Genomic DNA, 72,089 nt, shown 5'->3' with positions numbered 1-72,089 from the left:
TATCTGCCTATTATATATGATGAGATGTGCATGTTCGGTAAAGGGATGGTATGCCCGAAGGAAGAGTGAAATAAAAATACGAACAACTATGTTATAATTTGATTGTTATCTGTTGACATTGCTTAAAACTTACTAAGCATTGTAATGCTTACTCTGCTTACTTTGTTTCCTCTGCTTTATAGATCTCATTTGGAAGCTACAGGGCTCGGGGATCGTCAAAGAACTAGTCACACTATCACTATCCACTGCTTGTTACTGTTATGTTTTGAATTATTTTATGGCATGTAAAGAATAGAGTGGTGGCCGAAGAATATTTTGGTTAATGTATATAAGCCATGCGAAAATGGCATCTTTTGAATGTGTACTTATAGAAGTTAAATCGTATCCCTGACTATCTTTAGTATTTACCTAAAGGAACGTTCTTTATAAAAAAACAATATTCAAAATTTTTACTGTTCGGATATGAGTTTCAAGTCCGGTAATGCCCCTTTACCTATTCCGACGACGGATACGGGATAGGGGTGTTACATTTTATTGGTATCAGAGCTACGGTTTAGTCGATTCTAGGACTAACATAGCACGCGTGAGTCTATTTATACATGCCATAAAGTGATAAAGTTATAGTGTGATGATTTTTGACTATTAAAATGTGTTTGTTGTATTGTAATGAATTTTGATCCCGATTGAGTCAGCAAGCTTCGACTATGAGAATTTGCGATATAACTTCACTTGGATATGCTTAAATTATTACGTTGATCAGGTACGTATCATGTACTCGTATTTGAATTTTTATATGGATTGAATTATAAGGGTATAAGTGATGCAATTTTGAAAGAGTGTTACGACTATAAATGTGATCTTTGTATGTGGCTATGGAACTGAAAGTTGAATGGTTGATAAGCATGTTGTGTTTGTATTCAAGTAATGTAAATGATATACTAATGTGTATTGTTATATATGTATATGTACATGAGAATTGAGAGTTATATAGCGGGCTAAGTCCCAAGAGCATTCGTCTTTGGTGTTATGTCCTGCTAAGTCCCAAGAGCATTCGTCTTTGGTGTTATGTCCGGCTAAGTCCCAAGAGCATTCAGATCGGAGTTATATCCGGCTAAGTCCCGAAGAGCATTCGTGCTAGTGTTATATCCGGGCTAAGTCCCGAAGAGCATTCGTGCTAGTGATATATTCGGGCTAAGTCCCGAAGAGCATTCGTGCTAGTGATATATCCGGGCTAAACCTCGAAGGCATTCGTGCTGGAATTATGAGGCACTATGTGTGCAAGTTCTTCAACCGAGCACTATGTGTGCCAGATCAATAGTTGAGGCACTGTGTGTGCAAGTTCTTCAATCGAGCACTATGTGTGCAAGATTGGTAATTGAGGCACTATGTGTGCGAGTTCTTTAATCGAGCGCTATGTGTGCGAGTTCTTCAATCGAGCACTATGTGTGCGAGATTGGTAATTGAGGCACTATGTGTGCGAGTTCTTTAATCGAGCACTATGTGTGCGAGTTCTTTAATCGAGCGCTATGTGTGCGAAATCAGCCAGTGGCCACTGCGTAAGTGAAGTGTGTTTCATGTATGACCTCGTGTGAGACGATGGCATTGATTTGTAATAGTAAGTAAGACCTAAAGAGAAAATTCGTTAAACGGACTAAACACTGGTGAACTAATTAGAGTCAGAGATTATACAACATTGTGCCAAATTGGTAATGAAATAAGTTCGAGACATTAAATTGACAAGGTATCTGATATATATATACATTATAAATATGAGATTCTCGGTATATGCAATTATATGTGCTATTGTGAATAAACACTATTTTGTTAATCATGTTAAAGAAATTATTTTGACTAAGTTTCGACATTTGAAAGTTGGTAAGAATTTCTGATGAATGGTGATAATTTTGGATATATGAGTTATGTGCTAGAATAAATCTCATGCCGAAATATTATATTAGGCTTTATGCTTATTCGATTGTATACGGTAACGTTAACTATGAAAGAATGTGCTAAATGAAATAAATGTTCGTGCACGTGGAAGTTGATTTTCCTTTGAAAATAAGTTAACTTAAATATTGATGCAAGATGTTAACATAATCTCGTATCACTTATATATGTTCTTGAATTGAGAATTTAAAACTTTCACCATCTTGTATCGTTGGTTACTTGAAATAGCCGAAGATAAAGGATAGTATTAAATTCTTATTGATAGTGCTTTATTGATGAATGGGTGTGTGAAAGATTATCTAATTTACATGTAGAAAAAAAAAATTCATAAGATGTTAAATGAGTGTTTTCATGAACCAAATGAATATATATATATATATATATTTGAGTTATTCAGGCCTTGTGCCTAGTAGGTTTGGGACCGGTGAAGTGTATACTAGGCTAATAGCCTAATTAGTTGATGGCTGTCGAGTTTATTCGGACTTTGGGATTAAGTAGGCTAGAACCTGTGTGTGGGGTTCGAGCCTATACCTAGTAGGTTCAGACCGATGAGTAAATTGTGTTATACCTATGTGTGTTATTACCGAAATGAAAAGTAAGTGAGTAAATGTCAATTTTGTGGATCTCTGTGATTTATTTTGATCAAACTGTGACAGCCTTAAAACGACCTTAGTCGGAATGTGGTTTCGGGACCACAAAATCGAGGCATAAAAATAATTTAATGTTCATTTTGATGCCTATGATATGTGCTAATTCGTGTGTGACATTTTTGATGATTTGATTTAGGATTATAAATGTGAATTCCACTAAAAAGGACCTAGTAGTAAACTTTGAAAGTAGGATAGGAAATGTGTGATGACTAATTAAAGCATGCATGCAAAACAATGGTCTTGCATGTCAAATACCCTCTTTTATAAGTGGTGGCGGCCATGACAAGGAGGATGGGCAAAACATGTCATAGACATGTTTTGTTGGTGCATTAGGGAGAAACATTAAACTAAGGTGTATGAGTAATAAAAAATGAAAAAAAATGTGTGTGAAGGCTTCTCCCCTCCCCATTGCCGTGAGTTGAAGGAAAAGAAAGAAAAAAATTTTGTTCATCCTTTCTTTGAGCCAAAACTAGGAAGAAAATACAAAGAAGAAAAAGAAATGTGTGTGTTCATCCTTGAACATCTTTTGGCCGAAAATTGAAGGAAAAAGGGAAGAAGGGAGTGAAGCATTCGGCTATCCTAGGTCACTATTAAGGTAAGTTTGATGTTTTGCCATGAGATTCATGTATATTTTAGTTGCTAGCTTGATGTTCTTATTAGCCCATGGTTCAAATCTTTGCTATGTCATGGGAATGATATTCGGCCAAGGTGAATGTTGTGTTAATGCCATTGCATGCTAAATATGAAGCTTGATAATGATACATGTGATGGGGAGTGAGGACTTTTGGATTTTCTTTTAGCATTTTTGAGTGAGACACTAAGTTCTTTGTTTAACCATGACCAAATTGAAACAAGATGGTGTTGTGGTGTATTCGCCATGGTATATCCATAAGTATGATTCATGCATGTTGCATGGTAGGTAAGATTTGAGCTTTGGATATGTGTTTATATTTGGATATAAGCAACTTGAGATTCGGCCCTTACACCTACATGTATATATGTTGCACATGATGCATTGGTATGACATATATACTATCTCAAGGTATATAATTGCATATGATGATGCTTCGGCTATGAAATAAATGATAGAAGAATATTGAGCTACAATATGCAATGCATTAGCTAGTAAAATGTATGCTGTTTTTGTGTGGTATTAAGTGTATAGTTGGCCTCAACATGGGCATGCATATTCGGCCACATGAGGGGGGGTTGGTGTGCATGCATTCGGTTAGAGGCAAGCATATTGATGCCTATTCTTGGCTTGGAAAATTCGGCTAAGGAGAGTACTAACTAATGCGTTGAATTCGATTCGTGATTTCATACACATGTGACTCTAATGTCTAATATATATAAGGGCTAAGTACCTTGAGCTTCACTTTGATGATTGAATGAATTGTATTGAATTGCTTGTTATGATTAAAAATTGTGCATGACCATTGTGTATTTGAGCTAAAGGATGGCCATATGACCATTTAAACTCCTTGTCATATTCGGCCATAAGCTATTATAATAAGATTTTAATAAGTTAAATTTGTGTGAATTAAGCTCAAGAGTAAAGGGGAGCTAAATTCGATAAAGGGAAGGAAAAAATGGTCGAATAGCTATCGGAATCATTCGACAACATCCGAGGTAAGTTCTTGAGTAATAGAGCTTAAATTATGATTGATTAGATCATGTCTCAAGTAAATCAAATCATGCTCTTTGTGTGTGTGGCTATTGAGCGAAATTGTAAATATGATAAGTGTCTTGTGTTTGAGCTTTGGTAATGAGAATGTAATAAGAAGGTATATTGATTTGTTGATCTATGTGCTTGGTTATTCGAATGGTATCCGGCTAAGTCCCGAAGGCTTTTGTGCTAAGTGACTAAAACCGGGTTAAGTCCCAAGGCATTTTGTGCGAGTTACCAAAACCGGGTTAAGTCCCGAAGGCATTCGTATGAGTTACTAAATCCGGGTAAATTCTCAAGGCAAATGTGCGAATCACTATAACCGGGCAATGTCCCGAAGACAATCGAGCTAGTCACTATATCCGGTTAAATTCCGAAGGTACGTGATTCGGGAATGAACAATGTTGCTGTAAAAATTTCAGTTAACACGCAATGTTGCTGTAAAAATTTCAGTTAACACGCTTGCAAAAATTCCAGCAATGAGGTATGTTCGTATGTGCTTGAATTAGTTGAGTCCTTACAAGTAAGTACTCGCTCGGTTGATAACGAGCTACCGCCTTTGGCCAAGTTGATCTTTGTGTATGAACATAAGGGTTGGTAATGTGAAGTAAGCATGATATTGAGAATGTGTGCATATGAAATTATCCGTTTAGCTATATGAATGCTATGCTTTTGTTGTGTGGAATCTGCTGCTCAAAACTTACTAAGCATAAATTGCTTACTTCGTTTCTTTGCTCTCTGCTTTATAGATTTCGCTCATTAGCGATCGGATTCGGGATCATCAAGTCGAAGTCAACCACACTATCAAGTCCTTTTGGTACCTTTTGTTGAACTTTGGATATGGCATGTATAGGACTACCCTTGTCGTTTGAATACTTTTGTGATGTATATGTGTACGGCCATGCGAAAATGGCTCGTAAAAGTGAAGTGTGGCATTAGACCATTTGTGTTCATGTAATTATATATGGCCTCATGTTGTGATTATGGACTGGAATGGGAATGATGGGCACTTAATCAGCCATTGGAATGGCTAAATATGATCATATGTGGACCTATGTATGACAAAACTATAGTTGGCCCATGGAAACTACAAAATGGGTAAAGGTTACCTTGAAAACAGATGCTGACAGTAGCAGTGGGGTGGATTTGAAAAATCACTAAAATTTGTATGAATGGAGTTAAATAGTGAATAAATTATGTAATCGAACCTTGACGAGTCTATTTTCATATGAAAGTAACGAAACGATCATATGAACAACATACTAAGAGATATTAAAGTTTTTGTGAGACAGGGCCAGAACGGTTTCTGGATCCCCTGTCTCGATTTTGAAAATTTACCATAAATTATCCAGAAAGAATTGGAAGTCATACCTTATATTTGTAGATTTCCCTTTGAGTCTAGTTTCATTAGAAATAAACGGCATGAGCATTGAAGCTCTGTACGGGAAGATATCCAGGTCGTAATGCGCAAAGGTCAGTGTAGTCGAATCCTGAAACAGTGGTGACTTTAACTAATAAACTGTACCAATTGGCCCAACCAAAAATTCTAAAAATAAATCCATGGATGGATATATGAGTCTAAATTCAGGGAAAATTTACGGAATCAGTTTCTGAGTTTTGAAACTCGAGATATGCTTTTTAAGGCGACAGTGACACAGTTCTCCAGCTTGTCTGGAAATGTCAAATTGGTCGGTGCAATAAGTGGATTTGGCTCGTTAACCCCTCGTGTCCGACACCGGCGACGGTCTCGGGTACGGGGGGTTACAATTTTATTGGTATCAGAGCCATGGTTTAGTCGATTCTAGGACTACCGTAATACGTTGGGTCTAGCTATACATGCCATTTTGTGATTATCTGATAGTGTGGTGATTTCTGACGTTTGAAATTGTGTTTATTTATAGTAATGGATCCCGATCCCAACCGAGCAATAACTGATGATGTGGAGAGTGTGGCGCCTGCTCTCGCATAAGGGACAGTGCCGGCGGACTCTCAACCTGTTGCTAGCAATCCGAATGATGAGGCTAGGCAAGCTTTCTACAGCGTGATGAATGATTGGTTCAACCAATACATTCGAACTAACACGGCTGTTCCACAACCTCCATTCCCGTCTAATACAACCCCCGCACCTACAATGCCTCCTAGAATCGACCAAATAAGGTCCAATAAGCCCCAGCTTGATGAATCCGAAAACATGGGGCTACTGAATTTAAAGCTACGGATAGCGACGATGCCGAGCAAGCTGAATTTTGGTTGGACAACACTATCCGGTACTCGATGAGCTATCTTGTACACCGATGAATGCCTAAAGTGTACTATCTCCTTGCTACGCGATTCGCCTACTATTGGTGGTGTACTCGACTTGCTGGCCCGAGAGCAAGTAACTTGGGAGTTCTTCCAAACCGAGTTTGGAAAAGTATATCACGAAATTTATGGATCAAAAGCGGAAGGAATTTCTTGAACTTAAACAAGGTTCCATGTCGGTTCGACTATGAACGAAAATTTGTGAGGCTTAGCCAGACGCTGCGAGAATGCATTTCTTCGAAGTCGTGATGTGTAAACGCTCAAGATGGACTGAATGATGATATAAAGTCAGTATGTTGTCATTTTGGAAATCAGAGTTTGTGGCTCTTGTCGAGCGAGCGTGCAAAGCCGAGGAGCTCAGTATGGAGAAAAGAAAAGCTGAAGTGGGAGCAAGGGAGTTTTGTAAGAGGTCTTCGGGGAAACCCTTCCCACAATCATCAAAGAAATTTAGAGATGGCTTAGGCCGGTTTAGAGAACGGAGTCACTTCGATCGCCAATGGTGGAAATGATCATCGTGAGAGAACGGAGTGCCAGTATTGTGGCAAATGGCATTCTGTGAGTTGTAGATTCCGTAACCGCTCCTGTTACAAGTGCGGATCAGTTGACCACTTTATTAAAGATTGCCCAAGGTTGTCTGAACCGAATGTAGATCAGAGTGGGAAACCGGGCGCTACCACTACTCAAGGTAGGCCATCTAGAAATACGAGCAATGCTAGTGGCAGTCAGAGAGGGTCGAGAGATGCTATAACAAGATCCGAGGCTCGTGCTCCTGCTAAGACTTATGCCATACGCGCACGCGAGGATGCTTCCTCGCCAGATGTTATTACCGGTACTTTTACTCTCCTTGATACTAATGTGAATGCTTTGATTGACCCTGGTTCTACTCATTCATATATATGTGAAACCTTAGCATCCAGTAAGACTTTACCTATTGAGTCTACTGAGTTTGTAATTCGGGTGTCAAATCCCTTGGGTCATTACGTGCTCGTCAACAAAGTGTGTAAGAAAAGTCCCCTAGTATTTCGAGGTTCCTGTTTTCCGGCGGACTTGATGCTTTTTCCGTTCGACGAATTCGATGTTATTCTTGGTTTGGATTGGTTGACCATGCACGATGCGGTTGTAAATTGCAAAAGCAAGACTATTGATCTGAGGTGCGCGAATAACGAGATAATTCGGGTTGAGTCTGCGAACTCAAAGGGATTGCCAGCTATAATATCAGCAATGTTGGCCCAGAAATACGTAAGAAAGGGGTGCGAAGCATACCTTGCGTATGTACTTGATGACAAGGAGTTAGAAAAGAAACCCGAATCTGTGCCGATGGTTTGTGAATACCTGGATGTTTTCCCTGAAGAATTGCCGGGTTTACCACCTGTTCGGAAATAGAGTTTGGCATCGAATTGGTACCGGTACCACTCCAATTTCGATAGCTCCGTATCGTATGGCACCAACGAATTAAAGGAGTTGAAAGCTCGTTGCAAGAGCTGGTGGATAGAGGTTTTGCTCGCCTGAAGTTTTTCACCTTGGGGTGCACCGGTGTTGTTTGTGAAAAGAAGGACGGAACTATGAGGTCGTGCATCGACTATCGTCGACTTAATAAAGTGACAATAAAGAACAAATATCCGCTATCACAGACGATGATTTGTTCGATCAACTGAAGGAGCCTCGGTGTTCTCAAAAATAGATTTGAGATCGGGCTATTATCGCCAGAATCCGAGATTCGGACATACCCAAAACGCCTTGAGCGAGATATGGTCACTACGAGTTCTTAGTGATGCCGTTTGGGTTCACTAATGCCCCTGCGGTATTTATGGATTTGATGAATCAGATCTTCAGACCATACTTGGATCGGTTCGTAGTTGTGTTCATTGACGACATCTTGGTCTATTCAAGAGATGAGACCGAACATGTGGAGCACCTGAGATTAGTGTTGCAAATATTACGAGATAAGCAGTTATATGCTAAGTTTAGCAAGTGTGAGTTCTGGTTAAGAGAGGTTAGCTTCTTGGGTCATGTGGTATCTGCATCGGGTATTCGAGTCGACCCGAGTAAAATTTCAGCCATACTTAACTGGAAGCCTCCAAGAAATATTACTGAGGTTCGGAGCTTTTTGGGACTTGCCGGTTACTACCGATGGTTTGTAAAAGGATTCTCGATGATAGCCACACCCATGACGAAGCTGCTTCAGAAAGAGGTCAAGTTTGAATGGACGGAAAGTGTCAAAAAGTTTCGATCAATTGAAAACTCATTTGACTAAGCTCCAAGATTAGTGCAGCCGAATCGGCAAAGAGTTTGTCACCTATAGTGACGCCTCCCTACTTGGGTTAGGTTGCGTATTGATGCAAGAAGGTCGAGTTGTGGCCTATCGTCAAAACAATTAAAGCCACATGAGAAAAATTATCCGACCCATGATCTCGAATTGGTCGCCATCGTATTCGCTTTAAATATATGGCGACATTACTTATTTGGTGAGAAGTGCCATGTGTATTCAGATCACAAAAGTCTCAAATATTTGATGACTCAAAGAGACTTAAATCTGCGACAAAGACGTTGGCTCGAGTTGTTAAAAGATTATGAGCTTGTCATTGATTATCACTCGGGAAAGGCCAATGTGGTTGCGGACGCCTTAAGTCGAAAATCACTTGCTTGTTTTATTTAGCTATGAATGTACACTTGTCTATTCTACCCGACAATGTGTTAATAGCCAATTAAAGGCCAAACCATTATTGACTCATCAAATTCGTGAAGCTCAGAAAGTTGATGATGAATTAGTTGCAAAATGCGCTGAATGTGTTCCGAATAAGGAATCAGAGTTTCAAATTGATGATGACGATTGTTTGAGGTTCGAAGTCGCTTGTGTGTCGAGAAATTGAGCTTATTTCGATGATTCGAACGAAGCTCATAGTAGCCGAATGGCAATTCACCCAGAAGTACGAAAATGTACAACGACTTGAAACGCCGCTTTGGTGGCATGGTATGAAACGAGACATCTCCAACTTTGTCTCGAGATGTTTAATATGTCAACAAGTGAAAGCGAACATCAAGTGCCTTCAGGGTTACTTCAGCCGATCACGATACCCGAGTGGAAATGGGATCGAGTCACAATGGACTTTGTATCCAGACTGCCATTGTCAGCGAGTAAGAAGGATGCGATTTGGGTCATTGTAGATAGATTGACTAAGTCGGCTCACTTCATCCCCATACGCGCGGATTTTTCAATGGACAAACTAGCCAAATTGTACGTTTCTCAGATTGTGAGGTTACACGGGGTGCCTATAGCTAGACTCACACGCGCTATGGTAGTCCTAGAACCGACTAAACCATAGCTCTGATACAAATTAAATGTAACACCCCAAACCCGTGACCGTCACCGGATTTGACCACGAGGTGTTATCGGGCTTACTTTACTTATTCCTCCCTTTGAAATTTTTTTTTTTGTTTTCCTTTTTCTGTTCCAGGCAGGCTAGTTAACTGCGTCACTGCCACCTTAAAAATCATATCTCAAGTTCCAGAACTTGAAAACCAAATCCGTAAATTTTCCCCTAATTTAGACTCATATATCTATCCATGGATTTATTTCTAGAATTTTTGGTCGGGCCAATTGATACAGTTTATTAGTTAAATTCTCCCCTGTTTCAGGGTTCGACTACACTGACCTTTGTGCATGACGACTTGGATATCTTCCTGTACAGGGCTTCAACACTTATGCCGTTTATTTCTTGAGAAACTAGACTCACAAGGGAATCTGTACATATAGAGCATGACTTCTAATTCTCTCTGGTTAATTTATAGTGAATTTTCAAAGTCGGAGCAGGGGATCCAGAAACTGTTCTGGCCCTGTCTCACGAAATCTTGAATATCTCTCAAAATACAGCTCATATGGTCGTTTCGTTTCGTCCATATGAAAATAGACCCATCAAGCTTCGAGTACATAATTTTATTAGCAATTAATTCCACTTCTACTATTTTTTGGTGATTTTTCGATCTCATATCACTGCTGCTGCCCGCAACAGTTACTGCAGTAGACTATGCCAATTTCATGAATCTTTCCTTGGCCTTACTAATCATTCATCATACATGGCACAACTATGGCCACCTTATCAAAATTAAGGTTTCTAAGACCCGTGGCTATAGTTTCTAGCATCCCATTCAAACGACCACATAGGCCATTTTCACATGGCTTAAAGTTTACAACCCAAAATTCAACAAAACAAAATAGCCCATACATGCCAAATGTTCTCCTAGGTTGACTAAGAAGACAATACCAAAATTGCTCACGGTGTGATGACTTCGCTGACGGCTCCGAGCACACAAAATAGACGAGTCCAAGAGACCTAAAATGGGTGACAAGAAAACACCGAGTGAGTTTATAACTCAGAAGTCATAAGCATTCGACAACCATCCATTAATAAAATTATCACAACATGAAACAATAAACGAGGTTAGGTACTCCATCCATGTCGAAACTATACCATAATTCCTCGGACCTTTCGGTTCAATCTCATACCAAGTCATACATCCACATTTCATATTCTATTTAATAAGATATTTGAGGCATTTTTACACACCAACTCATTTTCACCACAATCATACAATTGCAATCATCACATAGATTTAAAGCTTACCAAGCTCAACCCCGAACATGAACATAGTGCCTATTCGCCATGAGCTCAAGGTACTTACCCAACCCGCTGTCCGTGATCAACTCGATAATATCGCACACTCAGTGCCAATAGTGATGCAAAAGCATATAGTGAGTCCGCACACTTAGTGCTATATAATCAGCTCACACACATAGAGCTATATAATCAAATTCGCACACTTAGTGCTGTACAAATTTTAAACCCGCACACTTAGTGCCAATCTTGTCACCGTGTCCATTTATACCCGCACACTTAGTGCCAATCTTGTCACCGTGTCCATTTATACCCGCACACTTAGTGCCGAGACCAATACTTTATGCAATTTACCACCTTTATACATTCAACGATGGCATCATTCCATACACATACATTTCCATTTACACATCAATTCATTAAACACAATTGCATATATATTATGATCATTTAAATCAATACCAAATATATGCTTAATGACTTACCTTGTGTTGGGTAAAATAGTTCCAAGTCGGCTACTCGATGACCTTCGCCTTTCCCTTGCTTGATTCTCCTCCTTTAACTCCTTGAGCTTGATTAATAAATCAACTAGTTTAATCATCTTGCTAAACATTTACAATTCAATTACACATGCATATGTATGTTTGTATATTCGGCAACTATTCTTACTAATCACCCATTTGGTCGATTATACACATAACCGAATATGCACCAAAAACCTGATTCAACATCACCTACATACTCACTTTAATGGCCGAATATATACAACATCTTAGGTACTCATTCATGGGCCGATTATGCATGTTGATGTTGAGGCCAACTACATGGTTAATGCCACTCATGAATGGCACACATTTTACTAGCTAATGCTTTACATATTGTAGCTCAATACACATCTATCATTTACTTCTTAACCGAAACAACATCAAAAGAAAATACATACTTTGAGATAATATATATATCATACCAATACATCATGTGCAAACATATATACACATATAGGTGCATGGTCAATCTCAAGGGTTCATACCCATCCAAACACAAATTTTTTACCAATCAAGTAACAAGCATAAATCATGCTCATGAATGCACCATGGCGAATACATCACAACCATACCCTTTCAACTTCGGTCATGGTTAAACAAAGAATTCAATGTCTTACTCAAGAATGCTAAAAGAAATTTCAAGAGTAGTCAATCCATCATTGCATGCATCATCAACAAGCTTCACATTTAGCATGCAATGGCTTTAACACAATAACAACCTTGGCCAAATACCATTTCCATGGCATAACAAGGACTTGAACCATGGGCTAAGATGAACATCAAGTTAGCAACTAAAACATGCATGAATCTCATGACACAACCTCAAACATACCTTAATCTTGATACAAGTATGACCAAATCTCCTTCTAGTTCTCTTCTAAACCATGCATGAAGCAAAAATCCTTCCTTCTTCCTTAGTATTTTCGGCCAAAAGGGAATGAACAAGGATGAACCAATTTTTTTTTCTTTGTTTTCTTTCTCTCATACACGGCAAAGGGGGGCATCCATGCTCATTTTTTTTGTTCATTTCTTTAATGCTAGTTTTTATTTTATGACTTCCTACATACTCCACTAGCAAAACATGTTGGAAACATGTTTCCTTGCCCATAATCTTGTCATGGCCGGCCACTTATCCTTGTCAAATGGATTATTTGACATGCAACTCCATTTATTTTACTTCATTCTCTTATTAACCTCTTAAAATTAGCCACATCTATTTAAATCCTTTCACATGAGTCCTTTTTCTTTCAATTCACATTCAAATTAACTAAATCAAAGAATTGAAAATTCACACATGCATTTTCACATATATTTGACATGGAATAAGGTATTTAAATGTTTTTGTGCCCCGGTTTCGTGGTCCCGAAACCACTTCCCGGCTAGGGTTAAATTAGGGATGTCACAATAACCGGTTAAATTCCGAAGGTACGTGATTCGGGAATGAACAATGTTGCTGTAAAAATTTCAGTTAACACGCTTGCAAAAATTCCAGCAATGAGGTATGTTCGTATGCGCTTGAATTAGTTGAGTCCTTACAAGTAAGTACTCGCTCAGTTGATAAACGAGCTACCGGCCTTTGGCCAAGTTGATCTTTTGTGTATGAACATAAGGGTTGGTAATGTGAAGTAAGCATGATATTGAGAATGTGTGCATATGAAATTATCCGTTTAGCTATATGAATGCTATGCTTTTGTTGTGCTGGAATCCCTTGCTCAAAACTTACTAAGCATAAATTGCTTACTCCGTTTCTTTGCTCTCTGTTTTATAGATTTTGGCTCGTTAGCGATCGGATTCGGGATCATCGAAGTCGAAGTCAACCACACTATCGAAGTCCTTTTTGGTACCTTTTTGTTGAACTTTGGATATGGCATGTATAGGACTACCCTTGTCGTTTCGAATACTTTTGTGATGTATATGTGTACGGCCATGCGAAAATGGCTCGTAAAAGTGAAGTGTGGCATTAGACCATTTGTGTTCATGTAATTATATATGGCCTCATGTTGTGATTATGGACTGGAATGGGAATGATGGGCACTTAATCAGCCATTGGAATGGCTAAATATGATCATATGTGGACCTATGTATGACAAAACTATAGTTGGCCCATGGAAACTACAAAATGGGTAAAGGTTACCTTGAAAATAGATGCTGACAGCAGCAGTGGCGTGGATTTGAAAAATCACTAAAATTTGTAGGAATGGAGTTAAATAGTGAATAAATTATTTAATCGAACCTTGACAAGTCTATTTTCATATGAAAGTAACGAAAAGATCATATGAACAGTATACTAAGAGATATTAAAGTTTTTGTGAGACAGGGCCAGAACGGTTTCTGGATCCCCTGTCTCGACTTTGAAAATTTACCATAAATTATCCAGAAAGAATTGGAAGTCATACCTTATATTTGTAGATTCCCCTTTGAGTCTAGTTTCATTAGAAACAAACATCATTAGCATTGAAGCTCTGTACGGGAAGATATCCAGGTCGTAATGAGCAAAGGTCAGTGTAGTCGAATCCCGAAACAGGGGTGACTTTAACTAATAAACTGTACCAATTGGCCCAACCAAAAATTCTAGAAATAAATCCATGGATGGATATATGAGTCTAAATTCAGGGAAAATTTACGGAACCAGTTTCTGAGTTTTGAAACTCGAGATATGCTTTTTAAGGCGACAGTGATGCAGTTCTCCAGCTTGTTTGGAAATGTCAAATTGGTCGGTGCAATAAGTGGATTTGGCTCGTTAACCCCTCGTGTCTGACACCAGCGACGGTCTCGGGTACGGGGTGTTACACAAACTAAGAAAGTTTTGTTAGTTAAAGCACTGAAGCGTAAGTTCGGAGTAGAGGAAACTAGGTGGGATCTAGAGAACTCAACGAGAGAAAGTTACCCTATCTTATTTGCCGGTAAGATTTTCGGGGACGAAAATCCCTAAAGGAAGGGAGAGTTGTGACAGTCCTAAGTAGACCCTAGTCGAAAAGTGGTTTCAGGACCATGAAACCGAGTTTTATAAATAATTGAAAGTTATATTCTATGTTCATGATGTGAGTAAATGCATGTGTAAAAAAAAAAAAATTCAAGCATTAATTTTGCCATTTGTATGTGAAATTTTGGAACGGAACTTATGTGAAACATTGGTAAAATAGGTTAGGTAAATATATAAAGTGATCTAATAGAACATGTATTCAAAAATGGGGGCTTGCATGTCAAATTCCCCACTTTAGAGGAAGTGGCCGGCCATGATGGTATGGGATACAAAATATATGCATTTTGTATTAATATTATAATGACTACATGGTTTTATAATAGGAAATAAGTATTAAAAAAAAAAGATGTTAGATAATAGTTAGTGGGAGGAGAAACCAAAGTTGGTTCATCCTTGTCCTCCATTGTCGTAGCCTAAAGGGAGGGAGAAGAAAGTTTGGTTGCTTTGATTTTTGGCTTAGACGATGGCTAGAATGAGGTATGTATTGAATGATTCTTGAAAATCTATGCATGTTTGAGATGATTAGTTCAAACTCTACTTATCCCATAGATTAAACTTAGAATTTTGAGGTTTGAGATTCGGTCAATAAGCTTGAAACTCATAGTAGTTTGTTTTGGTAAGCTTGGTATGCGGATGATAGATGTGTTTTGGTTTTGGTTTGATAACAATGTTAATGATGGTGATTTTCGGTCATGAATTAACTTAAATTGTAAATATGATTTATGGTATAATTTGTGTGATGGAATGGTCTTGAGATTTGGCTTGATTAAATGGGTAAAATGCTAAGTGTATTAAAGATGATGTAATGGTTATTTCGGTTTTTGTGAAGTAAATATAGATGATGGTTATAAGCTGTTTTATGATTTGATAATGGTGATTAAATCTTGTAGTTAAGTGTTTAGATATATATATATATTAATAATGAATTTAGTTGTACTTGCTATGTGAGAAATGTGCAATGCTATAGGTATTTGATTATTAGATATGGTTATTTTAAGTTGATTTGTAATGGTATGATTGCATTGATGAATTGGTTTGGAAATGGTGGGAAGAATTGGCTATTATGCTTGATACTAATGCGAATATGAGAATGTTGTACTTGAAAAATGTAGGTGAACATGACAAGTGTATTCGGCTTAGGGCATAAAGGATATGAAAATTTGGTATTTATTTTTGATTGTGTGTGTATGACCATGGATAATTGGCTGCACAAATATTATGAATACATAATGTATGTTAAATTTATTAAGCTACAAAACATTATACATGATCGCCAAGGTAAATTATTTGAGTAAAGTATATCTTGATGGTACATTTCGCTAGTATAAAATGTATATGGATGTCGTGTGACTATGTTTAATTTAGGAAGTAAATTGTTTGATTTAGCTCAAGAGCCTAGAGGATCAAAGTTGGATAAGGGAAAGGAAAAGTGATCGAATAGCCGTCAGAATCGTTCGGCAACTTCCGAGGTAAGTTTTAAGTGATTAAACGTTGAGTAAATTCAATCATAATAGGACATAATGAGTTGATTTAATAAGATATGATGTGGCCATGATATGTCTTAAACTCAAATGGTAAGTTCGTAAGTGTTTGGACTTGGAAATTTAAGAGCAAATTGTAATAATTTGTTTAGGACAGCAGCAGTAATGTGATTTTAGAAAATCACTATAAATTGTTGGTGTGGAATTATAGGCTGAATAAAATATTTATTCAAAGCTTAATTAGTCTAGTTTCTTATAAAAGAGGCCGTGTAAGCAAAGAAATTTCCTATAAAGAGATATTTAAAGTTGTGTGAGATAGTGTCGAATGACTCGAAATCCCTGTTCTATTTTTAGAAAATCATTATAATTTGTACAAAAATGGTTATAAGATAAAATTTATATGCTTAGACTCCTTAATGAGTCTAGTTTCAAATGAAATCAAATATAACATATTTTGAATTCTGTACAATGAGAAATTTGATTCGTAGTGAAGAGTGGTCAGATTAGTCAAACAGTGAAACAGGGGAAACTTTAAGAAAAATCTGGTATTGATTGGCCAAATCTAAAATTCTGAAAATTTTATGGATGGAAGATATATGAGTCTATATTCAGGGAAAATTAACGGCAATTGATTTTGAGTTTTTTAACTCCAGTTATAAATAATTTAGTGACTATTGCTCAGGAAAACAGCTTGTAGTGAATATGTGAAGTTGTTGTAAACATTGATGAAACTATTTGAGTTGCTTATAAGCTATTTCTGAAATTGATGTACAAGATAAATATATATGTGTGTGGTAAAGCCGAATGACTAGTGTGAAATATGTATGAGATATGTATATGTGGTAAAGCCGAATAGCTAATGTGAAATATATATGAGATATGTATATGTGGTAAAGCCGAATGGCTAGTGTGAAATATGTATGAGATATGTATATGTGGTAAAGCCGAATGGCTAATGTGAAATATGTATGAGATATGTATATGTGGTAAAGCCGAATGGCTAGTGTGAAATATGTATGAGATATGTATATGTGGTAAAGCCGAATGGCTAATGTGAAATATATATGAGATATGTATATGTGGTAAAGCCGAATGGCTAGTGTGAAATATGTATGAGATATGTATATGTGGTAAAGCCGAATGGCTAATATGAAATATATATGAGATATGTATATGTGGTAAAGCCGAATGGCTAGTGTGAAATATGTATGAGATATGTATATGTGGTAAAGCCGAATGGCTAGTGTGAAATATGTAGGAGATGTGTGTACATTGTGGCCGAATGACCAAATGTGAAAGGTGTGTATTATTGGATATTTGATGAGGCAAATGAATTACAAATATGACAGTCGATGTGAATATTGTAACATGTGATTAAATGTACATGAAACTTGGAAATATATTCCGGGTAAGACCCGATGACTACGTGTGGAGATTATGTCCGGGTAAGACCCGATGACTACGTGTGGAGATTTTGTCCGGGTAAGACCCGATAACTACGTGTGGGGACTATTCGAGTGAAAGGTTTCGCTGAAGATTCGAGTAAAACATAAGATTATACGACTTCACAGTAACAATTGGTAATAAATACGTTCAATGCGTTAAGTTGGTCAGGTATGTATTTTGAGATTATATTTAAGCTTGATTTGGACTAAATCACAAGGTCGTTATGCGATGCATATGTGAGTAAAGCAATAAGACTGTTTTATGATTATTGTTCGTTTGGTCAATGTGGAAATTTAGGTGAAAATATGTAATGTACCTATGTTTATAAGAGATCACTATCAAGTGAGAATTTATCTGCCTATTATATATGATGAGATGTGCATGTTCGGTAAAGGGATGGTATGCCCGAAGGAAGAGTGAAATAAAAATACGAACAACTATGTTATAATTTGATTGTTATCTGTTGACATTGCTTAAAACTTACTAAGCATTGTAATGCTTACTCCGTTTACTTTGTTTCCTCTGTTTTATAGATCTCATTTGGAAGCTACAGGCTCGGGGATCGTCAGCAACTAGTCACACTATCACTATCCACTGCTTGTTACTGTTATGTTTTGAATTATTTTATGGCATGTAAAGAATAGACCAAAGGGTCAAGAATATTTTGGTTAATGTATATAAGCCATGCGAAAATGGCATCTTTTGAATGTGTACTTATAGAAGTTAAATCGTATCCCTGACTGTCTTTAGTATTTACCTAAAGGAACGTTCTTTATAAAAAAAAATATTCAAAATTTTTACTGTTCGGATATGAGTTTCAAGTCCGATAATGCCCCTTTACCTATTCCGGTGACGGATACGGGATAAGGGTGTTACAAATACTATGTACCGTAAGAGGGATTTCTTCATTCGGTTTGGTAGTGAAAATGTGAGGATCTGCGGCATCTAATAGAACTTTATCTCCAACCTTAAGTTGATTTGGAAAGGTATTGAGCTCATCCTGCCGTAGTTTTGGTTTATTGTGTGTTCTCAGTTTATACGTCTGCCATTCATCTAGCTCCTCGATTTGTAGCCTTCGTTCTTCATGAATAGGTCCTTACTATTTCTTGAGAATGGATCATGTACTTCCTTCAGACTCATTTCTTGCAAAGTAGGTTGCATCATATTGTCAATTTTAGTAGAATGGTTTAGACGATCACCTTCAATTTCCAATGTGTTGCTAGAATTGCGAGCTTGAAGGGTGATTGTTTCGTCTCCCACGCGAAGTGTGAGCTCACTTGTGCCAACATCAATAATCGTTCTAAGAGTTGCTAAAAAGGGCCTTCCTAAAATCAAAGGAGTGTTGCTATCCTCCTCTATGTCTAGAACAATGAAGTCAATGGGAAATATAAATTTATCGTTTTTAACTAGCACATCTTCAATAATACCCCTAGGAAATCTTATAGTTTCATCTGCTAATTGAATGCTCATCCTAGTCTATTTGGTTTCCCAAGACCTAGTTGTTTAAACATTTTGTGAGGCATGACGTTTATACTAGCCCCTCTAAATCAGCTAATGCATTATTAACATCTAAACTACCAATTAAGCAAGGAATTGTAAAACTCTCTGGATCTTTCAATTTTTTGGGTAGCTTATTCTGTAGAATAGCTGAACAAACTGCATTTAGCTTTACATGTGAAGCCTCGTCCAACTTCCGCTTATTTGCTAAAAGCTCCTTTAAAAATTTCATTTTGTTTGGCATCTGCGATAGAGCTTCTATAAACGGTAAGTTAATATGTAATTTTTTAAGAGTTTAAGGAATTTACCAAATTGTTCATCTGAGCGGTCTTTCCTTGTCGCATTAGGGTATGGCACATGAGGTTTGTATTCTGTACTTACCGATTTCTGCTTATTGTGGTCTACCTCACCTTTGTCTTTACTTATCTCAGTTTCTTGCCTTGGTTTTGGTTCAAATGTGACTAACCCTTCTTCATCTTGACTAGTAATCGTGTTGAGTTGCTCCCTTGGGTTAGATTCTGTTTTGCTTGGCAAGCTACATTGTGGTCGTTCAGAAATCAACTTGGCAAGCTATCCAATCTGAGTTTCGAGCCCTTGGATCAATGCTTGTTGATTCTTAAGTGCTGTCTCGGTATTTTGAAAACGGGTTTTTGACACCAAGATGAATTTGGTTAGCATCTCCTCAAGGTTTAGCTTCTTTTCTTGCTGGTAAGGAGGTAGTTGAAAGCTCGGAGGATGTTGTGGCCTTTGATTTCCTTGACCGCCCCATGAGAAATTGGGATGGTTCCTCCAACCTGCATTATAAGTGTTACTATATGGGTTATGCTGGGATCTAGAGTTATTGTTACCCATTTATTGGACTTGTTCCTCCTCGATGCTAGGGTTGAACGGTTGATATTCTGTGCATGCTCCTCCTCCATTCGAATCGCACCTCATCACTGTAAAACCACACAAATCGGAAATCTTTGTATTTAAGTGTTCTACTTGGTTAGATAGCATAGTAACCACGTAGAGGTTGAAAACACCGGCTGCTTTTGTTGGCTTTGTTCTCATAACTTGCCACTGATAGTTATTCAGTGAAATCTCCTCAATAAATTCGTAAGCTGCCTCAGGTGTTTTATTATTGATAGTTCCTCCAGCGGCTGCATCAATCATTTGCCGAATGAAGGATTCAGGCCATTATGGAACGTTTGAACCTGTAGCCAAAGTGGTAACCCATGGTGAGGGCATCTTTTCAAAAGGTCCTTGTATCTCTCCCACGCATCGTAGAGTGTCTCTAAATCCATCTGCACAAAAGATGAGATATCATTACGTAATTTGGCTATTTTAGCCGGTGGAAAATATTTCAATAAAAAATTTTCGGTCATTTGTTCCCAAGTAGTGATTGACCCTCGTGGTAATGAGTTCAACCACTGTTTAGCTTTGTTCCTTAATGAAAAGGGAAACAACCGAAGATGGATGGCGTCATTAGAAACGCCATTAATTTTAAAGGTATCGCAAAATTATAGAAAATTTGCCAAGTGAGCATTGGGATCCTCATCCTGCAAACCATCAAACTGAACAAACTATTGTATCATTTTAATTGTGTTAGGTTTCAGTTCAAAATTATTTGCAGCAATAGCAGATCTAGCCATACTTGACTCAGTTCCTGTTAAATTAGGTTTAGCATAATCATACATAGTGCGCGGAGCAGGATTCTGATTAACAACAATCGCAGGAGGTAGCAGATTTTCTTGGTTTTCAGCCATCTCCTCGGTTGTGGTTTGAATATCGTCCTTTTGCTCGTTCTCTGTGTATCTTAAGCTTCACCTTATTTCTCTTTGGTTTCTACGAACTGTGCGATCGATTTCTTCATCAAAAAGTAGTGATCCTGATGGTTTCTTCTAGTCATAAACTATAAAAAACTGCCAAGAGAAAGAAAAGTAAATTTAAAAGTAATAATAAAATAAAATAAAATAAACTTGCAAGAAAATAAATGGCTAAAGTAATAAAAATTGAGTGTTCCTAATATCTTAGTTCCCCGGAAACGGCGCCAAAAAGTTGATCGTGATTTTGTCTGTGATAAGTTTTATAAATTTATAATGAGTTTTTCTTGAAACTAACTATTATCACGATGAATGCAAGTGTACCTATCAAACAGTAGTATAGTTTTAGCAAAACCGAATTGTCAAACCCAAAGGAACTAAAAGTACTAGTAATAACTTTCTTTTTATTATCTAGCCTAAGAATAATGGGGTTTCTTTTAACTAACTAATTAACTAAACTAAGAATTCACAGAAAATAGAATTGGGGAATTACTTTTAGAAAAACGATTGAATTAAGACAATACCTAAGGAAAAATCCACCTTGACTTCACTTGTTATTTGATTCTGAATCAGACGATTTATTCATTTGACTTGATCCGTAGAAATCCCTAAGTTATATTATTATCTCTCTCGAGACTAACAACGCTAACCCTAGGTTGAATAATTGAAATCTATTTCTAATTAACTCCCTAGGGTTGCATTAACTCGATCTATGGATCCCCTTATTAGGTTTCACCCTAATCCGGAAAAATCTTGTCACCCTATCTCTAGGCGCGCAACCAACTCTGCTTAATTATGACAAATGTACTATTAGACAGGGTCTATTCCTCCTCTGAATAAGAGCTTAACTTGAATCAATATCCTGGAATATCAAGACAAGAATTAAGAACACATAACTAAGAACAAGCCAAATATTTATCATATAATTCAGAAAATAATAACAAGATTCGTCTTAGGTTTCATTCCCCTTAGGTATTTAAGGGATTTAGTTCATAACTAAAAAGGAAAACATCTCAAAAGAATAATGAATACAAAACATAAAGAAAACCCAAAAATCCTGAAGGGAAATTGAGGGAAGATCTCCAGTCCTAATGATGAATTCGGCTTCTGAGATGGATCAATTGGCTTTAGAATGCCTAAGAACCCTCAAAATTAGCCTTTTTCGAATTGGACTCAACTTGGGATTGGTAGGGACACGCCCGTGTACGATTACTTCAGGCCGTGCTCAAGCCTATTAGAATGGCACAAGCGTGTGTTCTACCCGTGTGAGCAGTGCTTTGATTCTACCAAATTGACACGACCGTGTGGTCTGCCTATGTATGGAAGTCTAGGCCGTGTTGATTTCGTACGTTGTCCTATTTTCTCCGTTTTTGGCCCGTTTCTAGTTCCTTTCGCTCTCCTATGCTCACCTAAGTATAAAACATGAAATTAAGGCATTAGGAGCATCGAATTCACCAATTCTAAGGAAAAATCATCCATAAAATGTGTTAAGCATGGGGTAAAAATATGTATAAATTTTGGTTTATCATTTTGTTAGTAAATTACATATTTGTAACAGTAAAATTCGGCTTAAGTATGCAGCTCGTGTGTGTGGTTGATTATATTAGTTAGATTGTGAATTAGGTATGGAATGACTTGACATCGTGATAAAGAAATGGTCCAATTTGATTTGGTAAAATGCGTATAATGTTATATTGTTTAAAATGCTAAGATTTGGTACTTGTTTTTTTAAAAAATGGATTGATAATCTTTAAAGTATAGTTGGTTATGTTATATAGTTACCTAATGTTTTATGTGCAAATAAATATTCAATCGTGATATAAAGTCATGGTTTAATATGAGCATTTATAAAGATTTTAAACTGTTATGGTTGTATTTAGCTAAGGATGTAGATGTCTTGTTATATGCTATGTATATGAAATGAATTTTGGTTGAGTTATGACTTGGGTATCCGAATGATATAGAAATGATTGCTATATGGTTTGAACTTTGAAATTATGGAACTTGTATGAATTAGTTTTGATATTTGACTATGATTTGACGGTGTAAGACTTTTGATTGTGAAATGAGTGTGAAACGTTCCATTTTGTCCGGTAATGCCTTGTAACCCTAGTCCGGTGATGGATACGGGTTAGGGGTGTTATAGATGGTGGCATTTGTATACAAAAAGTGTCCATTTTGAGGATAGTCTAAGGGACAGCCTGAGGGTTCTAATAGCTCCGCAGAGGAAGCGAGAGTTTGTCGTTCTAGTGGACTAGGCGAAAATCACCGAAGAGGTTAAGGGCATTGAGCGCCAGAATATGGATCGAGAGAGAGGTAAGAATAAGAGGGATTCCGAGCCCTCTAGTTCTACTCAGGGGCCTAAGAAATGGGCCAGATTGATAGGTCTTCTAGAGTGGGAGTTCTAGTTGCTCCTATTATTGTTCAACCATGCAGTGACAGTGGTAGGCGCCATCTGGGCGAGTGTTAGGAGAGGTTGGGAGCATGTCTGTATTGTGCGTCGATGGACCATCTGTGACAGCCCTAAATTGACCCTAGTCGGAAAGTGGTTTCGGGACCACAAAACCGAGTCATAAAAATAATTAATTGTTATATTTTATACTTATTTTGTGTGTACATGCACATGTGGAAGTTTCATTCTCTAATTTTACCAATTGTATGAGAAATTATTAAATAGGGATCAATGTGAAACATGGTGAAATATGATAGGCTAATTTTAAATGGCTTATTAGTGCATGTTAACACAAAGGTGGACTTGCATGTCAAATTGCCCAATTTATTTATAGTGGCCGGCCAAGATGGAATATTGATGGGCAATATACATGCTTAATTAGATATTATAATAAATATTGGGTTATTGGAGATAAAATAATGTTAGTAAAAGAGGAAAAAGAAAAAGAAAAGAAAAAGAATGCTCATTTCATTCTCCATTGCCGTGACTTGAAGGAGGAAGAAGAAGGGAATTCTTTTGTTCATGATTCGGCTTGGATGATGCTTAGGAAGAGGTAAGCACTTTGAAATCCTTGGAAATTTAGATATAAATGAGGTGATTAGTTCAAGTTCTATTCATTCCATGGATTAAATTTGGTTGTTTGGAGGTTTGATATTTGGCCAAGTAGTTGAAACTCTTGGTACATATACTTCTCTTGAAGGTTGAAATTGGTTTGTTCATAAGGGGGGGTGCCGAATGTGGCCATTGAAGGGTCTTGATGAACAATATATGTGGCTTAGGTTTATGACATTCGGTTAAGGGATATTGTGTGCTAGCAAGGTTGGTTTAATATATATATATGTAAATCACTTTGTATTTGATGATTAGAAAAAAAAATAGTGAAGGGCAAATTAAAATGATGTTGGATAAATTTTTAGTATAGTTGTGCTTAAGTATTCGGTCATTGATGAGCATTGTTGTAACCTAATTGTAGTTGCAACTCTTAATTTTGAGATGGAATTTGTACATATAAGTTAAGTGAATGGTTAGGGCCGAATGAGGTGTATAAAATATTAAAGCTATGCTAGAAGAGAAAAGAAATTCAGCCAAGTGTTCATGGGAGGAAACTGTGTTTGAAAGAATAAAAATGATACTATAATTGATAGTATAGGTATTCGGCCATTTAATCAAGGGAATAGGTGATGTTAGATCAATTTTAGCACATTCGGCTATATAAGTATACCCATTTATGATATTGCCTTTGATTGTATAAAATCAACTAAAATGGGTGGTTAGTAAGGGTGGTTATCTAATATACGAATATGTATATGTGTATGTGTGATTGGATTATTGATAGTATGGTAAATTGCATAAGGCTATTAGCCGAATAGCCAAGAACATAAGGTAGCAAGATAAAAATTTTACCATGTCGTTCCTTATGTCATATGATCATTATAATGTGGATACCAACATATGTACCAAAGCGATTGAATGAGTTAATTTATTTGTTTAAGCTCAAGATCCTAAAGGAGAGGCGTCCAACAAGGGGAAATCGAAGGTCAACGAGTAGCCGACTTGGAATTATTTGCCCAACACAAGGTAAGTCATTAAGCATATATTTGGTATTGACTAAATGATCGAAATACCTATGCAAATGTGTTTAATGAGATGAAATGTATACAAATGTATGTGTATGGAAAGATGATATTGTTGAATGTAAAAGGGGTAGTGAAATGTGTAGAGAGTTTGGTTCGGCACTAACTGTGCGGGCAATAAGTGAGTACGGTGACGAGATTGGCACTAAGTGTGCAAGCTTGAAATGCATGGCACTAAGTGTGCGAGCTCAACTTTATGTGGCACTATGTGTGCCGATTGGGAGGTTGAAGCCTAAGGGAATCTCAATTGCACTATGTGTGCGATTTACTATGGCACTATGTGTGCGAACATAATAAGCACGATGTGTGCAATCTTCGGTTGTTAATATAAATTGTGCATGAACGAGGTAAGTGATTGAGCTACTAACTAAATATCGAAATGGATGTTGTGCGGTGAATGGATAAATTCATCTAGTGCATCGTTGTTCCAAATTTGAGGAAATGGATCTAAATCGGTTGGGCTGACTTGGCATGAGATCGAACCAATGATTTAAGGGATTTTAGCATAGTTTGTTATGGTTGGAAAAAAGAAAAACTGATTTTGTATTATTTGTTTTTCCCTTATGATTATTATTGTTGGACGGTAGAGTAATGCTTATGACTTTCTGAGTTATGTACTCATTTGGCGTGCTTACTTGTTGCTTTTTAGGTTCTTGATCCATTTTGTGTGCTCGGGACCGTCGTTGAAGTCATCACACCGGCAAGCAATCTTTGGTATTGCCTTCTTAGTCGATCTAGGAGAACATTTGGCATGTATAGGCTCTTTTGTTTTGTTGAATTTTGGGTTGTAAACTTTAAGGCATGCGAAAATGACCTATGTGGTCGGTTGAGTGTGGTTCTAAAACCTATAGTCACGAGTCTTAGAAATCTTAATTTTGATAAGGTGGCCATAATTTGTGTTATGTATGATGAATTATAGTTTGGCCATGGAAGAATTATGAAATAGTCATTGTTTGCTTTAGTAATGATGCTTGACAAAGAAGAAGATGATGTGAGATTGAAAAATCACTAAAAATAGTAGGAATAGAATTAAATAGTGAGTAAATTATGTAATTGAACCTTGATGAACCTACTTTCATATGAAAGAAACGAAACGATCATATGATCGGATTTTAAGAGATATTCAAGATTTCGCGAAACAGGGCCAGAACGGTTTCTGGATCCCCTATTCCAACTTTGAAAATTCACTATAAATTAACCAGATGGAATTAGAAGTTATGCTCTACATGTACAGATTTCATTGTGAGTTTAGTTTCATTAGAAACAAACGGCATAAGTGTTGGAGCCCTGTACAGGAAGATATCTAAGTTGTAACGCGCAAAGGTTAGTGTAGTCGAATCCTGAAATAGGGGAGACTTTAACTAATAAACTGTACTAATTGGCTTGACGAAAAATTCTAGAAACAAATGTGTAGATGGAATTATGAGTCTAGTTTCAGGAAAAATTTATGGAACTGATTTTCGGGTTCTGGAACTCGGGATATGATTTTCAAGGTGACAGTGATGCAGTTAGCCAGCTTGTCTGGAAATGTTAAAATGGTCTGTGTGACAAGTGAGATTTAGTCTGTGAACCCCTCGTGTCTGACTCCGGCGACGGTATCGGGAACGGGGTGCTACAATTTTATTGGTATCAGAGCTATGGTTTAGTCGGTTCTAAGACTATCATAGTGCGTACGAGTCTAGCTATACATGCCAAATGTGTTAATGTTTAAATGTGTGATGACTTCTGACGGTTAAAATTTTTGTTTTGATTAGTAAATGGATCCCGGTGTAGAGAGAACCTTGGCGGATGACGTTGAAAGTGTAGCGGCTGCTCCTGCACAAGGGACGCCGCTGTTGAACCTCGGTCATCTGCAAATAATCAAGGTGAGGGGCAAAACAAGCCTTCTTTACCATGATGAATGAGTGGGTCGCATAATATGCCCGAACCAATCTGGCTGTCCAACAATTCCCGAATTTGAATAATCCACCCAAGAGCCCGTAATGCCATCGATTCATCGATCCCGTGAGGTGAGTAAGCCACCAGACTTGATTAGAAGCGCTGGCTGAGGAGTTCAGGGCCATAGTTATTGATGATGCCGAAAGGGCCGAGTTACGGCTTGATAACACTATTCGGTGTTTGATGAATCGTCATGCACACTCGACGAATGTCTAAAGTGTGCTATATCCTTGTTGCGAGACTCAGCTTACTATTGGTGGAGGACTTTGATTTCCATAGTCCCAAACGAATGAGTTACTTGGGATTTCTTTCAATCAGAATTTCGAAAGAAGTATATTAGTCAACGGTTCATCGATCAAAAGCGTAAGGAATTCTTGGAACTCAAGCAAGGCCATATGACAGTATCTGAATACGAACATGAGTTTGTAAGACTCAGTCAGTATGCCCGGGAGTGTGTGGCTGATGAGGTTGCTATGTGCAAAAGATTTGAAGAAGGATTGAATGAAGATTTAAAGCTACTAGTGGGTATTTTGGAGATAAAGGAGTTCGTAACACTAGTCGAACGAGCCTGCAAGGCGGAAGAACTTGGAAAGGAGAAGAAGAAGGCTGAATTTGAAGCTAGAGACTATCGTAAAAGATCGACGAGTAAAGCTCCGTTCTTGGCTGTAAAGAAGTTCAGGGAGGACACTAGTAAGTCGAGGACGACTGCGGGAATTTCCAGCAGAGCACGACCATCGACAGACTCCTGAGCTACTTCGGTAGCTAGTGTGGGCAATAATCGTCAAGAGAAACCTGAATGCCCCCAATGTGCAAGACGACACCTAGGTGAATGTTGGGGTAAGTCTACTAACAGGGCCTGTTACGGATGCGGTTCGAAGGACCACTTCATTAGAGATTGCACGGAGCTAGATGAGAAGAATAAGATGCAAAGTGCAAGACCGAGTGGAACGACGGCTAGAGGTAGGCCCCCGAGAATTTCAGGAGGTAGGGGTGGTAATCAGAGAGGGGCCTCTGATACGGTTGTTCGATCCGAGACCCGTGCTCCTGTAGAGCATATGCCATCCGCGCACGAGAGGAGGCATCCTCCCCTGACGTTATCACTGGTACTTTCACTCCCTTTGATACTAGTGTGATTGCATTGATTGACCCTGGTTCCACTCATTCATATGTATGTGAAACCTTAGCATCCAGTAAGACTCTACCTGTTGAGTCTACTAAGTTCGTAATTCGAGTGTCAAACCCTTTGGGGCAATACGTACTTGTAGATAAAGTGTGCAAGAGATGCCCCCTAATAATTCGAGAATCTTGTTTTCCGGCCGATCTGATGCTTTTTCCGTTTGACGAATTTGATGTTATTCTTGGTATGGATTGGCTTACCGTACATGAGGCAGTGGTGAACTGCAAAAAGAAAACCATTGATTTGAGGAGTGCAAATAATGAGATAGTCCGAGTTGAGTCTATCGATTTAAAGGGAGCGCCAGCGATAATATCTTCAATGACCGCTCAAAAACATGTAAAAAAGGGGTGCGAAGCATACCTTGCGTATGTACTTGATGACTCAGAGTTAGAAAAGAAACCCGAATCTGTGTCGGTGGTTTGTGAATACCTGGACGTTTTTCCCGAAGAATTACCGGGTTTACCACCAGTCCGGGAGGTAGAGTTCGGCATTGAGCTTGTACCTGGGACTACACCGATCTCGATAGCTCCGTATCGTATGCCACCAACGGAATTAAAGGAATTGAAAGTTCAGTTACAAGAGTTGACGGATAGAGGTTTCGCCCGACCAAGTTTCTCACCTTGGGGCGCACTTGTATTGTTTGTGAAAAAGAAGGACGGAACCATGAGGTTGTGCATCGACTATCGTCAACTCAATAAAGTGACAATAAAGAATAAATATCCATTACCGCGAATTGATGATTTGTTTGATCAACTGAAAGGAGCCTCAGTGTTTTCAAAGATAGATTTGAGATCGGGTTATTACCAGTTGCGAATTCGAGATTCGGATGTACCCAAAACTGCTTTCAGAACGAGGTACGATCATTACGAATTCTTAGTGATGCCGTTTGGGCTCACTAATGCCCCTGCGGTATTTATGGATTTGATGAACCGGATCTTTAGACCATATTTGGATTGGTTTGTAGTTGTGTTTATTGATGACATCTTGGTCTATTCGGGAGATGAAACCGATCATGCGGAACACCTGAGATTAGTGTTGCAAATTTTACGAGATAAGCAGTTGTACGCAAAGTTCAGTAAATGTGAATTTTGGTTGAGAGAGGTTAGCGTGTTGGGGCACGTGGTGTCCGCATCGGGTGTCAGAGTGGACCCGAACAAAATTTTGGCCATAGTCGATTGGAAACCTCCAAGGAATATTACCGAAGTTAGAAGCTTTTTGGGGCTTGCCGGATACTATCGACGATTTGTAAAGGGTTTTTCGATGATAGCTGCACCATTGACAAAACTACTCCAAAAGGATGTTTAGTTCGAGTGGTCGGAACGCTGTCAAGAAAGTTTCGATTGACTAAAAACCTGTTTAACCGAGGCCCAAGTGCTAGTACAGCCGGAGTCTGGCAAAGAGTTTGTCATTTATAGTGACGCATCCTTGCTTGGGCTAGGTTGTGTGTTGATGCAAGAAGGCCGAGTTGTGGCTTACGCGTCGAAACAATTAAAGCCGCATGAGAGAAACTATCCGACCCATGACCTTGAATTAGCAGCCATAGTGTTTGCCTTAAAAATATGGCGACATTACTTGTTTGGAGAAAGGTGTCATATTTATTCGGACCACAAGAGTCTTAAATATTTGATGACTCAAAGAGATTTAAATCTGCGACAAAGACGTTGGCTTGAGTTGTTGAAAGACTATGAACTTGTCATTGATTATCACCCGAGAAAGGCCAACGTGGTGGCCGATGCTTTAAGTCGCAAGGCACTGTTTGCTTTGAGAGCGATGGATACTCACCTATCCGTTTCACCCGATGAGGTACAAGTAGTTGAATTAGAGGCCAAACCGTTATTGATTCATCAGATACTTGAATCTCAGAAGGTTGACGCTGAATTGGTCGCTAGACGAGCTGAATGTGTTTCGAATGAGGAATCGAAATTTTAGATTGACGACAATGATTGCTTGACGTTCAAGGGTCGATTATGTATTCCAAGGAGTTCGGAGCTCGTTTCGATGATTTTGGACGAGGCTCACAGTAGTCGAATGTCAGTCCACCCGGGTAGTACTAAAATGTACAATAACCTGAAATGCCAATTTTGGTGGCCCGGTATGAAACGAGACATTTTTGAATTTGTTTCAAAGTGTTTGATATGTCAACAAGTAAAAGCGGAACATCAGGTGCCATCGGGATTACTTCAGCCAATCATGATACCTGAATGGAAATGGGATCGAGTGACGATGGATTTTGTATCTGGGTTGCCAGTGTCGGCAAGTAAGAAAGATGTGATTTGGGTTGGTGTTGATAGACTAACCAAGTCTGCTCATTTTATCCCTGTCCGCACGGATTTTTCGCTTGATAAATTGGCAGAATTATACGTCTCCCAAATTGTTCGATTGCATGGGGTACCTATTTCTATCGTGTCGGATAGAGACCCAAGATTTACATCACGATTTTGGAAGAAATTGCAAGAGGCTTTGGGTACCAAGCTGCATTTTAGCACTGCTTTTCATCCCCAAACCGATGGTCAATCCGAACGGATAATTCAAGTACTCGAAGATATGTTGAGATGTTGCATCCTTGAGTTTAGTGGGTCATGGGAACGGTATTTACCTTTGATTGAATTCGCTTATAATAATAGTTTTCAATCAAGTATTAAGATGGCGCCTTACGAGGCTTTATACGGTCGTAAATGCCGTACCCTATTATTCTGGACTGAACTTCGTGAAAGTAAAATCTTCGGGGTTGATTTGATTATGAATGCCGAGTAAAAAGTTCGAGTAATTCGTGAAAGTTTGAAAGCTGCTTCGGATCGCCAAAAATCGTATGTGGATTTGAAAAGAAAGGACATTGAATATCAGGTTGGAGACAAGGTATTTCTCAAAGTCTTACCTTGGAAGAAGGTGTTTAGATTTGGCCGTAAGGGCAAGTTGAGTCCGAGGTTCATCAGTCCGTATAAAGTATCCGAACGAGTTGGGCCAGTAGCGTACCGATTAATTTTAGCCCCTGAACTTGAAAAGATTCACAACGTTTTCCATGTCTCGATGCTTCGAAGATATAGGTCCGACCCGTTACACGTAATCACTCCATCTGAGATCGAGATTCAGCCTAATTTGAGTTATGAAGAAGAGCCGGTTCGCATTCTGATGCGTGAAGTAAAAGAGTTGCGCAATAAGAAAATCCCATTAGTGAAGGTGTTGTGGCATAAACACGGAATTGAAGAAGCCACTTGGGAACTTGAGGACTCTATGAAAGAGCGATACCCGAGCCTATTTACCGGTAAGATTTTCGGGGACGAAAATTTCTTAAGTGGGGGAGAGTTGTGACAGCCCTAAATTGACCCTAGTCGGAAAGTGGTTTCGGGACCACAAAACTGAGTCATAAAAATAATTAATTGTTATATTTTATACTTATTTTGTGTGTACATGCACATGTGTGGTAGTTTCATTCTCTAATTTTACAAATTGTATGAGAAATTATTAAATAGGGATCAATGTGAAACATGGTGAAATATGATAGGCTAATTTTAAATGGCTTATTAGTGCATGTTAACACAAAGGTGGACTTGCATTGCAAATTGCCCAATTTATTTATAGTGGCCGGCCAAGATGGAATATTGATGGGCAATATACATGCTTAATTAGATATTATAATAAATATTGGGTTATTGGAGATAAAATAATGTTAGTAAAAGAGGAAAAAGAAAAAGCAAAAAAAAGAATGCTCATTTCATTCTCCATTGCCGTGACTTGAAGGAGGAAGAAGAAGGGAATTCTTTTGTTCATGATTCGGCTTGGATGATGCTTAGGAAGAGGTAAGCACTTTGAAATCCTTGGAAATTTAGATTTAAATGAGGTGATTAGTTCAAGTTCTATTCATTCCATGGATTAAAATTGGTTGTTTGGAGGTTTGATATTTGGCCAAGTAGTTGAAACTCTTGGTACATATACTTTTCTTGAAGGTTGAAATTGGTTTGTTCATAAGAGGGGGGTGCCGAATGTGGCCATTGAAGGGTCTTGAAGAACAATATATGTGGCTTGGGTTTATGACATTCGGTTAAGGGATATTGTGTGCTAGCAAGGTTGGTTTAATATATATATATGTAAATCACTTTGTATTTGATGATTAGAAAAAAAAATAGTGAAGGGCAAATTAAAATGATGTTGGATAAATTTTTAGTATAGTTGTGCTTAAGTATTCGGTCATTGATGAGCATTGTTGTAACCTAATTGTAGTTGCAACTCTTAATTTTGAGATGGAATTTGTACATATAAGTTCAGTGAATGGTTAGGGCCGAATGAGGTGTATAAAATATTAAAGCTATGCTAGAAGAGAAAAGAAATTCGGCCAAGTGTTCATGGGAGGAAACTATGTGTTTGAAAGAATAAAAATGATACTATAATTGATAGTATAGGTATTCGGCCATTTAATCAAGGGAATAGGTGATGTTAGATCAATTTTAGCACATTCGGCTATATAAGTATACCCATTTATGATATTGCCTTTGATTGTATAAAATCAACTAAAATGGGTGGTTAGTAAGGGTGGTTATCTAATATACGAATATGTATATGTGTATGTGTGATTGGATTATTGATAGTATGGTAAATTGCATAAGGCTATTAGTCAATAGCCAAGAACATAAGGTAGCAAGATAAAAATTTTACCATGTCGTTCCGTATGTCATATGATCATTATAATGTGGATACCAACATATGTACCAAAGCGATTGAATGAGTTAATTTATTTGTTTAAGCTCAAGATCCTAAAGGAGAGGCGTCCAACAAGGGGAAATCGAAGGTCAACGAGTAGCCGACTTGGAATTATTTGCCCAACACAAGGTAAGTCATTAAGCATATATTTGGTATTGATTAAATGATCGAAATACCTATGCAAATGTGTTTAATGAGATGAAATGTATACAAATGTATGTGTATGGAAAGATGATATTGTTGAATGTAAAAGGGGTAGTGAAATGTGTAGAGAGTTTGGTTCGGCACTAAGTGTGCGGGCAATAAGTGAGTACGGTGACGAGATTGGCACTAAGTGTGCAAGCTTGAAATGCATGGCACTAAGTGTGCGAGCTCAACTTTATGTGGCACTATGTGTGCCGATTGGGAGGTTGAAGCATGAGGGAATCTCAATTGCACTATTTGTGCGATTTACTATGGGCACTATGTGTGCGAACATAATAAGCACGATGTGTGCAATCTTCGGTTGTTAATATAAATTGTGAATGAACGAGGTAAGTGATTGAGCTACTAACTAAATATCGAAATGGATGTTGTGCGGTGAATGCATAAATTCATCTAGTGCATCGTTGTTCCAAATTTGAGGAAATGGATCTAAATCGGTTGGGCTGACTTGGCATGAGATCGAACCAACGATTTAAGGGATTTTAGCATAGTTTGTTATGGTTGGAAAAAGGAAAAACTGATTTTGTATTATTTGTTTTTCCCTTATGATTATTATTATTGGACGGTAGAGTAATGCTTATGACTTACTGAGTTATGTACTCATTTGGCGTGCTTACTTGTTGCTTTTTAGGTTCTTGATCCATTTTGTGTGCTCGGGACCGTCGTTAAAGTCATCACACCGGCGAGCAATCTTTGGTATTGCCTTCTTAGTCGATCTAGGAGAACATTTGGCATGTATAGGCTCTTTTGTTTTGTTGAATTTTGGGTTGTAAACTTTAAGCCATGCGAAAATGGCCTATGTGGTCGGTTGAGTGTGGTTCTAAAACCTATAGTCACGAGTCTTAGAAATCTTAATTTTGATAAGGTGGCCATAATTTGTGTTATGTATGATGAATTATAGTTTGGCCATGGAAGAATTATGAAATAGTCATTGTTTGCTTTAGTAACAGATCTTGACAAAGAAGATGATGTGAGATTGAAAAATCACTAAAAATAGTAGGAATGGAATTAAATAGTGAATAACTTATTTAATTGAACCTTGATGAACCTACTTTCATATGAAAGAAACGAAACGGTCATATGAGTCGGATTTTAAGAGATATTCAAGATTTCGCGAAACAGGGCCAGAACGGTTTCTGGATCCCCTGTTCCAACTTTGAAAATTTACTATAAATTAACCAGAGGGAATTAGAAGTTATGCTCTACGTGTACAGATTTCTTTGTGAGTTTAGTTTCATTAGAAACAAACGGTATAAGTGTTGGAGCCTTGTACAGGAAGATATCTAAGTTGTAACGCGCAAAGGTCAGTGTAGTCGAACCCTGAAACAGGGGAGACTTTAACTAATAAACTGTACTAATTGGCTCGACCAAAAATTCTAGAAAATAATGTGTAGATGGAATTATGAGTCTAGTTTCAGGAAAAATTTACAGAACTGATTTTTGGGTTCTGGAACTAGGGATATGATTTTCAAGGTGACAGTGACGCAGTTAGCCACCTTGTCTGGAAATGTTAAAATGGTCTGTGTGACAAGTGAGATATAGTCTGTGAACCCCTCGTGTCTGACTCCGGCGACGGTATCGGGAACGGGGTGTTACACCATCATATTAGAGAGTGCTCATAGCATTCTAATCAAATGCAAGCTTCGGTTCTGGGTTTTGTTCAGCCTCAGAGGGCTGTACAGCAGCCGCCTAGGAGCCGTAGTCTGACCAAGGGTGATAATGGCTTGGGTATAGGATAGAGAGCACTGGGTAGAGGTGCTAATCAGACTGAGACGATGTAGCTTGTATCGGTTTTTGCTACTAGACGCCGTGAGGATAGAGACGCCCCTAATGTGATTACGGGTACGTTCCTTATTTTTTATGCCCTTTATATTGCTCTATTAGACATAGGGTCAACACACTCTCACATAGCTAGTTCAGTCTCTAAAAACTTGAGGATTACTATTGAAAGTACTTCAATTGAGATTTCTATATTGAGTCCATTGGGTTAGTCGGTTCAGGTGAATAGACTGTATAGAAACGTACCGCTGAAAGTACAAGGGGTATGTTTTTGGCAAATTTGATTGAGTTACCGTTTGGAGAGCTTGATTTGATTCTGGGTATGGATTGGTGTGTAGAGCACCGAGTCAGTTTGGATTGTGCAAGTAACCAGGTAGTTCTAAGAACTGAGGATGATGTGGAGGTTGTTGTGATCGGCGAGCATCGAGATTACTTGTCTAACATAATCTTCGCTCTAGTGGCTGAAAAACTAGTTCGGAAAAGGTGTGAAGCATATCTGATCTACGTAAGTGTTTCAGTTTCTAGGGCCTCTTCTATTGAGAACATCAGAACAGTGAGGGTATTTTTGAATGTTTTTCCCAAGGAGTTATTGAGTTTACCTCTAAATTGGGAAGTTGAGCTTGGCATTGAGCTTTTATTTGGTACAGCTCTAGTGTCCATCACTCCTTATCGAATGGCACCGAAAGAGCTTACAAAGCTAAAGGTTCAGCCTCAGGAGCTTCTGGATCATGGATTCATCCGTCCTAATGTGTTTCCGTAGGGAGCCCCAATTTTGTTTGTAAAGAAAAAGGACGGTACCATGGGTATGTGCATTGACTAGTGACAGTTAAATAAGTTGACTATGAAGAATAAGTACCCACTTTCGAGGATCGACGATTTGTTTGATCAGTTTCATGGGGCTTCAATATTCTCTAAGATAGATCTCCGTTTTGGGTATCATTATCTTAGAGTTAAGGAAGTTGATGTTCATAATACGACTTTTAGGAATCATTATAGGCACTGCAATTTCCTAGTCATGCCTTTTGGTTTGACGAACGCTCCAGTTGCGTTCATGAATCTGATGAACCAGGTTTTCCAGTAGTATTTGGATTAGTTCATTCTATTTTTCATCTACGATATTCTGGTATACTCTAAGACCGAAGATGAACATGATGAGCATCTTATAGTAGTCCTTCAAATACTTCGAGAGAAGGAACTCTATACTAAGTTGAGCAAGTGTGACTTTTGGTTGCGGGAAGTACATTTCTACGGCACGTGGTTTCTGTTGAAGGGATCCGAGTTGATCTTAGAAAGATTGAGGCTGTACTTGATTGATAACAGCCTAAGAATGTTTCTGAGATCCGTAATTTTCTGGCTCTTACGGGTTATTATCGAAGGTTTGCTAAGGGGTTCTCGTTGGTTGCAGCTCCTTTAACTAAGCTTTTACGCAAGAATACTCCTTTTTTCTGGACTGACGAGCAGCAATCGAGCTTTGAGAAGCTCAAGTCTATTTTGACTTAGGCTCCTATTCTAATACAGCCTGAATTTGGTAAAGAGTTCACAGTTTATAGTGATGTGTCACATGTTAGTTTGGGATGTGTTCTAATGTAAGATGGTAAGGCTGTGGCTTATGCATCCTGACAGCTTAAGTTATACAAGGAAAATTATTTGAAGCATGATCTCGAGTTGGCTACAGTGGTTGTTGCCTTAAAGATTTGGAGGCAGTATCTGTATGGTGAGAGGTGTATTATCTACACTGATCACAAGAGCATTAAGTACCTCCTTACTCAAAAGGAGTTGAACCTTAGGCAGCGTAGATGGATTGAGCTGCTCAAGGATTACGACTGCATGATAGAGTACCATCCCGATAAAGCTAATGTGGTGACCGATGCTCTTAGCCGTAGAGCAGTGTCTAATCTAAGGGTGATATTTGCTCGCCTAAGTCATTTTAAGGATGGGAGTTTGTTAGCTGGGTTGCAAGTTAAACCGATTTGGATTAATCAGATTTGGGATAAATAGTTGAGGGAAGATTCTCTGATTTTATGCTTTCGTCAGGTAGAAGTACGTCTGATTTTGGACTAAATAGTGATAGGGTTCTGTGTTCCCAAGGTCGAGTTTTTGTATCAAACGACTCTAATTTGAGACAATCGATTCTGAAGGAAGTACATAGTAGCCCTTATGCTATGCATCCCGATAAAAATAAGATATTCTAGTGGCCGAGTTTGAAACGAGAGGCAACAGATTTTTTTTCTTGTTATCTAACGTGTCAGAAAGTTAAGGCTGAGCATCAGTTGCCTTCAAGTTTGCTCTAACCCATTAAGATTCCCTTATGTAAATGAGAATGTGTAACTATGGACTTCATTAGTGGGTTGCCTTTAACACCTACTAAGAAGGATTCCATATGGGTCATCGTGGATCGGTTGACCAAGTCCACCCATTTCATTCCTTTTCAAACAAATTATTCACTGGAAAAGTTGGCCAAACTCTACATTTTTGAGATTGTAGGACTTCAAGAGATTCTGGTTTCGATAATTTTTTATAGTGATCCTTGTTTTACTTCTCGATTTTTGAAAAAATTCATGAAGCTCTGGGTTCGAGCTTGGATTCAGTACTGCGTTCTTTCCTTAGACTGATGGTCAATCCGAGAGGGTGATTCAGATACTAGAGGATATGCTTTGGAGTTATGTAATTGATTTGCAAGGGAGTTGGGAGGATTTTTTTACCTTTGGCTGAGTTTGCCTACAACAACAGTTTTCAGTCTAGCATCTAGATGGCACCTTACGAGGCTCTGTATGGTAATAATGTCGTACTCCACTGTGTTGGATTGAGTTGGGTGAAAAACGAGTTTTGGGTCCTAAGTTGGTTTCTGAGACTGAAGACAAAGTCAGATTGATACGGGATCATCTTAAGGCAGCTTCTAATAAACAAAAGCCCTATGAAGATATATAAAGGAGGGATATCGAGTATTTTGTGGGTGATTATGTATTCCTCAAGGTGTTTCCATGGAATAAAGTTGTATAGTTTGGACATAAGGGCAAGTTAAGCTCTAGGTTCATTGGGTTGTATCAGATTCTAAAGCGTGTGGGACCAGTTGCTTATCAGTTTAAGTTACCTCTAGAGTTAGACCATATTCATGACATATTTCACGTCTCTATGTTGAGGTGGTATCGATCTAACCCATCACATGTTGTTTTTGTTGAGGAGATCGAGTTTAGACTAGATTTGACACTTGAGGAGGAGTCGGTTCAAATTTTAGATCAGGATATAAAGATTTTGAGGAAGAAGTCTATTTCATTAGTTAAGGTTCTGTAGCAGAATCATAGCATCGAGGAAGCCAAGTAGGAACCTAAGGACTTATGCATCAGTAGTATCCTCATCTGTTCGAATCAGGTAAATTTTGAGGTCGAAGTTTCTTTTAGGGGGTAGAGTTGTAACGCCCTGAATTATTTAATTTTGTTTTTGTGGATTTCGACATAAATGAGTATTTGCTTCAATGGTTAAGTGATTAGAGTGTATGCTTGAGGTCTTGGGTTCATTGTTGGATTATTGTTGACAAATTTGTAAATTAACTGCTAAAACAGTGTTTGGTATTCTGTTTTTGGGTTTCGAAGGTCTCGGGATTACTTTCACATAAAAAATGAACCAAGTGTGTAACAATATATTGGCAGCTTGGCTACAAACTATTCTAATAAGTTTCGTATAAACACTATATGGTGTGTTAGGATGGGTGGGTGTTTTATACCTCACGTGGTGTGTTGGGATGGTTGAAGATGATATGTAGAGGATGGGGGTAGGACTTTGCATATCTGTATTATTCTGATAACCTCATTTTGCTAAGGAGTTATGTCCGTATCTAATCTGCTACATGAGAAATCTAAGTTTCTGTGTATGTATGTCTCTGTTTGGGTACACATTGAGTTTTGAAAACTCACATCTGTTTGTCTATTCGTTCATGTAATCCTCAGGCATAATCAGGTCAGTGTAATGGAGACTCAGCGGTGACCACTAGTCTAGAAATGATTGTAAATAATTAAGAATTTATAAAAGTTTCTAGATTATTATTGAGAGTTTTGTAATTTTAGGACTCTCTGTGTAACACCCCAAACCCGTACCCGTTGCCAGAACAGGGTTTTGGAGCATTACCAGAACATTTAGAACATTTTTCAATTAATTTACGTAAATTGCTATTTGTTTATCAATATCATGCATAACATCCCTTAATTTGACCCTCAAGGCCCAATACGAGCTTTAGAAAAGAGTCGGTACTTAATCAGAACCTTTAAGAATTTTTCGGGACTTTTCAAAATTTTTCCAAGCTACAGGACTCCCGTGTGGTCCAAGGGACACTCCCGTGTAACCCTGGGACACGCCCGTGTTAGAGGCCGTTTTTGACCCCATGTAACTCTCTGACTTGCACACACGGCCATGCCACGCGCCCGTGTGCTAGGCCGTGTGGTTAATTAATTTAATTCGAATTAGGTGTAGGTTTCACACGACCGAGATAAACGCCTGTGTTCCAGGCTATGTGGTACACACGACTGAGACACACGCTCAGGTCCCTGCCCGTGTGCCTAATTCTAAGCATTCTGTTTCTCAAAATTTAGGTGCAGGGGACACACGGCCTAACCACATACCCGTGTTACCAAGCCATGTGTCACACATGGTCTACACAAACGCCCGTGTGTCTTCCCATCTGGACAAAATGAAGTCATTCCTAGCTCTATTTTTCACCCAAAACCTGCACTTGAGATACACAACCAATACCAACTAATTCAAGTATTTAAAGTAGGAAAATTCATCATTTAACAAGGCGTTCCACTACATGCATAAATGATTATAAATGTACCTTGGAATAACTTAGCCCATATCAACCTTTGCAAACACGTTCATAACATTTCACATATGAATATAACATTATAAATCATAATTTATACATACTTTTACCCCATGCTTAACGCATTTTATGGATGATTTTCCATTAGAATTGGTGAATTCGATGCTCCTAATGCTTTAATTTCATCTTTTATACTTAGGAGAGCATAGGAGAATAAAAGGAACAAGAAACGGGTCAAAAATAGAGAAAGTGGGCCAAAGTACGAAATCAACACGGCCTGGACCTCATCACACGGCAGACCACATAGCTATGCCAATTTGGCAGGCTCGAGCATGGCCTGAAGTAATCGCACACGGGCGTGTCCCTATCGAGCTCAAGTTGAGTCCAATTCAGAAAAGGCTAATTTTGAGGGTTCCTAGGCATTCCAAAGCCTATAAATACACCCTATAAGAGGAAGAAAAGGAGACACAGAATAGGGAGTAAGGCATTACTCCAAGAAAGCCGATTGATCCATCTCAGAAGCGGGATTCATCATCAAGACTGAACATCTCTCCTCAATTTCCCCTTCAGGAGGTTTGAGTTTTCTTTATGTTTTGTATTCTTTATTATTCTAAGATGTTTTCTTATTTAGTTATGAACTAAATCCCCTAAATACCTAAGGGGAATGAAACCTAAGACGAATCTTGTTATTATTTTCTGAATTGTATGATAAATATTTAACTTGTTCTTAAGTATTTGTTCTTAATTCTTGTTTTGATATCCCAGGATATTGATTCAAGATAAGCTCTTATTCAGAGGAGGAATAGACCCTGTCTAAGAGTACATTTGTCATAATTAAGCAGAGTTGATTGCGAGCCTAGACATAGGGTGACAAGATTTTACCAGATTAGGGTGAAACCTAATAAGGGGATCCATAGATCGAGTTAATGCAGCCCTAGGGTGTTAATTAGAGAAAGGTCTCAATTATTCAATCTAGGGATTAGACGTTATTAGTCTTGAATAAGGATAATAACATAACTTAGGTATCTCTACAAAACAAGTTAAATGAATAAATCGTCTGATTCGGAGCTAGAATAACAAGTACAGTCTAGGTGGATTTTTCCTTAGGTATTGTCTTAATTCAATCGATTTTCCCAAAAGCAATTCCCCAATTTTATTCTCTGTGAATTCTTAGTTTAGATAATTAGTTAGTTAAAACAAAACCTCTTTATTCTTAGGCTATATGATAAAAAGATAGTCATTACTACTACTTTTAGTTCCTTTGGGTTCGACAATCCGGTCTTGCTAAAACTATACTACTATTCGATAAGTACACTTTCCTACATCGAGATAATAGTTAGTTTCAAGAATGATTAATTATAAATATTTAAAACCTATCACGAAATCACACGATCAAGTTTTTGCCGCTGTTGCCGGGGAACTAAAATATTAGGAACACTCAATTTTTATTACTTTAGCCATTTATTTTTCTTGCAATCTAATTTTATTTTTTAATTTTATTCTAATTTACTAGTTTTCTTTTTCCTTCTTCTGGCAAGTTTTTATAGTTTATGACTAGAAGAAACACGTCAGGGCCACTACTTTTTGATGAAGAAATCGATCACACAGTTCGCAGAAACCAAAGAGAAATAAGGCGAAGCCTAAGATACACAGGGAACGAGCAAGAAGACGATACTCAACTCCCAACCGAAGAGATGGCTGAAAACCAAAACAATCAGCTACCTCCTGTAATTGCGGCTAATCAAAATCCTGCTCCACGCACTATGTATGATTATGCTAAACTTTCTTTAACAGGAACTGAATCAAGCATAGTTAGACCTGCTGTAGCTGCAAATACTTTTGAACTGAAACCTAACACAATTCAAATGATACGACAGTTTGTTTAGTTTGATGGTTTGTAGGATGAAGATCCCAACGCTCACTTAGCAAACTTTTTGGAACTATGCGACACATTTAAAATTAATGGCATTTCTGACGATGCCATTCGTCTTTGGTTATTCTCTTTCTCCTTGAGGAACAAAGCTAAACAGTGGTTGAACTCGTTACCACGAGGGTCAATTACTACTTGGGAACAAATAACCGAAAATTTTTTAGTAAAATATTTTCCGTCGGCTAAAACGGTTTAATTACGTAATGATATCTCTTCTTTTGTGCAGATGGATTTAGAAACATTCTACGATGCATGGGAGATATACAAGGACCTTTTAAGAAGGTGCCCTCACCATGGGTTACCGCTTTGACTTCAAGTTCAAACATTCCACAATAGTCTGAATCCTTCGACTCGGCAAATGGTTGATGCAGCTATTGGCAGAACCATCAATAATAAAACACCTAAAGATGCATATGAGTTCATAGAGGAGATGTCGTTGAATAACTATCAGTGGCAAGTCATGAGGACAAAGCCAACGAAAACAGCCAGTGTTTATAACGTCGATTCGGTCACTATGCTCTCTAATCAGGTAGAACTCTTGAATAAAAAGATTGATGGTTTTCTTAGTTCTTCACAGGTTAATTCAGTAATGCAGTGCGAAGCAAGTGGAGGTCGAACAAGCCATTCAGAATACCAACCTTATGGCCACAACATCGATAACGAGCAATTAAATTACATGGGTAATAATTCTCGACCTCAAAACAATCCATATAGCAATACTACAATGCAGGTTGGAGGAACCACCCCAATTTCTCGTGGGGTAGTCAAGGAAGTCAAAAACCACAACCACCTCCAGGCTACCAACAACCACCCTACCAATAGGAAAAGAAGCCGAACCTTGAAGAGATGTTCTCAAAGTTTATCTCGGTGTCAAAAACCCGTTTCCAAAACATCGAGACAGCACTTAAAAATCAACAAGCGTCGATCCAAGGGCTTGAAACTAAGATAGGCCAACTTTCCAAACTAATCTCCGAATGACCACAAGGAAGCTTGCCAAGTAACACTGAACCTAACCCAAGGGAACAGCTTAACGCAATTAATGTTCAAAATGAAGAAGGATTTTTTGAGCCTGAGCCTGAGCCAGAACCGAGGCAAGAAACGGTGGTAAGCAAAGGTAAAGGTGAGGTAGATTATAATAAAAACAAACCAGTGACTGTCGAATATAAACCTCGTGTGCCATACCCCAACGCGACAAGGAAAGACCGCTCGATGAAAAATTTGGTAAATTCCTTAAACTCTTAAAAAAATTACATATTAACTTACAGTTTATTGAAGCTTTATCACAGATGCCAAACGCAATGAAATTTTTAAAGGAGCTTTTAGCAAATAAGCAGAAGATGGACGAGGCATCACATGTAGAGCTCAATGTATTTTGCTAAGCTATTCTCCAGAATAAACTACCCAACAAACTTAAAGATCCATGGAGTTTTACAATTCCTTACTTAATTGGTAGTTTAGATGTTAATAATGCATTAGCTGATTTAGGGGCTAGTATTAACGTCATGCCTTACAAAATGTTTAAACAATTAGGTCTCGGGAAACCCAAACAGACTAGGATGAGCATTCAATTAGCAGATAAAACTATAAGATTTCCTAGGGGTATTATTCAAGATGTGCTAGTTAAAATCGATAAATTTATATTTCCCGTTGACTTCATTATTCTAGACATAGAGAAGGATAGCAATACTCCTTTAATTATAGGAAGGCCCTTTTTAGCAACTGCTAAAACAATTATTGATGTCGGCACAGGTGAACTCACACTTCGTGTGGGAGATGAAACAATCATTCTTTAAGCTCGCAATTTTGGAAACATATCGAAAATTGAAGGTGATCGTTTAACCCATTCTACTAAAACTGACAATATGGTACAACATACTTTGCAGGAAATGAGTCTAAAAGTAGCACATGAGTTATTCACAAGCAATAGTAGAGGACCCATTCATGAAGATCAAAGGCTACAAATCGAGGAGCTAGATGAATGGCGGACGCATAAACTGAGAACACCTGACAAACCGAATCTACGACAGAACAAGCTCAATCCTTTTCCAAATCAACTTAAGGTTGGAGATAGAGTCTTATTAGATGCCACAGATCCCCACATTGTCGCTACCACATCGAATGAAGAAATCCATCTTACGGTACTCAGCATTTTCCCATTCAGTACCGTCGAGGTGAACCATCCCAAGTTTGGCACTTTTAAGATAAACAACACCCATTTAAAACCTTATTTTAATGTGATTAATAGCAGGAATGAGGAGTATAAACTCCTCAAACTACCATGATCATTCAATGGAGAGGTAAGTCGAGCTTAGACTATAAATAAGCGCTCCTTGGGAGGTAACCCGAGCACTAACTGTATTAACTTCTTTAAAATTTAGTCTTCAACATCTAACTTACTAACGGAGTACTTGAATACAGGTTTTCCACAAGGACACGGCTAAGAATACGGGCATGCTTAGGGCCGTGTGAAAAAAGGACAACAATTTTTCCCAAACACGGGCTACGATAAAACGCCACGGCCATACGACATGGCCGTGGTCGAACCTGCCAAAACAACACGGGGGTGAGACACGCCCGTGTGGAAGAACCATGGGTAAACCTGTTAAAATAGCACAGGCGTGCAACACGCCCGTGTCTAGCACTCGTGGTTGAACCTGTTAGATTGACACGGGTGTGGGAGAAGCGAACAACGTCAGACACGGCCGTGTGCACCCACACGCCTAAGGAACATGGGCGTGTACTAAATGTCAAACACGCCCAAATTCAAAATTCACGAATCACACGAACTAAAATTGGGGAACACGGGCGTGTTACCTGGCCGTGTGCCCCAAAATATATAAATACCCTGCACTATTCATTGTCTCCCCACTCAGAAACCCTAACCCTAGCCGCTACAATTCCACACGGCCTCCTTTTCATGCCCGTGCGCCGCCTCCAACTCCATTTTTTGACTCCCATTCTCCTCTTTCTAGTGTTTGTTCACTCTTTTCTCATTTATTCTTACTAATTTCTAGGGCTATTTATCATAATAATATGAAATCTTTCATGTTTCTTTCTTATTTTTATCATACAAATGTTATATCTAGAATAGTTATTATCTTTTTCATGTTAAAATTTTTACTCATTAAATGATTCCTGTACTTTATCTGATTAGTTAGAAGTAAATATTCATGATTAGAACAATATATATACTCATGCCTTTAGTATTAACATTTTTCATCCGTCACACATATTGCATTCCATGAAATTCGTTGCCATTTTTATGCCATATAATTGATTGCCTCGATTAACTTGTTAGTCTTAGTAGTTGCTGACATTATGATTGTTATTTACAAATTATCTTCATTTTACTTTGATCATTCCTCAAAATGAATTAATGGTTCTTGATCGCAGGTACCATATCGTCTTCACGAGGAAAGAAAACCGCCATACATGCTTCGAAGAAGAGGAAGGGAGCATCATCTTCTGCGAGTCCAACCACGAAAATTCGTCATCCTCTCATGCAGTTCCCCTGAGGGCCCCAAGAAGAGCTTTTCCAAATACTTCAGGTCCGACCTTTAATTGTGGGCCGCTGTATCGAATGGGCTGCCATAGAACAAGTTTAGTTGGCTGATGCGATTCGAGCCCTTCTAACCATCGACCCTTGGGAGCTGTTCTTTGAGATCATCAAACCAACATACCTCGATCTCACGATGGAACTATGCTCAATATTTCATCTTCAGACCGTAATGACGAATTACGATAATCTCCACACGGTCCAGTTTCACCTAGGCTAGTTAGTCTGCCAGCTAAGCGTCCCAGAGTTTAGTATTGCACTGGGATTATATACGAAGGAGTTCAAGGAGGAGAATGAACTACATGCTCTCACTTGCCACATACATTTCTCTCCCTCGAAGTGCTGGCACACTTTGGCCCCTGGCACAGCCTCCTACAATCCTAGCCACTCTAAGGCATCAGTTCTCCCACCATCTCTGAGGTACCTACACGCCATTTTGGCTCACACAATTACAGGGAGGCAAGAGAACACTAGCTTCATCAACACTCACGATGCCTACTTCTTATGGTGTATGTCGCACGGGCACATCATCGACCTTGCCTATTTCATTGCCCTCACGATTCAGCACCAGACGGAGTGGCATAGGAAGAGGGTCATCTCCATTGGCCCCTATGTTACTCGGTTGGCTCGACACTTCGGGCTCGTCGACACCGCGGTCCAAGAATCATCATTGACCCTCATTGGCCAGATGTCTTCACAAGGCATCTCGAGCATGCTTAGCATGAGGATAATCGAGAGGCGCCGAGGAACCTACCCTCCTCAATATCGTCTCGCCCAAACTACCGAAGAGGAGGCCTACGAAGACATTCATGATGATGTCCCTCTGCAGCACGAGGACCCACCATCCCAACCACCACCACCCTCTCGTCCAGTTCATGCGGTGGCTTCATATGCTGACATTTCTGAGCGCCTCACTCAATTCAAGCAGCAGTGTTTTCAACGATTTGACAACATTGATGTTACTTTACAGCAGATTTGCCAACACCTCCACATCTCATCGCTAGTCCCACCTCGCGAATCATCCAGCGATGAAGATGTTTAAAAATATTTATTTATTATTTTATGTTTTTAATTTTTATTAAAACTACTTTTTATTTTGATTAGATTTTAGAATTTTATTTTTAATTACCAATTTCGGTTATTTCTTTATGAATAATTATTCTCCCTAATATCCTCTATAAAGTTCCTGATCTTATCACAGTTATATAGAGCTCTTAAAGCTAATCATCGTATAGGAACTAAAAAACCCACCGGGAAAGGTTCTCCACGACTGCCATGTCCTGATCGACCACGACCATAGCTACCACTAGATATAATATTCTTTTGGCACAAGACTTATGGACTAATGAACCTTTGCGACCACCGGAGTATCATCCTCCACTCTCGAACCGATCACTCTCCAAAACTCCAGTTCGAGGAATTCATCATACAGGAAGTTTCAATTCTCTCCCTATCTTATTTTTATTCTAATATCTATCTTTGTACATTGAGGGCAATGTACATCTTAAGTGTGGGGAGATATTTATTTCATTATCAGAAAAGTTCCTAAATGACTGCCTTGCTCTCTTGGAAAGTTTTCATATCATATTTAGGATAAATTTTGATTTATTTATGACGATGATTGATATATCTTGAATTAAAACATAGGCATTTATGCATTGATTGTTTAAACCTCAAGACATTAGAGAATCAAGCATGATAAGTTGATTTTTAAGAATTTAAAATCTTAGGTTATTTCCCCAAAGTTTAGGTATTACTTTAATTTGGAATTCAAAAGTTTTAAACATAAAAAATCCATAATTTTTGTGAGATTTTTTAGCCTTTTGAGCATCTACTAATTCTTTCATGCTCACTTTTATTACTGCTTTGAGTGCGTCAGTATTGAACTGTTATTTTGGAACTTGCTTGATTATGCATGTCAAGACCACACAATTTGATTTGATATGTAAAAATGATTAAGGCACTTAAGATTAACCCACTTACGCCATGAAAAGCCTACCTCCACGATTAACCCCTAGTAAACCCCCTTGAGCCTAACAAGCCATTTCTTATATTACCCTTAATATTAACCCTTAACCCATTATTGTTGAAATCCCCTAAATTAATCCCTATTTTTGTCGAGATTTGAGTTGAATAAATTGCTTAGCTATGTCTTGTTCTTAATAGTTAGTCTATGTTATTTAACTTGTTCTTAAAAAAAAATTGTATATATACATCAGTAATTCCATATTCTGAGAAAAAGCTCTGTTGTACGCAAGTGATGATTAATTCTTTTTCTAGTTAGGCAAATTTTTCAATTCAATTTCGATTCTAACCCTTTCTTTCAGCTTGCGACCACACCCCCTAACCAAGCCTCATTACAACCCTCTAAAGACCTTTTGATTGATGCTTCATCTCAATTTATCAGTGGCGGAGATTTGATTTTCATGCAGGCCTATGGTAATTACTTTTCATTATTGACTATTGAGTGCTTCATTTATTGTCCTTAAAACACCTAGAGTGATTTCAGTGAATCTTTAGTGAGGATGTGAAACTCTGTGATATTCCGAATCAAAGGTAATTACTTAAATGAGGAGAAACACCTATGTTTTTAGGAGAAAATGCTCAACTTGGAATGTTTGAAACTTTTATGTTCTTTTAGTTAAATTGTCAATGTATGATTACCTATGAATTATTTTGAGATATTATCAATAGAAACTATAAGTTGAGAAGAATTTATTTTGATTATGAGTTGAAAATTTTACTTGAGGACAAACAAATGCTTAAGTGTGGGGGTATTTGATAAACTGTAATTTATACATACTTTTACCCCATGCTTAACGCATTTTATGGATGATTTTCCGTTAGAATTGGTGAATTCGATGCTCCTAATGCTTTAATTTCATGTTTTATACTTAGGAGAGCATAGGAAAGCAAAAGGAACGAGAAACGGGCCAAAACGGAGAAAATTGGCCAAAGTAAGAAATCAACACGTCTTGAACCTCATCACACGAGCAGACCACACGGGCGTGCCAATTTGGCAGGCTCGAGCACGGCTTGAAGTATTTGCACACGAGCGTGTCCCTACCGAGCGCAAGTTGAGTCCAATTCGAAAAAGGCTAATTTTGAGGGTTCTTAGGCATTCCAAAGCCTATAAATACACTCTAGAGGAGGAAGAAAATGAGACACAGAATAGGGAGTAAGGCATTACTCCAAGGAAGCCAATTGATCCATCTCAGAAGCTAGATTCATCATCAAGACTGAAGATCTCTCCTCAATTTCCCTTTCAAGAGGTTTGGGTTTTCTTTATGTTTTGTATTCTTTATTATTCTGAGATATTTTCTTATTTAGTTATGAACAAAATCCCCTAAATACCTAAGGGGAATAAAACCTAAGACGAATCTTGTTATTATTTTCTAAATTATATGATAAATATTTCACTTGTTCTTAATTATGTGTTCTTAATTCTTGTTTTGATATCCTAGGATACTGGTTCAAGATAAGCTCTTATTCAGAGGAGGAATAGACTCTGTCTAAGAGTACATTTGTCATAATTAAGAGGAGTTGATTACGATCCTAGACATAGGGTGACAAGATTTTACTGGATTAGGGTGAAACCTAATAAGGGGATCCATAGATCGAGTTAATGCAACCCTAGGGTGTTAATTAGAGAAACGTCTCAATTATTCAATCTAGGGATTAGACATTATTAGTCTTGAATAGGGATAATAACATAACTTAGGGATCTCTACGGAACAAGTTAAATGAATAAATCGTCCGATTCAGAGCCAGAAGAACAAGTACAGTCTAGGTAGATTTTTCCTTAGGTATTGTCTTAATTCAATCAATTTTCCCAAAAGTAATTCCCCAATTTTATTCTCTGTCTATTATTAATTTAGATAATTATTTAGTTAAAACAAAACCTCTTTATTCTTAGGCTAGATGATAAAAAGACAATCATTACGAGTACTTCTAGTTCCTTTGGGTTCGACAATCCGGTCTTGCTAAAACTATACTACTGTTCGATAGGTACACTTGCCTACATCGCGATAATAGTTAGTTTCAAGAATGATTAATTATAAATATTTAAAACCTATCACGAAATCACGTGATCAAACATCTTAATCTAGTTAATCAAACCAAAATAACCCCTTACTAAATCATACCCAAAATGAACCATCACTAGCCATTCCAATGGCTAGGTTACAAAATAACATTTCAAGCCACTATTGGCCAAGTTTCCCTATACATGCCATTATACCAAAATGATTTCACTAAATATACCTAAAATGCGAGACGATAGTGTGACGAAGCTCCAACGATCTTCCAACCTTCACAAGCTTCCGACCACTATTAAACAGGGGTTAAAATAATGGAGTAAGCATTATATGCTTAGTAATTACGTATAACTAAAACTAAACTTACCAATCTTGTTTATTTAAACCTAGACAAACAATATTATGTTTCCGGCCATTTGGCTAAATGGTCTAATCACATACATTCCATCAAACAATGTCAGTGACCAAAATCTTCATATAAATTAAGCAACATAGATGAGCTTATCAAGCAATATTCTTTCAAGTCATTATCAATTCATCTCAAAGTTTTTGTGCCATGTCAAGAGTTATATGTCCATTGAATCATTGAAATTCAGATGAAGGCTCAGATAGTATACTCGAGGTGTACAATTCATTAATTCGTCAATTCTTATCAAGGTTACTCCTTAAAGTACTTAACTGAGGAACTCACTCAAGAGCCACATGTCATATAACAGGATTACCAGTCCAGGCTAAATCCTTTATGTAGCGTATGCTCACAACAGCTCAATTAGGGTTATCAGTTCAGGATAAATCCTAATCATAACGTATGCTCGAGAGGTATTATATCGGTATTACCTATCCAGGCTAAATTCTTTTTATAACAAGGTCATTGCGATTACTCGTCCGAGCTAAATCCCGTCTGCAACAAATGCAGGACCCTACTTGTTCCGGGAAAGCGTACACAATCATCAAAATTCAATATCCAATCGAGACTAACCCTTTATCACCATTCAAGCTTATTTTCATTTTTCACAATAGCATACAAGTGAAGCACATCAACATAAATCACCTTACATACAACACAACAATTAATTAATACAATTACATGTCTGATTAAGTGAGACAAACTTATCTCGACACTTGTTTGCGTAAAAGTCTACCAATCCAAAATCTTTTCTTTTCCTCAATCTAACCTCGAATTAGCGTTGTCTGATTAAGATACACGCCCGTGTGCCTAATCTGTCTGGACAAAAATAAGGCTATTTACCAAGCTATTTTGCCACCCTTTGTTGCACACACCTACACAACATAACATAGAACCAATCCAAACATTTACATACAACCAAATCAACCATAACCAAGACATTAACACCTTATTCACATAATCTGTGACAGCCCAAAATTGACCCTAGTCGGGATGTGGTTTCGGGACCACAAAACCGAGGCATAAAAATAATTTAAAATTTATTTTGATGCCTATGATATGTGTTAGTTTGTGTGACATTTTTGATGTTTCGATTTAGAGTTATAAAGGTGAATTTCACTAGAAAGGACCTAGTAGTAAACTTTGAAAGTGTGATGGGGAAATGTGTGATGACTTGTTGATAATGCATGCAAAAATAAGGGATTTGCATGTCAAATTCCCCCCCAACATGTAGTGGCCGGCCATGACAAGGGTGTATGGGTTAAACATGTCATGAAACATGTTTTGTTGATGCATTAGGGAGAAATGATAAAATAAAGAGTATGGGTAAGTAAAGAATGAAAAAAAAAATGTGTGTGAGTGTGGTATCTTCTCCCCATTGCTGTGAGTTGTAGAAGAGGAAAGGAAAAAAAAATTTGTTCATCCATTTTCTCTTCTTTGGCCGAAAATACTAAGGAAAAAGGAAGGATTTTTGCTTCATGCTTGGTTTAGAAGAGAACTAGAAGGAGATTTGGCTATAATTGCATCAAGATTAAGGTATGTTTGAGGTTGTGTCCTGAGGTTCATGCTTGTTTTGGTTGCTAACTTGATGTGCATGTTAGCCATGGTTCAAATCCTTGTTATGCCATGAAAATGGTATTTGGCCAAGGTTGATATTGTGTTAAAGCCATTGCATGCTAAATGTGAAGCTTGTTGATGATGCATGTAATGATGGATTGACTACTCTTGAAATTTCTTTTAGTATTCTTGAGTAGGACATTGAATTCTTTGTTTAACCATGACCAAAGTTAAAAGGGTATGGTTGTGATGTATTCGCCATGGTGCATTCATGAGCATGATTTATGCTTGTTACTTGATTGGTAAAATTTGTGTTTGGATGGGTATGAACCCCTTGAGATTGACCATGCACCTATATGTATATATATGTTTGCACATGATGTGTTGGAATGACATATATACTACCTCAAAGTATGTATTTTCATGTGATTGTGTTTTGATTATGAAGCAAATGATAGATGTGTATTGAGCTACAATATGTAAAGCATTAGCTAGTAAAATGTGTGCCATGCATGTGTGGTATTAAACATGTAATTGGCCTCAACATCAACATGCATAATCGGCCCATGAATGAGTACCTAAGAGGTTGTGTTGTTCGGCCATGAGTAAGCATGTTGAAGGCTTTGTGTGTTGAGTCGATTCATGAATTCCGTACTTATGTGACTTTAATGTCTAGTGAATATATGTGGGCTAAGTGCCTTGAGTTCCTCTTTTTGATACTCAAATGATTGAATCAATTTATTTGCTAAATTAAGCTCAAGAGCAAAGAGGGACCAAATCCGATAAAGGGAAGGAAAAAGTAGTCGAATAGCCATCGGAATCATTCGACAACATCCGAGGTAAGTTTTCGAGTATCGAAACTTAGATTTTGATTCGATTGAATGAAGTAATAAGCAATCGAAATTGTGCCCTTGTATATGGCCATTGAGCCGAAATGATATTTTTGATTAAGTAAAATGTACATAAAAGTTTGTTATGAAATTGAAACAAAGATGTGAATGAATGTGCAAATTGTGATATCCGGGCTAAGCCCGAAGGCAATTGTGCGACCAGTGATATCGGGCTAAGCCCAAGGCAATTGTGCGAGCTATGATATCAGGCTAAGCCCAAGGCAATTGTGCGAGTTGTGATATCCGGGTTAAGTCCCAAGGCATTTGTGCGGGTTACCATAACCGGCTATGTCCCAAGGTGTTTTGAACAGTAGCTATATCCGGATAAACTCAAGGTATGTGAATTGAAATTTATAAGCTGCTGGAAAATTTTCAGTTATTGCACTTGTGAAATTCCAACAACAAGGTATGTTTTGTGTGTGCTTTGCACACTATGAGTAAATCGCATCTGAATATTCGCTCTAATTATAAATGAGCTATCGGCATTAACTAGGCCGTTATTTGTGTATGAATATAAGAGTTGGGATTGTGAAGTAAGCATGTCTTTGAGAAATTGTGCATATGAATTATTGTTTAGCTACTTGAATGCTATGCTTTGGTTGTGTGTATATTATGGCTCGAAACTTACTAAGCATAAATTGCTTACTCCGTTTCTTTGTTTCTCTGTTTATAGATTTTGCTCGTTAGCGATCGGATTCGGGATCATAGAAGTTGAAGTCAACCACACTATCAAAGCCCTTTTTTGGTACTCCTTTAGTTGAGTTTTGGATATGGCATGTATAGGACTACCCTCGGTTGTCTTTAAGTACTTGTGTTGTATATGTGTACGGCCATGCGAAAATGGTTCGTAATAGTGGAGTATGGAATTAGACCATTTGTGGTTTGTAATTATATATGGTTTCATGATGTGATTATGGATTGGAATGGGAGTGTTGGTCACATGATCAGCCATTGGAATGGCTAAATATGATCATATGTGGACCCATGTATGGCAAGACCATAGTTGGCCCATGGAGACTACAAATTAGGTAAAGCCTACCTTAAAAACAGATGCTTCCAGCTGCAGTGACGTGGATTTGAAAAATCACCAAAATTTTTAGGAATGGTATTAAATGGTGAATAAATTATGAAATCGAACCTTGACGAGTCTATTTTCATATGAAAGTAACGAAAAGATCATATGAATAGTATACCGAGAGATATTAAAATTCTCGTGAGACAGGGCCAGAACGGTTTTTGGGTCCCCTGTCGCGACTTTGAAAATTTACCATAAATTATCCAGAATGAATTAGAAGTCATGCCTTATATGTTCAGATTCCTTTTTTATTCTAGTTTCATTAGAAACAAACGGTATCAGTATTGAAACCCTGTACAGAGAGATATTCAAGTTGTAACGCACGAAGGTCAGTGTAGTCGACCCCTGTAACATGGGCGACTTTAACTAATAAACTGTACCAATTGGCCCTACCAAAAATTCTAGAAATAAATCCAGGGATGGATATATGAGTCTAAATTCAGGAAAAATTTACGGAATCAGTTTCCGAGTTTTGTAACTCGAGATATGCTTTTTAAGGCAACAGTGATGCAGTTTTCCAGCTTGCCTGGGAATGTCAAGTTGGTCGGTGCTATAAGTGGTTTTGGCTTGTTAACCCCTCGTGTCCGACACCGGCAACGGTCTCGGGTTTGGGGTGTTACATAATCACATTTATCATACACAAACTTTACATACATATCAATTCAAATCATGCAAATTTCTACATCCATGAAAAAGCATCATCATATGTATATACATATACCAATATTAGCCAATTTCAAATGGTCATTTACAAGATGAATGACTAACCAACAAAGGCCAACACATTAGGCCAATTCAATTATGACACATAGAAAAATAACCAAGCCCCCTATACATGGCATAACTCAAAATAGTGCATTCATTAGTACCTAAAATAATAAGTTGATAGTGTGAGTGGATCTCCGACAGTCTCCGATCCCTGAGCTAGCTTGGTGACACTATAAGGCAAGGGAAAAGAAAGGGGAGTAAACTATATAGCTTAGTAAGTTCCCATGCAAATAATAAGCATCATATCCAAATATTTAACACACAATTAACATGACAACAAATGGCATAAATATGACTAAGGTCTTATAATCATAACTTACTCAATCATAACCCCACCGGGGGTTCATCACATATCGAGCTCATTATATGAGTTTTACGTTCATACCTAAGTCATCTCGAATTGGATTTGCATGCAATTCACCTTTGACATATTCATTAAATTACCCGTTGTACCACTTGGAATACTATAGGATACTCAGGAATCTCGTACACATATTAATGTTCCAATGCCATATCCCAGATATGGTCTTACATGTAATCTCGTATCGATGCCAATAGCCCAGCTATGGTCTTACACAAAGTCTCATATCGATGCCATATCTCAGATATGGTTTTACACGTAATCTCACTAACCCTAATGTCATGACATTTGTATCCTATCTATTCTTAAGATTCAACCGAGATTTCACGCTTGTCGAAAATTTTTCGAATAAGTCCAAGGGTCAATCACAGTTCATACAATAATAAAGCATTTAAAACATAATTAAAACAATGCATTATTTACATACAAACTTACCTCGGTGCAAAATAGTAGAAATGGGACCTAATCGTCAAACACTTTGTTTTTCCCCTGATCTAGGTCTGAACCTCATTTCTCTTGATCTATAATAGCATAACTCATTTAATATTCACATTGTTCAAGTCAACCCAAAAATTACATTTTGGCAAAGTTACATTTTTGCCGCCTAAACTTTGACATTTTTACAATTTAGTGCCTAGGCTCATAAAATGATTTTTATCAAATTTCTTTGTTACCCAAGCCTAGCTGAAACTTTATTGTACTCATACCATCCCACATTTTTCATTAAATCACACTTTTACTACTTATTTTATAACTTTTACAAATAGGTCCTTTTTTACATTTTTACCGAAAATCACTTAGTAAAAGTCATTTTTCAAACATCAAAGTTCATAATCTACCATTAAACATCAAAATACACGCATATCTAACATCAAACCCTAGACCTTAATTATTCCTCAAATTAGTTGTACATATAGGTAGATCGAGTGATAACGACTTCAAAAATGTAAAGAGCATTAAAAATGGAACAATAATTGACTTACAATCGAGCTTGAAAGTTGGCAAAACCCTAGCTATGTCTTCCTTCTAAATTTTGACACAAGGAGGAGAAGATGGACAAGATTTTGGCTTGATTTTTGTCTTTTTAATTTATTTAATTACCAAATGACCAAAATATCATTTTCTTAAAACATTAAAATTCTTTTACTTCATGTCTATTTTTGTCCACTAACTTAACAAATGTTCTAATTACCATCTAAGGACCTCTAATTTAAAATTTCATAGCAATTAGACACCTCTAGCATGTAAAACTCAAGTGTTGCACTTTTTTTTACAATTTAGTTCTTTTTGCTAAATTGAGTGCTCAAATGTCAAAGCTTTCGAACAAAAATTTTACAGAATCATTCTGTAAAACTGTAGACCACGAAATTATAAGAAAAATAATTTTTTTACATTGAATTTGTGGTCCCGAAACCATTATTCTGACTAGGCCCAAAATCGGGCTGTTACAATTTCGATTTCACTAAAAAATGGGTTGTTACAACTCTCCCCTTTTAAGGATTTTTGCCCTCGAAAATCTTATCAGTAAAAAGATTCGGGTATTGCTTCCTCATAGCATCCTCTGGTTCCCAAGTAGCTTCCTCTATACCATGTCATTACCAAAGAACTTTTACCAAAGCTATCTTTTATTTATTAACTCTTTTGTTTCCCGAGCTAAGATTTTGATTGGCTTCTCACCATATGTCATATCAGGCTGGATCTCTACCTCTTTCAGAGAGATAACATGTGAAGGATCAAATAGATACCGCCGTAACATTGACGCATGAAAAAAAATTATGAATTTGGTCAAGCTCTGGTGTTAAAGCTAACTGATATGCAACCGGTCCAATTCTTTTTGTAATCTCATATGGTCCAATGAATCATGGACTCAATTTTCCTTTTCAACCAAACCGGAGTACTTTCTTCCAAGGTGACACTTTCAACAATACCTAGTCACCAACTTGAAATTGTATTTCCTTTCTCTTCAAATCAGCATAAGATTTTTTTCGATCAGAGGCTACTTTTAGGCTATCTCGAATTACCTTCACCTTTTCTTCGGTCTCTCGGTCCAATTCAAATCTGTGTAACTTTTTCTCACTAAGTTTTGTCCAGTATAATGGAGTTATACAAGGCCTCATACGGTGCCATTTTAATACTAGAGTGATAACTGTTATTATAAGCAAATTCAACTAGAGGCAAATACCTTTCCCAGTTACCTTTAAACTCAAGTACACAACACTGAAGCATATCTTCCAAGATCTATATTACCCGTTCAGATTGACCATTTGTTTGGCGATGAAATGCAGTACTAAAGTGTAACTGAGAATCCAGAGCTTCTTACAATTTGCTCTAGAATCGAGATGTAAACCAAGGATATCTGTCTGAAATAATAGAGACAGGCACTCCATGCAATCTAACTATCTTAGAAACAAATAACTCAGCCAATCTATCCAAGAAAAAATCCATACGTACCGGGATAAACTGTGCAGCCTTTGTCAACCAATCAATAATTACCCAAATGGCATCTTTCTTATTTGGAGACAAGGGTAACCCCGATACAAAGTCCATAGTAATTCTTTTCCATTTCCATTTCGGTTTCGTAACTGGTTGTAATAGTCTAAAAGGTAACTGATGTTCAGCTTTTACTTGCTGGCATATCAAGCATTTAGATACAAACTCAGAAATATCTCGTTTCATTCCCGGCCACCAATACATCTTTTTCAGATCGTTATAAATTTTATTACTACCAGGATAAATAGACATGTTACCATTGTGAGCTTCATTCAAGATCTTTTGCACTAATTTAGAACCTTTCAGTACACATGCTTTGCCTCTGAATAACAAACAACCATCAGTCCCAGTCTAAAATTCTTAATCAGGAGTCAATTCACTCTGTACCTGTCTTACTTGCAACTTGTTATCATTTTTCTGAGCTTCAAAAATTTGCTGTAAAAGCATTGGTCTAGCTTTTAACTAAGCAATGATTGAACTATCATCAGACAATGACAATCATGTGTTCATTGCTCACAAAGCATACAGGGATTTTCTGCTTAAAGCATTTGTCACTACATTGGCTTTCCCTTGATGGTAGCCAATAACAAGATCATAATCTTTCAATAACTCAAGCCATTTGCATTGTCTCAAATTCAAATCTTTCTATGACATCAAAGATTTAAGACTTTTATGATCAGTGAATATGTGGCATTTTTCACCAAACAAGTAATGCCGCTAGATTTTCAATGCAAACACTATGGCAGCTAATTCAAGATCATGTGTCCGGTAGTTCTTTTCATGTGGCTTTAGTTGTCTTGAAGCATAGGCTACTACCTTACCATCTTGCATCAAAACATAGCCTAAACCATTCAATGACGCATCACAGTGAACTGTAAATTCCTTACCTGATTTAGGCTGGACTAACACAAGTGCGTCTGTCAATAAAGCCTTTAATCTGTTAAAGCTCTGTTGACTTTTATTAGTCCACTCGAATTTCACATCTTTCTACAACAATTAGGTCATTGGAGAAGCTATCATTGAAAACTTTTTACAAATCTCTGATAATAACTAGCTAGCCCCTGAAAACTTTAGACTTCAGACACATTCTTAGGTGGTTTCCAATTAACAATGGCTGAAATTTTATTCGAGTCTACTCAGACACCTTCAGCAGATACTACATGCCCAAGGAAGCTAACTTCCCTTAGCTAAAATTCACATTTACTGAATTTGGTGTTTCTCCCGCAAAGTTTGCAACACTACTCTCAAATGCTCAACATGCTCATTTTCATTCTGAGAGTAAATCAAAATATCATCAATAAATACCACCACAAACCTGTCTAAATATAGGCTGAAAATTCTGTTCATCAAATCCATAAACACTGCAGGTGCATTTGTCAAGCCAATGGAATCACAGGAAACTCATAGTGTCCATACCTGGTTCTAAAATTTGTCTTTGGCACATCTGATTCATTTACCCGTAGTTGATAATAGCCAAAACGGAGATCAATCTTTGAAAATATAGTAGCACACTTTAACTGGGCAAGCAATTCATCGATCCGAGGCAATGCATACTTGTTCTTTATTGTAACTTTGTTGAGCTATCTGTAATCAATACACCACCTCAACAATCAATCCTTCTTCTTTACAAATAAAATCGGCACACCCCAAGGTGAGTAACTAGGTCGAGCAAAACCTCTATCAATCAATTCTTCCAATTGTACTTTCAGCTATTTCAACTCAGTAGGAGCCATTCTATAAGGTGCTATAGATATCGATGTCCTTTCCGAAACAAGATCTATAGAGAATTCTACTTTTCTACCCGGTGGTAAAGCAGGTAATTCTTCTGGGAATACATCAGGAAATTTACATACTACAGGCACTAATTGAATCTTTGACTCAGATACTTTGGTATCCATCACATACGCAAGATAAGCATCGTATCCCTTTCTAACATATTTCTATGTCGATACTACTGAAATCACATTGGGTAATCCATCTAGTTTATCAAATTCAACATAAAGCAATTCACCATTCTGACATTTCAATACAATATATTTCTGCTTACAATTTTCCACTACATCATATCGGGTTAATCAATCCATTCCCAAAATCACGTCAAACTCATCAAATGCCAATAACATCAAGTCAGCCGAAAAGCAATAACCTTTTACCATCAATGGACAATTCTTACAGACTTTATCCACCATAACACACTGGCCCAGGGGGTTTGAAACTTTAACCACAAATTTAGTGAATTTGATAGGTAAATTTTTAACAGATACTAAGGCCATGCATATATATATGAATGTGTGGAACCAAGGTCAATCAATGCAGTAATATTAGTATCAAGTAGAGAAAATGTACCAGTAATGATGTCTGGCGCAAAGGCATCTTCTCTAGCACGAATAGCATATGTCCTCACAAGTGCGCATGCCTTAGATCTAATTGTCGTGTCCTTGGCAGTACCTCAACTACCACTAACATTACCGGGATGATGGGGTGGTTTGTCTTTCGCAACAAGATTGCTCAGCTTTGGAGCTGGTTCTATCTCCTTTTCAACTCTTCTCGGACAATCCTTGAGAAAATGGTCAAGTGAACCGCATCCAAAATAAGCTCCACTTCTAGACCGACATTTCCCATGATAAAACTTGTTACAATGTTTACATTTCGATATGGGATTAACGGTACTACCCACATTGGTCACAGATGGAGTTAAAGACCTCGGGTTAGATTGTTGAGAGCCCCGTTCCCTTCCAGAATATCCCATGGAAGTGGTCACATGATCATAATACTTCTTTAATTTCTTAGAAGCAAATGATTGTGATTTATTCATAGCTCTTTTTCCAAAAATCTGAACCTCTCTTTCAGCTTATTTCTTTTCTTTACTTAGTTCCTCAACTTTGTGTGCTAAGTCGGCTAATACCGTAAATTCCCTTATTTCGAGAATCCTAATCAGTAGCTTGATATCTTCATTTAGGCCCTCTTCAAAACATTTACACATTTCGGCCTCGGTTAAAACCCATTCTCTAGCATACTTACTCAGTCGAACAAATTCTCGTTCATATTCAGATATAGTCATGCTTTCCTGCTTGAGTTCCAGAAAGTCTTTCTTTTTCTGGTCCATAAATCTCTGACTAACATATTTCTTTCTAAATTTAGTCTGGGAAAATTCCCAAGTAATATTCTCTCTCGATACAGTGGAAGTTATGGTATTCCACCAATGATAAGCCTATCTTTTAGTAAGGATACTGCACATTTTAGGCACTAGCCAGGTGTGCAGGATAGTTCATCAAAAATTCAGATAGTGTTTTCTAGCCAAAACTCGGCCCTTTCTAGATCATCATCTATATTAGCCCTAAATTCTTCTGCCCCATGTTTACGGATTTTATCTATCGGAGGCTTACCAATTCTAACAGGTTCAGCACCTTGTGGTACCTCAGGAACTGGTTGAGGAGCAAGTGGGAGAGGTCGTTATATAGCAAGGTTTGTTCTCAAGTATTGTGTAAACCATCCATTCACCATTTGAAAGAAAGATTGTTTTGTCTCCTTGCTTCAGCCCTCAGATACGCCTTTAACTACCAGAAACAGAGGCGACTCTTTGTACTGAAGCTAAAGCATTGCTCTCAACTTCCTCGGATTCAGCCCTAGTTCGGTTGGATGACATTACTATATGAAAAACACATTTAAAATGATCAGGAGTCATCACACTATCTCAATTTATATATGGCATGTATATCAAAACTCGGTCTGCTACATCAAATTTGAGAATTGGCTAAACCATAGCTCTAATACCACTAGATGTAACATTCTTAACCCATACCCGTCGCCAAAACAAGGTTTTAGAGTATTACCAGAACATTCAGAATATTTTTCAATTAATTTACATAAACTGCTATCTGTTTACCGAGATCATTCATAATGTCCTTTGATTTGATCCTCGAGGCCCAATACAAGCTTTAGAAATGAGTCGATACTTAATCGAAACCTTTAAGAATTTTTCGTGACATTTTAAGATTTTTCCAAGGTGCAGGGCCCACACACCCATGTGACCCTAGAGCACACCTGTGCTAGGGGCCGTGTTCGACCCTGCGTAACTCTCTAACTTGGATACACGGCCATGCCACACACCTGTGTGCTCGATCATGTGGTTAATTAATTTAATTCAAATTAGGTGTAGGTTTCACATTACCGAGATACACACCCATGTTCTAGGCCGTGTGGTACACATAGTTGAGGCTCACGCCTGTGCCCCTGCCCGTGTGCCCAATTCTAAGCATTCTGTTTCTCAAAATTTAGGTGCAGGGGACATATAGCCTAACCACATACCCGTGTTCCCAGGCCGTGTGTCACACACGGTCTAGACGTACGCCCGTATGTCTACCTGTGTCAACAAAATGAAGCCAATCCTAGCTCTATTTTTCACCTAAGTTCTTACCCAAGACCTGTACTTGAGATACACAACCAATACCAACCAATTCAAGTATTTAAAGCAGGTCATCATTTAACTAGGCATTCCACTACATGCATAAATGATTATAAATTTACCTTGGATTAACTTAAGCAATAGAAACCTTTGATAACATGTTCATAACATTTTACATGTGAATATAACATCTTAATCTACTTAATCATACCAAAATAAGCCCTTACTAAATCATACCCAAAATTAACCATCACTAGCCATTCCAATGGCTAGGTTACAAAATAACATTTCAAACCACTATTGGCCAAGTTTCCCTGTAACACCCCTTACCCGTACCGGAGGCTGGGATAAGGTACGAGGCGTTACCGGACAAACATACAAACATTAAACTAAAATATGGGCCATAAAATTTCATTCATATTTCAAAGCGTTCATTCATTTACACATAGTCCCTTATTTGAGTTTACGGAGCGCAAAACATACTTTAGAAAGGGTTCGGGACTAGACCGAGAACTTACGAAAATCTTGTAAATTTCATGCTTTAAGGCTCCACATGCCCGTGTCCCAAAGTCGTGTTCCATACATGGCTGAGACACATGGTCGTGTCTCTGCCTGTGTGGAATATACCTAGGCTATTTTCCAAGCTTTGGTCAACCTTGATCTCTTACACACTTATACAAAATCAAAAGCATATAACAAGGTATTCATTTAATGATTAAACATCCTCAATTAAACCAAAAACATAGCATTTGTATGTCATCATACATGTGTCTCTCATACTCATTTTACCTTGTTTATTAGAGTACCACTTGTACATTTATACCAAGATTATCATCTTATCAAATATCTTCAGCCTAATCATCAAGCGTTCATATTTAAAGCTAGATCATATCTTTATAAAATACCACAATTCAGATTGCTTAGAATAACATGTTTGCCTGAAACATTTCAATTCAATTCCATACCCAACAAGCATTACATTGAGACTAGTCATATATATATATACATGTCATGATACATAACATTCTCTTTCTGTTTTCTTATAAATACATATCATTTATTTCATTATATCAATATTTCATATACCATAGTTTCCATGTATTCCACATATATTTATTTATCCTCCTCCTCCTCTCCATTCCACATCCTTAATGTATATAGCATTCTTGTAAGTACGATTTCACAATTTACTAATAAATGCTCACAACAAACTGTCCACACCAGTCATAGTCACTTAATTATTTATAATTCGAGCTACAGAGCTCAAAATTAAGATCCGTAAATTTTCGCTAAAACTAGACTCACATATCTTTCCACCATAAAATTTTCATAATTTTTGGTTCAGCCAAATAGTATAGTTTATTCATTAAAATTTCCCCTATTTCACTTTCTGACAGTTCTGACCTCTCTTCACTAAAAATTAATTATATCACAGTACAGAACTCAGATAATTTTCTTGTTGATTTATCTTGAAAATAGACTCATTAATGATTTTAAAAATATAATTTTAAGCCTCTAATTATTTTTATCCAAAATTTTGTGATTTTCCAAAGTCAGAACAGGGGATCACGTAATCGTTCTGAACCAGTCTCATAAAAGCATAAATATCTCAAAATATAGAACTCCTTTGCTTGCTCTGTTTCTTTTATATCAAAATAGACTCATTAAGATTTAATTTGATATCTAATTCAGTCTCTGATTCAATTTCTAATATTTTTGGTGATTTTTCAAAATCATATCACTACTACTGTCCAAAACAGTTTAATTGCTAATTCACTCTTTCACACTTTCTTTGTATTAACCTCATTTTAACATACATATCACAAATCATTTTCACCGCATTTCATACATCACAAGTATAGGCCCATGATCACAAGGTCACCATAAAATCATTCTCATGTATAACTTACTTGTTTATAACCTTACCACATCCTGGTCACTTAATGAACACATCATTCACATAACCAAGTTCCTGCACTAATTCATCACAAAACTCACAAAGCAATACATAGAGAGTCTCCCGTTGAACACTTTGGATCAATCCTTGATACTTGGTGGTTTTAGCACATAGCTCCACCCATCATATAGTTTGGCTCTCTTGTACACATGGTGAACACTTAGTACCACCCATGTGACCTAGCCAATTTATCTCGTAGCTCTCTTGTCTACATGGTGTCCTTCACCTGGAACCACGCATGCGACCTAGCTACATATATCCCGTAGCTCTCTTGTCAACATGGTGTACACATAGTATCACCCATGCAACCTAGCTACATCATAATGTCTCTTAGCTCTCTTGTACACATGATGTGCACTTAGCACCATACATGTAACCTAGCTACATACCATCTGTATCATCCAATCTTTTCGAATGTTCAACCGGGATTTCTCTCTCTTTTCCAACAATTTCACCAATCAAGTAATTATCCACAAACATATTTTCAATATTATTATAAAATATCATAATACAAGTAATAGTGATGTATTACTTACATATAAACTTACATCTCAGTTTATCTCGTAGCTCTCTTGTCTACATGGTGTCCTTCACCTGGAACCACGCATGCGACCTAGCTACATATATCCCGTAGCTCTCTTGTCAACATGGTGTACACATAGTATCACCCATGCGACCTAGCTACATCATAATGTCTCTTAGCTCTCTTGTACACATGATGTGCACTTAGCACCATACATGTAACCTAGCTACATACCATCTGTATCATCCAATCTTTTCGAATGTTCAACCGGGATTTCTCTCTCTTTTCCAACAATTTCACCAATCAAGTAATTATCCACAAACATATTTTCAATATTATTATAAAATATCATAATACAAGTAATAGTGATGTATTACTTACATATAAACTTACATATCATTTAATATCAAGGCAATAACATTAAATTACACATTGCCTTATTAAAAATCATATGAACTTACAATTTCCCATAATATCCATAATCATAGAAATCACATTTATGTATGATAATTCAATGCACTTCATGTACCATAGACATATTTTTAAATCAATTCATAAACTGGGCACCATAAACATTTAATTTAACTTAATTCAATTAATTCACTAAATTTAACTTTCAAATATAAATTACAGCATTATTGTTGTATTATTATCATACCAACTTACATACTTTCAACACCTCGAAATCATAGTAAATATATCAATTTTACATTGAAAAATGCATAAATTAATGCTTATTATACATATGAACTTACCTCGATACTCAAACAGCCATTTTACCAACTTTCCCAATTTTTAAATTTTTCTCTCATTCTAGGTTCAAATCTCATTTTTCGGGATCTAAAACATCATATTTTACTTATTCAATTAATATACTATTCAAAACAGTCCTTAACTCAAACTTTGGAAAAATTACAATTTTTCCCCTAAACTTTGCATATTTACACTTTTGCTCCTAGGCTCGGGAATTAAACTTCATCCCTTATTCTTATGTTTTATGACATGCTGGTCATTTTTCCCTTTTATGGCAACATCAAATTCTAACTCTAACATATACTTATGACTATTAGGTATTTTTAGCGATTAAGCCCTTTTGCTCGTTTTCACTTAAAACCGAGTAGCACAAGTTATATAACATAATTTAAAACCTCATATTGTATCATAAAACACTAGAATACAGAAATTTCACCTATGGGTATTTTTCCAAATATGAACCCTAGGTTGAATTATTACTAGCATAAGCTAAATCAAGTTACCAGGACTCAAAAACATAAAGAACTTGAAAAACGGGGTTAGAACAGACTTACTATTGAGCTTGGAAAGCTTGAAAACCCTATCCATGGAGTATCCCTTGGTATACATGTCCATGGTGAAGAAGATGAGCAAAATTGGCTTTTAATTTTGTATTTTAATTCATTTTACCCCTAAATGACCAAAATGCCCTTACTACTAAACTTTCCAAAAATTCCATCCATGTCCAATTTTTGTCCATAACTTAGAAATTGGTCAAATTGCTATTTAAGACCTCCTAATTAATATTTCAAAGAAATTTCATACTAGAAACTTCTAGAATGCAAGTTTTGCAACTTATTCAATTTAGTCCCTAACTTCAAATTAAGCACTTTATGCATAGAATTTCTTCACGAAATTTTCACATAATCATGCAATCATATCATAGACCTCAAAATAATCATAAAATAATTATTTATATCTCGGACTTTGTGGTCCCAAAACCTCTGTTCCAACTAGACCCAATTTTGGGCTATTACATTCCCTATACATGCTATTATACTAAAATGATTTCACTAAATATACCTAAAATGCTAGACGATAGTGTGACAATGCTCCAAGGATCTTCCAACCTTCATGAGCTTCCAACCACTATAAAATAAGGGGAAAATAAAGGAGTAAGCATTGTATGCTTAGTAAGTTCGTATAACTAAAACTAAACTTACCAATTTTGTTTATTTAAACCTAGACATACAATATTATGTTTCCATCCATTTGGCTAAATGGCCCAATCACATACATTCCATCAAACAATGTCAGTGACCAAAATCTTCATATAAATTAAGTAACATAGATGAGCTTATCAAACAATATTCTTTCAAGTCATTATCAATTCATCTCAAAGTTCTTGTGCCATGTCAAGAGTTATATGTTCGTTGAATCATTGAAATTTTGATGAAGGCTCAAATAGTACACTCGAGTGTACGATTCATTAACTCATCAATTCCTATCAAGGTTACTCCTTAGAGTACTTAACCGAAGAACACACTCATGAGCCACATGTCTTATAACAGGATTACTAGTCCAGGCTAAATCCTTTATATAGCGTATGCTCACAACAGGTCAATTAGGGTTACCAGTCTAGGCTAAACCCTAATCATAACGTATGCTTGAGAGGTATTATATCGGGATTACTCGTTCGGGCTAAATCCTTTTTATAACAAGGTCAATGGGATTACTCGTCTAAGCTAAATCCCGTCTGCAACAAATGGAGGACCCTACTTGTTTCGGGAAACGCATACAATCATTAGAATTCAACATCCAATCGAGACTAACCGTTTATCACCATTCAAGCTTATTTTCATTTTTCATCATAGCATACAAGTGAAGCACATCAACATAAATTACATTACATACAATACAACAATTTGTTAACATAATTACATTTCTGATTAAGTTACATGAACTCACCTCGACGCTTGTTTGCGTAAAAGTCTACCAATCCGAAATCTTTTCTTTTCCTCGATCTAACCTCAAATTAGTGTTGTCTAGATCTATATAAATGAATTTAATCATTAATTTCATACATTTCATTGTTAGACGAACTCAATTTACGTCCTAGGCAAAATTACCATTTTTCCCCTAACTTTCCAAAAAATTTGATTTTGTCCCTAGGCCCGGAAAATGAAACTTGTACAAATTACTCCCTATTCCAAGCCCAGCCAAAGCCCCATTGCAAAATTTACAGCACATGTTTACATCAAATTCTAGAATTTTTCCTTCAATTTCACAAGTTTACATTTTAATCCCTAAATCAAGTTTTCATCGAAAATCATTTTACAAAATTATTTATCTATCAATAATCTTTCATTTTGTACCATAAATTTTTACTTTCCAGCATAATACATCCATGACCCATTTTCATACCTTGATAACTTTTCAAATTAATCCCTCAAATAGAGAGATTAAGCTATCCCGGTTTCAAAAATACCAAAATTACTAAAAACGGGACAAGGAAACTTACCCAATTAGGCCTTGAAAGCTTCTTTTCTCTCTCCTAAGGTTTCCTTGTATTTTTAAGGTTGAAGATGACAAAATAAGATGATATAATTCTTTTCATCTTTCAATTAATTAATATTTTGCTATTTCCAATTTAGTCCTTATCCTTTTTCTATAATTCCATGGATGAGTCACCATAAAAATCTACATAATTTTATTAATGGTCTAATTACCATATAAGGACCTTAAGTTTTGAATTCCATAGCTATTTGATCTTTATAGCTACTAGAATTCAACTTTTGCATTTTATGCTATTTAGTCCTTATCGTAATTAAAACTTAATCGATAAAATTTTCATATCAAAATTTTCACACTTCATTTCTAACATATTACAGGCCATATAATAAAATAAAAATAAAATATATTTTGGGTCAGATTTGTGGTCCCGAAACCACTGTTCCGATTTCACTAAAAAATGGGCTATTAAAATTCAATTTCACTAAAAAATGGGTTGTTACACTTTGAACTATTGGTTTTAAAATTTTGGATTTGGATATGTTTATGATTTTTTCTTATCCTGCGACATTTTACACCATGGTTTTACGTAAACAAATGTTTTTGAAAATACAAACTCTGTTATTAAATATAACGGGTTTCAAACTTCTGCTGCGAATTATGTTTTCTAAAAGTGCAAACTGTCGGTGGTTTCATTAATAAATATAATAATGATACGTTTTATAAAATTTGGAATCTTATAGTAATAAACTATATGAGGTCTTTAACATAATAAGACTGGATTCGAAACTCTTCTTCGTAACATTCCCAGATTCGGCTATAATGTCTAAGCTAGGTTTCGGGTGTTACAAGCATGGGATGAAAAAGCTCAAGTATTGGACTGAAAGAATTAATTCTAACCCAGCTTGGAAGTGGGTTGATGAAAGGAACAAGTCTGCTCTTCACATTGAAGCCCAAACCGCCCATTAAGGGGAAAAGAGTCAAAATTTGGCAATGAGCAACCCAACCAACTTTGGAACAATTAATTAAGGGTCCCTACATGTATAAATTGTTAGAATTAAATGACCTGAATCCTTATTTAAATAAAATACAGTGGTAAAATAAAATAGAAGTAAAATTCATATAGAACTACACTTCTTTTATTTTATTTTAAAATAAGGTTTTTTAAACCTTATTAAACTCCATCTATTTTATATTTATTAGAATAAGGTGTTTCAATCTTACTAGAATATGGCTTTACAAGCCTATAAATAGACATAGTCTATTCCTCTTGTAATTAAATTCGAATTCGGCATAATCAATTTTCTTCTCCTCTGCCCGTGGTTTTTTTCCCGAAAGGGTTTCCACGTAAAATTTGTGTGTTCTTTATTTTATTTTCACAAAGTGGTATCCGAGCTTCCGGATAGTTCATCTCGATCACGGTAATGGTGTCTTTGAAGTATGAAATTTTACTGTTGGATCGTAACATCAGATTTGCGTTGTGGTAGATTAAGATGCAAGAAGTTCTTACACAAATGGATCTGAAGAATGCCCTACTAGGGATAGATAAGATGCCTTCGACATTAACAGATGAAGAGAAGAAGCGTAAGGATCGAAAAGCGTTAACACAATTACATCTGTATTTGTCCAATGAAATTTTACAGGATGTAATGAAGGAGAAGACCGTCGCTGCATTATGGAAGAGGCTGGAACAAATATATATGTCGAAAACTCTAACAAGCAAGTTGCATATGAAGCAGCGCCTTTATGCTCATCGGTTGGAGGAAGGTGTGTCTATACACGAACACTTAACAATGTTTAAAGAAATTCTCTCAAACTTGGAGGCCATGGAGGTTCAGTATGATAAGGAAGATTTAGGGTTGATTCTACTTTGTTCGTTGTCCCCGTCTTATTCAACCTTTAGAGACACGATCATAGTAGATGAAGTTTATGATTCTTTGACCTCGTATGATAAGATGAAGCATCTTGTGGTTAAACTCGAATCACAGGGAGAGGGTCTTATTGTTCGTAAGAGACAAGATCGGAATGTTGATGATGATCATGGAAGGACACAGGAACAGAATCCTCACAGTAAATCTAAGGGTAGATCGAAGTATTCAAACAGAGGTAAAACTTGTAACTTTTGCAAGAAGAAATGGCACATTAAATCTGAGTGTTATAAGCTACAGAATAAGATTAAAAGGGAGGTTGCGAATCAAAAGGCAAAACAACCAGAAAATTTCAGTGAAGCTGATGTTGTAGAAGACTACAGTGATAGTGAACTTCTAGTCACTTCTGTTAATGATTCTAAAGTAAGCAGCAGTGGATACTTGATTCGGGCTATGCCTTCCACATGAGTCCTAATCAGGATTGGTTTACAACTTACGAAACAGTGTCTGAAGGTGTTGTTTTGATGGGAAATAATGTTTCATGTAAAATCGCAGGTGTTGGTACAATTAAAGTTAAGATGTTTGATGGAGTTGTCAGAACATTTAGTGACATACGACATGTTCTAGAATTGAAGAGAAATTTAATTTCGTTAAGTGCTCTTGATTCAAAAGGGTACAGATACACAGCTGAAAGTGGAGTTTTAAAGATTTCCAAAGGTTCCCTTGTTGTGATGAAAGGGCAGAGAAAGACTACCAAGTTATATGTTTTGCAGCGTTCTACTGTTACTAGTGATGCAGCTGTCACTTCCTCTTCCTTGTCAGATGATGATATTACTAAACTTTGGCATATGCGTCTAGGGTATATGAGTAAGAATGGCATGACAGAATTGAGCAAAAGAGGACTTCTTGATGGGAAAGGAATTTGCAAATTGAAGTTCTGTGAGCACTGTATTTTTGGGAAGCAAAAGAGAGTTCGACTCACCAGAGGAATCCATTACACAAAATGAACGTTGGAGTATATTCATTCTGATCTATGGGGGCCATCTAGAGTGCTTTCAAAAGGTGGAGCTAATTATATGCTAACTTTTTATTGATGATTTTTTTAGAAAAGTTTGGGCGTTCTTCCTAAAGTAGAAAAGTGATGTGTTTTCTGCATTTAAGTCTTGGAAAATTATGATTGAAAAATAGACGGAAAAACAAATAAAATACCTTCGTACAGACAATGGCTTAGAGTTTTGTTTTGATGAGTTTAGTAGATTGTGCAAGTCATAAGGGATCATAAGACACTTGACAGTTCATCATACTCCACAGCAAAACGGCATTGCAAAACGAATGAATAGAAATAGAAGGTTCCAACTTACCGAAGTCGTTTTTGGCAGAAATAGCCTTTACTGCATGTTTTTTGATCAACCAATCTCCATCCGTTACCATTGAGAAAAAAGACTCCACAAGAGGTATGGTCTGGTAATCCTGCTAATTATTCTGACTTAAAGATCTTTAGGTGTCCTGCGTATGCTTATGTTGATAATGGAAAATTGGAACCGAGATCCATCAAATGTGTTTTTCTTGGTTATAAAGCTAGTGTAAAAGGGTATAAGTTATGGTGTCCTAAAAATAGAAAAGTTGTGATTAGCAGAGATGTTGTTTTTTATGAAACTGCTATGTTATCTAACTTATCTCTTAAAGACTCTTCCAATAAAAAAATCAAAAATAGGTGGAGTATCAGATTAATACAAAGTCGACTCCTCAAGCCAGTACAAAAATTGAAAATAGAGTTGCTTCTTCATCGCAATACTTTATCGCCAAAAACAGAACTAGAAGAGAAATTAAACCTCCAAAGAAGTATGCCGAGGCTGATCTAGTTGCTTATGCTTTAAATGTGGCTGAAGATATAGATGTGAATCAAGAGCTATCTAATTATTCTGAGGAGGTTAGCTGTGAAAACTCAGAAAAGTGGATGTTTGTTATGCAAGAGGAGATGGAATCACTCCACAAAAATAGAACATGGGATCTTGTGAAACTTCCTAAAGGTAAAAAGGTTGTTCATTGTAAATGGGACTTTAAAACGAAAGAAGGGACTCTAGGAGTTGAAGAACCCAGATATAAAGTAAGGCTTGTTGCAAAGGGCTACAGTCAAATTCCAGGAGTTGACTTCACAGATGTGTTCTCCCTAGTTGTTAAGCATAGTTCGATTCGAGCTTTGCTTGGGATTGTGGCCATGCATGATTTGGAGCTTGAGCAGTTAGATGTAAAAACTGCATTTTTGCATGGAAAACTTGAGGAAGATATTTACATGCAACAACCAGAGGGTTTTATAGTCTCAGAGAAATAGGACTATGTTTGCTTGCTAAATAAGTCCCTTTACGGTTTGAAACAGTCACCAAAACAGTGGTACAAAAGGTTTGATTCCTTTACGGCTTCTCATGATTTCAAAAGAAGTAGTTTTGACAGTTGTGTTTACTTTAAGAAAAACAGTGATGGTTCTTTTGTGTATCTACTTCTTTATGTTGATGACATGTTGATAGCAGCAAAAGATTCAGGAGAGATAAGAAAGGTCAAAGCCCAACTAAGTAAAGAATTTGAGATGAAAAATTTGGGACCAGCAAAGAAGATACTTGGTATAGAGATTCTCAGAGATAGAAAAGCAAGTAAATTGTACCTAATTTAGAAGGGGTACATTGAGAATGTTCTTTGCAGGTTCAATATGCAGAGTGCTAAGCCAATTAGTACTCCTTTAGTAGTTATTTCAATCTTTCATCGGCTTTGTCTCCACAATCAGATGATGAGATTGAGTACATGTCACATGTTCTATACTCTAATGCAGTGGGATCTCTCATGTATGCTATTGTTTGTTCACGTCCAGATTTATCATATGCAGTCAGTGCAGTTAGCAGATACATGGTGAATCCCGATAAAGAACACTGGAAAGTAGTTCAGTGGATTTTAAGATACTTATGAAGTACTACTGATGTCTACTTACAGTTTGGAAGAACTAGAGATGGAGTCATTGGATATGTTGATGCTGATTTTGCTGGAGACCTTGATAGAAAATGATCTCTCACAGGCTATGTCTTTACAATTGGAGGTTGTGCAATTAGTTGGAAAGCAACTTTACAAACTATAGTTGCTTTGTCTACCACTGAAGCTGAGTACATAGCGATTACTGAGGCTTGTAAAGAAACTATTTGGTTGAAGGGACTCTTTAATAAACTTAATGAAGACCTTCAAATCAGTACAGTATTTTGTGACAGTCAGAGTGCAATCTTCCTTACAAAAGATCAAATGTTTCATGAGAGAACAAAACACATTGATGTTCGGTACCATTTTGTTCGTGATATTATTGCTCATGGTGATATTGTTGTAAACAAAATTAGTACTCATGAAAATCCTCCAGATA

At 37.2% G+C, this 72,089-nt stretch overlaps 2 non-coding genes across 2 annotated transcripts; one reads left to right on the top strand and one right to left on the bottom strand.

The window, feature by feature from the left end:
• Positions 1 to 20,341: 20,341 nt before the first annotated feature.
• On the top strand, positions 20,342 to 20,448 carry LOC128280324 (small nucleolar RNA R71). The gene has a single exon (XR_008270504.1). It is a non-coding gene; the product is annotated as a small nucleolar RNA R71 (small nucleolar RNA).
• Positions 20,449 to 41,750: 21,302 nt separating this feature from the next.
• LOC128280365 (small nucleolar RNA R71) lies at positions 41,751 to 41,856 on the bottom strand. Its single transcript, XR_008270545.1, has one exon. It is a non-coding gene; the product is annotated as a small nucleolar RNA R71 (small nucleolar RNA).
• Between the last annotated feature and the right edge of the window lie 30,233 nt (positions 41,857 to 72,089).

The sequence above is a fragment of the Gossypium arboreum genome, chromosome 8, assembly GCF_025698485.1.
Source record: "Gossypium arboreum isolate Shixiya-1 chromosome 8, ASM2569848v2, whole genome shotgun sequence".
NCBI lineage: Eukaryota > Viridiplantae > Streptophyta > Magnoliopsida > Malvales > Malvaceae > Gossypium > Gossypium arboreum.
This window is presented reverse-complemented; position numbering and strand designations above follow the sequence as displayed.